This window comes from Ochlerotatus camptorhynchus, unplaced genomic scaffold, assembly GCF_037179485.1.
Source record: "Ochlerotatus camptorhynchus isolate MF236.1 unplaced genomic scaffold, CSIRO-AGI_Acam_v1.1 ptg000282l, whole genome shotgun sequence".
In the NCBI taxonomy this organism is placed as follows: Eukaryota; Metazoa; Arthropoda; class Insecta; order Diptera; family Culicidae; genus Ochlerotatus; species Ochlerotatus camptorhynchus.
In genome coordinates this window covers 1,164,659-1,236,747 of record NW_027040771.1, presented here as the reverse complement: position 1 = coordinate 1,236,747, position 72,089 = coordinate 1,164,659, and the positions used below count along the sequence as shown (strand labels likewise).

The following is a 72,089-nucleotide window of genomic DNA, read 5'->3' as shown; positions in this document are numbered from 1 at the left end:
TCGTCCTGAAATGATAATCCGGGAAAGGTCAGTAGAGTGCAATTTACTTTCGTGTGATTGTAAACAGTGACAGTGATAGGTGTTGGGGCCTTGTTGACCACTAGATGATTCAATAGCGGCTTAGTGCTTGACTATAAGTTCCTAGTATCTTCAGAAGAATTGATCATATTAAAGTTCAGCACATTTTAATCATATATGCAAAATAAATCAAGGCTTACAACGAAAAAAAATTTAAAACTACAAATGAGCAAAAATTCACGGTCAATTAATTTCCTTGTGAAGGAGGTGAGTCCATGAATTTACGATGTTGATGGTTCCACCTTTTATCCCAATTTAGGTTGGACCTGAATGAATTATATTTAAGATAATTATATTTAATAAATATGAAATTAACTAATTCAGCAATTTTTGCCTGTATTTTAACAAGTTCTAAAAGTTTTTCAAAGACGGCTTTCACGAGAAATTTAAAACCAAATATTTAGAGCTAAAATGATTTATTTTTCAGGACCAAACAAATTTGCTAAACGTCTAAGTACATATTTCATAGGGTCCTATCTGCATTGATACATTCTCTTCATCGACTTTCTCTTTCGCTAATAAATCAGCTGCATAAACATTCCCTGCCGTGTTGAGTAATTTGGATACTAGATAATAACCTCCTTTATCAAGCTATGTGGCGAAAATTGCACGAAATCTGTTTGCATAGCCGTGGTTATCAAAAGAGAAAGTCGGTGAAGATAATCGATCAAAGCAGATAGGACCTTTTGAAAGGTTTATCTAGATATGTCTTTATTTTCAGATTTTGAAAATCTATTATTTTCTGGGACCACCGGCATTCGAGTGCAAGAAAATAGTTGAGTCTTGTGGGGAAAAAACATTGCGATTTATCCCAGGTCACTATTGTAGAAAATTGTACCTGTTAGATCTTGAGCGGAACGCTTAGGAATATTAAGAAGTGTGCACGCTTGATCCAGTTCAAGATACATTATTGACTGCTCTCGAGAACGTAATTTCAGTTTAATATCTGGTTTAATCAGGGCCTTAACAATCGTTACGTCGGTCATAGCTTATTATGATGTAAGAGGCACGATAACTTGCGTAAAGAGCAAATCGAAACACGTGAAAGTGGAACTCAATGAAGGCCTAAGTGCTTATTGGTAGCTTTTAGTTTTCCGAGTTGAAAGATCGTCAGTTGCAGTGGCTTGCTTACTGAGCAGGAAAACGAGGACCCAAGTCCTTTCATTTTAAAGAAATGTATGGTCAAATCGCTTGGTTATCGTGTATTTTGCGAAACTTGTCATCGGTGTCGGGTTTGAATGGTTACAACAACTCAAATAAAGATATGTTGTTATATGAAGGGCTCGGTGGTCTTAGAGCGATAGTTTTTGCTTACTGAGCAGAACATCATGAGTCTAGTCTCAGGCCCATCCACATTCAAGATTCGTCAATCGCTTTATTTGTTAATATGACTACATAGTAATAACAGCAACTCGATGATTAAAAAGGAGCTCGTTTGCCTAGTGGCAAACTTTTTTGCTTGCTGAGCAGAAGATCGTGGGTTCAATCCCAAGCTACTTCGCGTCATGTGAACGTTAGGATATCAATTCAGCTTATCGTTTACCAAAACGAACCCTGCTGCAATCCCAACCCTCTTACACAATAACCCAGTGATTCCTCGTGGAAGTGCAGAGGTATCCTTTTTTTTTTCCTTGGATTTGTTTTCCGTCGATCTTGTTTTCCGTGCTGAGCACCAATGCTACCGACGCCAGGAAGGCAGCTCCCACACCTGGACCCTACCTATCGACTCATCAACTCATGAACCGGGGACCAACGGCTTTACTTCCCTTCCGAAGGAAGGCGTGATCAGAGTTGTTATGCCTCAGAACATCCCGGCGGTGCCGACTGGGATTGAACCCAGGCCTGCTGGGGTGAGAGGCAATCACGCTTACCACTACACCACCGGCGCCGCTCAGAGGTATTCTTGGTTTCCATCAAAGCGAGTGTCACGTCAACACATCCCTACCCATTCCTTTCTTGACCTGTGTTCGGGCGCGGCCGGCGCTGGTATTGCCTAGTTTGAGATCACCAGTTTTTACACGTTGAGGATGATTGCTAGTCCCAAGCATCGTCTATTGGTTCTCTATGTAATTACAGCTGATCTGGCAATAACAGAGTAGCAACCGTGGGCGGTCAATCATGCTCATACTATATTGTTTTCAGGGCCCACCCTAATGTTTATATCCACCAAAAGAAGGAACTGTTTCAGCAAAGCATTTGCAGGCCAAATATTAAAAAAATAATGAATACTAGACTCAACCTTCTCCAATTTGCATGAAAATTTGCATATTTTTTTTTTAAATGCGTAATTCTCGTTGAAACCAGACTGCCATTGACACATGGTCTTTAAATATTTAAATATATCCGCTTGAATGCTCGAAACTGAAAAAAAATAGATTGCCACTTTCCTTCGCTCAAATTAAGAGACTCCTCGTTCGCCTCGATTTATTTTTCCTTCCGCTGCATGCTGTACGTAAACAAACCACGTAAACGGGATTATTCTGATTGTAGCTTTGAGTTTGGTCGACTTATTTTCGTATGGATTTGTTGGTAAGTATTAACGATTATTTATAGTGGAATAAATTTTACTCTAACTATCTTGATTATTTCAGCCAGGGTGGAACAGTCTGTTTCTGTTTAATTTGACCTCGAAACACAGCAATATGTAGTAGATCAGAATAATTTGTTCAACCAGATCGAGTCCAATTCTGGTGTCCGGGAAGGAGAATACGATCCTCAGTTTGGTATACTTCTGGCGACTTGTTGGTGGTGGCAGTGATCCTTTCGTCGACGGGACCTCCCTTAGCTCAGTCGGTAAAGGCACAGCTACAAAGCAAGACCATGCTGGAGGTGGCTGGGTTCGATTCCCGGTCCGGTCTAGGCATTTTTCGGGTTGGAAAATTTCTCGACTTCCCTGGGCATAGAGTATGATTGTACTTACCACACAATTATACTAATGCAAAAATGGTACAGGCATCGAAAGCTCTCAATTAATTTACTGATAAGAACTGCATGGAATCACCAAAACCCTATCTTTAGGGAAATCCCGACTATCAGGAAAAATTAAAGATCTTGAAGAGAATATTCAGACAACTTCGTACATTTCAGGAAAATGTTGAAAACTTCAAGTCAAGAGTAGTTTTATTGGAGAATTTATGAGCAGTTCTGACGTGAACTTACTTCTGAGGAGAACTTCAGAGCCGTTCTGAGGAGAAGTTCTAAGTAATTCTGATGAGTACTTCAGAGTAGTTGTGAGGAGAAGTTCAGAGTAGTTCTGAGGAGAACCTCAGAGTAGTTCTCAGGACAAGTTCAAAGTAATGCTGAAGAGAACGTCAGAGTAGTTCTGAGGCGAAGTTCAAAGTAATTCTGAGGAGAACTGCAGAATAGTTCTGAGGAGAAGTTCAAAGTAATTCTGAGGAGAACTTCAAAGTAGTTGTGGGGAGAAGCTGTAAGTAGTTCTGAGGATAACTCCAAAGTTGTTCTGAGGAGAACTTAAGAGTAATTTTGAGATAAATTTCAGAGTAGTTCTGAGAAGAACTTCAGAGTATTTCTGTGGAGAATTTCAGAGTAAGTCTGAGGAGAACTTCAGGGTAGTTCTGAGGAGACTTTCAGAGTAGTGCTGAGGAGAACTTCAGCGTATTTCTGTGGAGAGTTTCAGAGTAGTTATGAGGAGAACTTCAGAGTAGCTGTGAGGAGAAGTTCAGAGTAGTTCTGAGGAGAACTTTCGAGTAGTTCTCAGGACAAGTTCAAAGCAATTCTGAGCAGAACTGCAGAATAGTTCTGAGGAGAAGTTCAAAGTAATTCTGAGGAGAACTTCAGAGTAGTTGTGAGGAGAAGTTGAAAGTAGTTCTGAGGATAACTTCAAAGTAGTTCTGAGGAGAACTTAAGAGTAATTCTGAGGTAAATTTCAGAGTAGTCCTGAGGAGAACTTCAGAGTAGTTCTGAGGAGACTTTCAGAGTAGTCCTGAGGAGAACTTCAGCGTATTTCTGTGGAGAGTTTCAGATTAGTTCTGATGAGAACTTTAGAGTAGTTCTAAGAAGACCTTCAGAATAGTTCTGAAGATAATTTCTGTGAACTCCAGAGAAGTTCATTTGCCTCAGGAAAATTTTGGGCATTTTATGAAATTCCCCAGGAGCACCCGGAACATGTCTGGCAAGCGTGGTCCTGAGTACTTAATATTGCCACCAATGTTTTTATTTTTGAATTCTCATGTAGTTTGATGTGTCACATGAGGATGTAGGTCCAAGTTTCACTTCTCCAGCGATATCTGGAACATGAACTGGTACTGAAAACTTAATAAGGCCTCCAATGATCTTATTTATGTGTCGCATGAGGGTAAACGTTCAAGAAGAATGTGGCCACTTCCCCGGAAACATGTGATCACATTATTGAACACTCATGTTATTGATGTGCCACATGTGGGTGTTGGTTCAAGAAAAATCAGACCAGTACCCCGGGGTATCCGGAACATGTTCCGATCTGGCCAACGTGGTCTTGAGTACTTAATATGGCCACCATTGATCTTATTTTTTGAATTCCCTTGTTATGTGATGTGTCGCATGTATGTGTTGGTTCAAAAAGAATCTGACCCCTTTATTGGGGGTACCCGGAACATGTCCGGTTGCGGCCAACATGGTTCTGACTACTTACTATGACCTTGGATCATTATTTTGTTCACGTCGTGAAGGTTCAGGTCAATGCAATATTACAAAAAATACAACTGAAAACATTGAGCATTTCCAAAACATTGAAAAAAAAACGCGTTTTAGTATACTGCCGCTTTTGCCGCAATGTGCTCATTTCGGATTGCCTAACGGATTTCAGTGTATTAGAAAATTTGCGCTTGCCGCTATGCCGATATCATTGTGTTCAGCCCTTTTCGAATCACGAAAAAAAAACATAAAAATTGCGTATACAATGTTCTTCAACATATCAAGTCGAAAATGTCACTTCCAATCAGAGATGCCAGATTTTTTTTCAAAAGTCTGCGAAAAATGTCTGTGAATTTCAGAAATGTCTGTAATTGTGCTGCATTAAATTAGCAGAAGTTTTGCGTGTGATGAGATGGGGAGGTCATGAAATAGAAGCGAAGTCATGTTTGAGCAAAAACGACCTGCTTTCAACGAATTGAACCTAGTTGGAGTTGGGAATACCATGACGGTCTGCGCACCAAGCAAGTAAGACGAGCTGCCTGCAATGGTTCCGCATGTTGATTAGGATTTATAACATTGTCTTCAGAGTTCGATGGTGTTTCTTTACTAGAAATAGTACAAGAGCTGGAGATTTCCTTGAGGTGAGCGGTGTTTCTTTCTAGAACACTGCCCGACACAGGATCTTGAATCTTCACTCGGCTTCCATTCCTTTCTTCCTAAAGTTGGAGTAAATTTTCGCTGAGACGAGATTTTGCAACAGGACACGGTCTCCTTTTTGAATATTTCAAAACTGCGCGTGACAACTTAAACCTTCTCTTTCTTTTCGTCTGTATTTCAGAATAGTGTCTCTATCTTGAACACCGGAAATCACTGGCGGTGCTGCTTCTATGTCGCTTATTAACGGAATCTTGGAACGGATTAACCTGTTTTGCAGTATCACAGAGGGGGCTTTAACTGTGGCACTATGCGGGGTTGGGGGGGGGGGGGGGGGCGGAGTGTAGTCATGAAATAGATGCGAAGTCATGTTTGTGAAAAAAAGACCTGCTTTTAACGAACCTAATTGAAGTTGGGAATGCATCCGTAAATGTATACGGTTAAAGCAAATAATAAAAAGATAAATTACAATTACACGACAAATGAGGTTGACTTAAAGTTGAGATTAGTTCACTAATATTCTTAAAAACGTAGTTAACCTCAAAATTTTCCGAGATTTTACAGGAATTTGTTTTCTTATATAAGCAACATCTCAATGTACATATGAAATTAATACACGGAAACAAGATTTAATGTAGTTTCCTCATTACATTTTTCCATCAACAAAACCAATGATATTTATCTGAATTTCACAGACCATTCATATGATCACATCATGATTTTGAGGTGAAATTCCCAATTATCATATCACATGAAAGTTATGTGAAATTCTAATGAATATTTTCCATTGGATATGTGATGTATTCTTTGAGTGTATTTTTCTAAAATAAGTAAATTTTTCGTCGATTTTTGTAACATTGGAAAAGATTTAAGAGGCTCGGAAAATTTTACTCAGTCTACAAGTAAACTACGTTTTCTAGAGTTTGAGCAATTTAAACTTAAATTTGAGTCGATCCTATATGCCATGTAGTGTGGAAATTCGTTAGTTACTTATTACTGGTCCTTTTGCACTACAGCAGCGGAGGAACGAGCACATCTTAGCGAGAAATCGACAGTCAAAAAAGAAATGTATAAGTTTATTAATACGGTTCTAAACACTTCGTGCTGAAAAATTGTTGATAAATCAGGATCAGGCTTGCTGAAACGATTAAAAAAGGAAAGAATATCGAAATAAAAATCATCGAGAAATGAAGAGTACTGTACAACGAAGCCAAGTACGATGAATTGGCGCTAAACACTAACACTGTTGTAACGATTTTATAAATACAGTTTTAAATAAGATATATAAAGTAACATATTCAGTACATTTTGCAAAATAATTACACACCTGGGGGAGAAAAAAATGGCTAAATATAACACATTAAGCTGATCCCAAGTAACAATCTAAATGCTTGGAAGATTTATTCTTATTTTATCATTGTTTTATCATAGCATCCCTTCCAGCCTGTGGTTGTATTACGGTTTTGTGTGCTTGTCATAAAATCAGGCCGTCAAGTCGTCTATAAAACTGTTTTATGACTACTAAATTAAAACTCAGACTTCATAGTTTTAACGGTAGCTGTAAGGTGGTTCTGCATCACTACTTATAACTGAAGAATAAAACCAAAACAAAACATACAATTATGTTTTATGGTACACTTTTTATGACCGTTATAAAACTTGAAGCAGTCTTAGACCTTCATTAAAGCTTCATTACAACTATCATCTTTATGAGAGGCCTAAGATTCACAGATAAGAAATATACTGCTACAACAAAAAATACTCTGAAATTTTTTGTCATTATAAAAAACAAATCTATTCAGATATATGAAATGAAAACCCCTTCAGTGCTTCCGAATACGATGAAGATGAGACGATCGACAATATGAAACTCCTGGAGGAACTACAGTTATACGATCCCTACATAAGGCACAGTGCGGTGAAGGAGCTCTTAAAAATATTGAACAAGCGGCTTTCCGATACACTTCCGAAAGATCCACGAACCCTTCTTAAAGCAACGCCGACAGTTTCACTAAATCCGTTTGGAGATGGCCAGTATTGACATCACGGCTTTAAACCTTGTATTGAAAAAGCTTTTAGTGGATCCAATAAGCATTTCTTACATCTTGATTACAAGCGAAAATAGGAGGATCGCTTGGAATGTTGACTTTTTGACAGGTGGTCATGGTTTTTGTTTTGTTTTGATTCGCTGTACCGAATAAAACCAGCAAGCTAGTTATATAGCTTAAATATAACTTAACGCTCTCAATTTGGACTACGAAATGCTAAGATACAACCATTAGGTTTATGTTATGCTATAGAATTCCAATCTAGGAGAATATGTTATATTGAGGTATTTTTAAGGAGTAGCAAGTTATAACGAAAAAAAATGTCGCCGTATGAACAAATTTCACACAGTATGAATAATTACGCTTTAATTGATAGGCAATAAAACACTTTCATACATCTATGTATAATTAAATAATTTGTGACTGGTTATTGCTCAACAGTAGTAACAGTTTTGTACTAAATAGATAATCTTTGAATGACTCTTTAATGCATGGTGCTAATGCAGACAAATTAAAAATATCCCTATATTTTAGTATTCATATGGCGCACTAAATTTATGCTCCTATTTGGTATAATAATCACCATAAATATTGCACGGCATGCTGTGAAGCATATACAGATTGGTTTAAAATTATAATAAAGTCGTCTTATTTTCAATGTACAATAATATCAGCCATTATTACCAACTGACAAGGATCATGATTTCACATCAAACATCGAAAGAATAAAACCACAATAAAATATTTCTCAATATTAACTATCATCCAAAAACCCCAACTTAAAACCTTCAAAGTTGTCAAAATGTTTTGCGTATCATGTTTTATCAACTTCTTCAGGAGCGATTTATGCGGTTGTAATATAGTTTTATGGTAGTCATTAGAAGGCTGTTAAAACTTTCTGACATGGAGGAGGTTTTATGTTTTCATTTTTAACAATCACGTCTAGACTGTGATAAAACTGACATAAATCCTATGCTCCTAAAGTAGTTCGCATATCAAGTTTTAATGACTGCATTAAAACTGGGCCAATTGGCCATGACATGACTGTATTGCGGTTCTCAGGAGATTGTTAAAGCGATGTGGTCGTCAGTGAAGGTTTTATAATTTGGTTATATCAACTGCTATAAAACTTAAATAAAACAAAAATTGTTGCTTGGGATACCAACCTTTTTGCCTTTCTCGTACACCAAGGTGTACCGAAAGGCTATGATATCACTTAAAAAACACAATTTCATTTCAAGACGAATGGCATATACCAATAGAATCATCTCAACGGGATCGGAAAATGTTTCTATATGTGTGTATGTATGTATGTATGCATGTATGGAAGATCGTTTGAGTGTTATTCACTCAATTTTTTCAGATATCGCTTTTGATTTTTTTCCCCGATCGGAATTATGATTCCGAAGATATGAACAAAAATGTAAATTCTAGATTCCACTGGGGAGTTCGCAAAAGATTCATTTATCAAAAACTAATCATGTGACACCCCAAATCACATTATAATTTTATTTTAAGATCAATGGTTGGTCTTAACAATGATCACAATGGCCTCTTCCAGATGTACCGGGTACTTCCAGGAAGTGGACAGATTCTGACATTCGCCGAATTGCATCGTGCGATACCTCAAATCACACGAAACTCAACACAATGATTAGTGCAAGTATTTATATTGATTTTCCATAACTTATAGCTTACCAGATCCTATGAAAAAGTTCGTTATGGGTTCCCTTTGTTTTTTTCTCGATTTTATCCACATTTTTACGACTCTTATTTAGGTACAAATCGGCGAAAATTGCTGCTTCGTTCAGCCCTAAAACTGCATCCGGGGGTGAGTGTTCTCGAATAAAAATATGGAATAGGATGGAAACACTATACTTCACTATACTACACTATACTATACTACACTATACTATACTATACTATACTATACTATACTATACTATAGACAGTCAAGTTATAGACAGTCCAACGTGAGTTGACGTATCCAAACAAACCGTCAAATCGTATGGAAAATGTTCGTTTTGGATACAACACAGTGTCAGGTCTATAACTATAACCGTCTATAACAGTGAGAGCTCGTTCGTGTGGTGGATTTGAAAACGCGCCAATTTATAAGGAGTGTTGCAAAATACATCGCACGTTTAATTTGATTAAAGATGTAAAACAGTGTAACCAAATAAATTTTTAAAATTTTCCCTTGATTACAAAAGCCTGTAAATATCTTTGAAAAAAAAAACAAAAAGTCTGTAAATGTCTGTAACGAAAAAAAAATGCCTGTGAAAAAAATAAAAGTCTGTAAATTCACATCTATGTCTATAAATCTGGCATCTCTACTTCCAATCAAAAAGACGTCTGATATAAAGTTGTAGAAAAAAGATTATTGCTTTTCAGGAATAAATTCACGGCACAAGATTTCAAATAATTTTGGGTTAAATATAAAAAAATAAATCTTAAATAACAAAGAACTACCTTCTTCAATATTTTTTTAATATTTTAGTTGAAAGATATTTTTTGTGAAAATTTTATGTTGGGCACGTAAAAATTAACAAAAATCAGAAAATAAAAGCTTTTAGTTCAATTTTTTGACTTTTTGTTTGATCTTTTTTTTTTGAAAAATGTTGCCCGAAAAACAATTTTGAATGTGTTAAATTTCTCAAAAAAAATAATTAAGCAGTTTGTTTGAGCATTTTAATCAAACATAATCAAATAAGATTGCAGAGGGTATTTTTTTATCCAAGTTTTTATCACTTTTTGGGATTTTTTATTAAAAATTACTTGAATCTTTTTTCCATGTATATTTTTCTACAACTTTGTCTTTGACGTCATTTTGATTAAAAGTTTTCTAGTTACGACTTGTTGGAAAATGTGCCATTTTCATTTTTTTTGTGCGATTCAAAATGGATGATTTTTTGTTCAAGTTAGTTAGTTAGTTAGTTATCTTTATTAAGTAGACTTTCAGCCAAACGCTGGTTCGTCTCCGGTTCTTGTTCAAATGTGAATAGTTGATCATAACAAACAATTATGCAAAAAATCATGCAAATTGCAGCAGGTCGTGTCAAATATATTCGTTATTTGGCGTGGAACTTCTCTGCACAAAAATTTTATCACAGACACCATACGTCTAAATACTAAAGCAAAAGTTCGAAGACTACTATTCCAGCTAAATTCCATCGTACGGGTTAGGCAAAAATGTGCGTCTATCTTTTAAAAACTGTCGCATTAATGGCCCTTCGCTCATTTTCAACTTCTATTCAATTTTCATACTGCCGTACTCTAACGGAACTATCCACCTACCCTCTTCTAAAGATCATTCTCTAGCTAATAAATCATCACAATAAAGCTTCATGTTAGCATTTCCAACCAACTCTGATTAATTAACAATTGCTAATGACGTTTATGCTTGAATGCCAGAACAGTTTTAAGGAGGGATTGAAAACTGTTTTAAATTTATTTTTAAAACAAGACAGTTTTTGACTTTCTTGCCAGACTATAAAGGGTTTTTAAAACAGCAAAAGCTGAATTACTAAGCAGGAAATGCTGTATTTAAACTCGATGGATTGTTCATTGCCGTTATAAAACCATCATAAATCAGAGTGGATGCCAAATGGTTACTGATTTGTTACTTGGGAGGCATATAATGAAGAAAGCCTTGATACGGCTTATTGTACGTGCGAGTGTGATATTTTTTATAACAATAGAAGCCGCAATCAAGATTATGCTTGTAGTGTAGAGATCTTTTATGCGATTTCCTTTAGAGACGATGATTGAGTAAGTGTGGAAACAATAGATGCCACGAAAAATGACAATGATAGATGCACAGGTGTTTTTTTTTATCCTAGGAAAAAAATAAGCTACAAATTCATCGTCATTGGCCCCAAATTCGCGTATCTTAATCGTTCGTTACATACCTAAAGAGAACTTAATCGTACTTTGACGTGAAGCGCTGTCGATTGTGAGATGCATGAAGAACCTGTAGGAATCGTTTTTGCTTATTGAGCAGAAAACTCTGAATTTAACCCCAAGCTCTTCCACAGAACAATATAGTAAATCGCCACCGTTATTTGTATATTTGCGATAAACCGTCAATCCCGGATACTACTTGCATTATCGCGTATTTCAGCCGTTCGTTACATACCAAGCGAAAACGTAGCCGCGTTTAGTCGCGGAGCGTTATGGTTCTGAGATGCTCGATGACCCTGAAAGGATCGTTTTTGCTTATTGAGCAGAAAACCATGGGTTTTTTGTTTTTAAGCTCTCCCACAACAGAATGAACTGCCATCGCCGGGTTTAGAGAGCATAAAGCGCCATAATATCGAAAAGTTGAAATGTTTAAATCATTATCGCATTGGAACTATTCCTAACATCTAGATAAAACATAATCTTTAAAATTCACCAACACTAAATCCAATCAACGAAATAGTGGAAGTGCGAAGCTGTTCTCTGCTCGGTGGTATTGTAATCACAAAAATATTGAAATTATTTTGGGAATTTGTACGTTTCAATTATAATGTCGCATATATAATACATGCTGTGATGATTTCGGTGTTTTTAGAAAATAAATTGTCGCTGTTTATAATGTATTGTAATTCGAAGAGCTCGATGACCCTGGAGGAAACGTTTCTGCTTATTGAGCAGAAAATCATGGGGTAAAATGGAGGATCACATCAAGCGTTACGCCGTCACCGGTCGTCAATAGCTAGTAGTCGTCCTGCGTCGCTACATTCAGCATAAGTTTACCAAAACGAGCCCTGCTGCAGATCCTACCCCATATTTCCATATTTCTCGTGGAAGAGCAGAGGTATTCTCGGCTTCTTTCAAAGCGAATAGCACGTCATCACATTCCTTTCCACTTCTTAGTTGACCTGCGTTCGGGCACGGCCGGCGCTGGTACTGCTTACTATCGGGTAATCAAAGCAGTAACGAAGGTAGGTGCTGCTACTGTACCTTTCGACCAATGACAGTAATTGATGGTTAGCTCCCATCCAGAAATATGTACTTTGACTATATGTTTTGTATTACTTCTGCGTGAAGTCAACGATTTACATAGTTGAAGATGCTAATTTCTAATAACAGACAAAAGGGGTAATTTGTATACGATAGATGAGGAGATGAAAGTATAGAGTTGATAGTTGTTGATAGATAGGGGGAATACCCCTCACCATCCCTCTCCAACGGGGGAGTTTGGTAAAGAGAGATGATCAAACCGATTTGTACTTTCCTAAAAAGTTGTCCTTGCTCGATATCTACTCTCTATATACAATTTTCACACTGCCGTACTCTAACGGAACTATGAACTCTATACTTTCATCTCTTCATCTATCGTATAAAAATTACCACTTTAGTCTGTTATTTGAAATAAGCATCTTCAACTATGTAAATCGTTGACTTCACGCAGAAGTAATACAAAACATATAGTCAAAGTAATTATTTTATATATAAAGGCTCACTTGCGGTAGCTTTGTGGAGCCAAACTATTGTGAAGATAGTTGAGCCTACCAAAGAAAGATTGGGAAAAATGACATCTTAGATATAAAACATATTTTATAATCCATATTTCTGTGTCTTTGTCATTATGCCTTAAAATGCTAATGAATTGTTTAAAAACATAATCCATTCATTTGTTAGATTATTTTAAACTGTCATTTGTGATTTTTTTCTTATTTTTTAACATGTCTCGGATCCTTTTCGTTTCTGGCAACATGCGATTTATGTTCTACATCCGATTAAATCCATCAAATTCAATTCAATTTTGGTGGTGTCTTTAGAATATTCTTCAGGAATCAGAGAAGGCTGCCTAACATTGCTAGTTTTATCGAAGTTTAAAATCATTCTACTAGTCTGAATTATGGTTTACATAACCCTTATAAAACACAAATTGTTACATGGGTGGTAATCTATGAAAAAATATCCAGTGAAAACTATTGAAAACACAAATTAATGGAGTCTTGTTGCCAAATACGGGAATGAGCTGTAATATGCATAGTAAATAAGTGCACAGCTGATATGAGTTGTAAGTTTTATCAATTATTACGTATTCAGAGATAAATTTAGATTAATCTAAGTTCTAGTATAATTTATATATTCGTTTGGAAGCTCAACATTTCTAAAGCATTATAAAATCACTCTTTATATCACTGAACTTCATCCAACCAATGAAATCAACGCCTTGTAATCTATTCGGTTTCCAACGACACGATCATCCGCATTTCCAGTTTCCGATCTCTGCCTGTAAGTGTTCAAACATATGTTATTTAAGTCACGCTTTTAAGCATAAATTAACACCAGGCCGTACCCAGGCAGCAGAAGATCCATAGGATCTATTCTTTTATCACTACTTGCCTGTAGCCCTTTTCATCCGCAGTGTATTTGTAACTGATCAACTTGCCATCTGGAGACACGTATCCATACATTCCGTTAACCACCCACACTGGCTCTTCACCGACATCAGACTGTTTGAAACTTCCTCGCTCGTAGCGAAACTGTCCATCACTCAGCGAATACCTTGAACGAACGAATAGTTATGCAACAAATTTTTCGAGCAAATTACACTAACCCTTACGAAAACGTGTAGTGATCTCCATTGTGTTTATTGATAAATCTTTTAACTACAACTCCATCATGCTCTTTCACTGCAGCATCTAACGGACCACCATGATGTATAACTATCAGAACACAACACAACACAATTGACGATTTGCACAACATTACACCTAGCTTCAATCGGAGACCACACAAGAATGATAATCTCAAATCGTGAACCATTGGCTTTAACCACGAACAAAAATATACACTTGATAGCGGCACTGATCAAGCATATTGATGTAACCTTGTCAAAGTTCATCTAGCCAACGAGAAATCCAATAACCCTTAAACATAATTAATGCCGAATAATCATCTCTACTTAAGCGAAACCGGTTCCTATAAATCTGGTGCACGTAGTTCGACGAGCCTTTAACGCAATAGTGATGCACAAACTTTTGACGTCACGGTGCGGTGAGGTGACTATGGCTGTAATGAATGACCCTCCCTTCCCTCTCCTCCCCCTCCCCCGCTATCCCGCACCAGAACGGTTGGTTCTATCTCGAAAATCTGTAATAAATCATGAAGATGATAAGTCGAAACATGGCAGCGATTCCACTGGATTATTAATTCGTATCTTTTTTTATATACACTCAATTCTGTTTTACGCGATTTTCCTTTCATCGATGTTGACCTCAGGCAGAATGGGTACACACTTAATTCAGATCACCGAAGTCGGTAGGAATTTACCGAGTTTTTGAACAGCAAAACAAGTCGGTAAAATTTTCAAATGATCGTTACACGTGAGAAGTCAAGAAAATTTATAAATTTTATTTTTCATCAATAAATGGGGTAAACCGAACAAATTTTGTACAAGTTCAGAATAAATTTTCTAATAATTGGATTTTTCACTGATTTTTAAACTTTTACCGAACAGTTCTGTAGTTCAAAATTTACCGAACGATGGAGGCCTGGATTAGTGTGTACATCATTTTTAATTCCATCATATTTTTCCTTGTTGTTTTTTTTTTGTGATTTTTTTAAAACAAATTACATTAAATTTGATTGAAATTTGAGATTACACGAACAAAACTAGAGGCGAAAAAAAAATCGCGTAAAAACACAATTGAGTGTACTAATTGCTTCTATCTACCTATGTTTTGTGCATAAGATGAGTGTACAAAGTATTGATTGGACGATATGATCTCTTATTATTTGTTGATCCATTGATTGGCCATTAGCCTGATTGTTCATTTTTTTGTTAGTCTGCTTATTTGCTTATTCATTTAAGGTACACTGGGGCAAGTTGAAACGGTGGGGTAGGTTTTACAGGATGGAATAATCACTGTGATTATGTTTGACAGTATGATATATTCTTAGCCGTACCACATGCCCCGTAACGTGGGTAGATCACCTTTTCGTTGTAAGTTACCGGATGTAGGATCTACCACCGATTCCTAGACCTGACTACTTCAAACTAGGGGAACAGGTTTTTTTCAGTATTCAAAGAAACACGTCTTAGTCCTTGCTTCTTTTTATGCCTTATTGATAGTGACAAGGCTCGGCTTTGTCCACCGAGGAGTTTTCATGTATGTGATTTCTAATCTTCTATTCTTCTAGTTTGAAGTGTTAAAGACTAGGGTTTCCTCCAGCCTGTACCGTGCGAATTAAAATCTCCCATAACCCAAGAACTGAACAGATATCTGATATCATATACTTGCAGATGACGGCGTAGTGTCTGTCACAGGGCCCAAAGTGGTCGATCTGCAAGGACCCGTACAGCATACCCTAGACAATTTTTTCTACTTGGGCTATTAAGCTAGGTATCGAATTCTCCACGAAGAAAACTGAGTTGGTCGTTTTTTCTAGGAAGCATAGCCCAGCTCAACCGAAGCTTCAACCAATCACTCATGCTATGTCCTTCAAACATATTGGGTTTTGGTTCGATTCCAAATGCACATAGGGATCCCACATTGAGTATCTGAAACAGACATGTCAACAAAGGATTAATTTTCCCTGAACAACTACCGAAACGTGATGGGGAGTCCATCCGCAAGATCTTCTAACGTTGTACCGGACAACGATTTTATCGGTTTTAGAGTCGCAATAAAAAAAAATTGCCGAATTTCCGAAAGCCGAGTCCTCGGCATCGGTTTTACTGAGATCTCAGCAGAAGTGACGTTTGTTTGCCGAGTCTCTGAAAATGCTTTGTTGAATCTCAGCAAACAACGTCATGTTTGCTGAAGTCTCAGTAAACTTGATTACTGAGCACTCGGCTGTGCGAATCTCGGTTCTTTACAGATGGATTACTAATTGAGGCGTCCGCTTGTTTTGGTTTTTACAACGAATTTCATAGCGCCTCTCGAATGCTTCAAGCTCCTTGGTCCGTATATGTTGCTGAGCTGGTGGCAGTACATTATTCGCTAGAAATTATCGCCTCTCTTTCACCGGCTCACTATTTCATGTTTAGGGATTGTCGCCTATTCACTTAAGCACTCCTCGTATTTGCTCATGAAAATACTAGAGCTTCTAAGTGCTTTACCTTTGCGTTCTTTTTTCATCACCTTGTGGGGGGGGTCTCTTCCATTGCTCGATTCCGGGCAATGAGAAGACCGGCTCGCTTGCAAAAGGTGAGCACTATGGAAGGCGATATTTATGAGCGACAAATCGCCTAAAATGAATTTTTCCAACAGTCACTCACCAGCTGTCAAAATAAATGGAGTGAAGAGTGTTTGGGACGATAGTTATAACCGATCATCCCCAAGGTGTCGAAGATTCCTTGATTCAAAGGGTTGGAGGTGGGTGGAGACTTCATTCGTGTCATGTCTCGCCTCATGTCCAATCACTATTCGTTAAACGCTGTCTATGATCTAAGGTGTTCTCATCGGTGGTAACTAACGATTTTAAATTGGGTCACTACTTGACTAGCCTATTGTTCACAAGTTAATATATTAGCGTACCCCATTCTAGTCGAATTTCTAGTACTACACTATGTTTGTTTTGATTCGCTATGAAAGTTTGACAGTTGATATATACTACCAATACTTTTCTTCCATGCAGTGAGGAACACGAGAAAGTTTGTGTGATTTCGATAGAGATCAATTCACTACCGATCATGATCTTCCCTAGCTGATTGAGTTCGGGGTTTATTAGGCACGATCGTGAAGCGATCGGATCTTAAGAATTTTTTTTTCCTGTGTTGGAGACATAATACCACCGCGACTATTACTTTGACCTTTTGTGGTGTATCCTCTTTTTTATGTATGCCATAACGTAGTGGTAATCCACTATTGTTTGAGTAACTACCACTACTGTTGTAAGCAATTACCTCAACCAGGTAATACATTCTTTATAAAACTTATTACCTGATTGGGGACAGCAGCCCAGATGTCCCAAGGTCTCATTAGATCCGTATCAAGATATCTGCATCGTTTATGAAATAGTGCAACACAGTCGCACAGCAAATGTTCAGAGCTTTCACTCTTTATATTAGAAAAGCGACATTTATCTTCATAACGTTTACCAATGGTTTTCTGCTGATATTTACAAGGACAGTGTCCTGTTATCAAACCAGTGTATGTACTCAAATCTTTTTTTGAAAGGTTAAGTAATTTTTGTGTATGAAAAGCGTTTGGCTTTACAAAACAATTAGATTTCCGAACATTTATGGTATTGGTCCAGTTGAACTGTTCCTTTGTTTTCCCCTGTTTTTTAGCTCCAAAAGGAAACAATAAATTTCTTCGATGACCCTATTTTTGCCAATTGATCAGTTTTTTTTTCGTTTTCTTCAATTCCACAATAACCAGTAACCCGACAAAGGTTAACCTATTTTGACAGGACAGTTGCTGTAATAGTTTAGTACATTCCCACACCAGTTTTGACGTGTTAGTTTTCGATGTCAAAACATTCAGCTCCGCTTGACAATCTGAACAAATGCATATATGTGCATTTTTATAGTTCCTTTTTTTGCAAATCACTACACATTCAAAGATGGCATATATTTCAGCTTGAAATACTGTCGGCCATTTTGCCATGGACACCGAAAAGTAAAAAACAAATAGAATGGTCTGTGCCTAGGGGCACAAACGGAAGCTTGACGTAGGACAGCTAGTGGAACAAATGTGAAGAGCATTTAGTTCTTTTAATTGTTCAATTATCTATTATCTCAACTCTTTCCGTTTTTAAATTGTAGGCGTACCAAATTTGTAGTATATTTTTAGTAATTCAAGAAAATCAATCAAAGTCACTTGCACCCCTGCTTCCAAGTTTAGTTACAAGATTACAACTCTGGAGAGCATTTTGTGTGGTCGTTGAGGGTACCTTCAGCACACCTCGTAAATCAGGCGAGCCAGACGACCGATGGCTATTATCTCGAAGAACTTTGCGATGACGCTTGGCACCTCCTTTACCAGACCTTTTCCTCCTTTGCCACGACCAGTCAATTGTTGCTTGTTGGGTGTTGAAGGAGTGGACTAGCCACCACCTTCCTACTGCTGCTATTGCTGCTTACCCTGCCGTTCGAAGCGAAAATGAGCTAATGCCATACAGCAGCGCTCTTTTATATCTTTTCATGTTAAAGCAGAATGATGTGCAACCAAGTGGTTCTCAATTATGAGGAGTGGGTTTGGGATGAACGTGTATTTCATGAAAACAGTGAAAACATTATAACTTTTTATTTGTACATTAGACAATGCTTGAAAATACTTTCACGTTAGAAATCATCATTCGAATGCAATGTTGCGTCGGAAGATTTCTGATCGATTGGTGATAAAATTATTGAAATTTGTCCAGAAGCAGCTGAGTTATTAATGTTCAAAATCTTTCATAATTTGTTTCATGTTCCATTTTTGGTTTTCACAAAGTGAATTAATGGACTTATCTGAAATGCTTTTAGAGTGCCCAAATGTCCAATAAAATCTCCATCGAAGAACTTCATGGACCGTTTGAGCCTCAGAGCACTTTTCACTGCATCCAATTGAATAAATTGATGTACAGGAACGAGATTGAGCAAAGCATCTAAGACCGTAGAGGGAGTACTAAAAATTGCTGTCAAAAACAATTTTATCCACGGAATATAATGGCAATGTCATCCGCATCCCTATTATTTTTTTTTTCAAATCCTTGATGCTTTAATTTTAAAAGAAGGTCAACAACAAGTAGAGACCACAGAAAGGGAGAAAGATCACCTCATTGAGGACAGCCTTTTAAATAGACGTGTGCGCCGCTGCGCCACACCGCCGCAGCCGACAATTTTCATACGCCACCGCCGCTGATGAAATTGAGCCGGCGCGCCGCCGCAGTAAAATGGTTCACGCCTCAGAATGAATTTATGTCACGCCGATGAATATTCCGTAATATCTTTTCGGTAAAATGCATCTTGAACGCGTTGAAATTAGAACTTGAGTGCACGCTCGTTCGTGGCTACTAAACATTGAGTGAAAAATCCTAGGAAAAACCACTCAATTTATTTAAAACCACATCCACTCTATCTTGAGTAACAAAGCCAGAACTGAATTTTTACTAAAACGGCTACGTAAATATTCGTTGATGAGTTATTTCTACTCATTCCCATAAATCCAAAATAGCAGCAGAGATGCTCAAAGCTGACTCCATGCTATCCGCTCAAATGTTGTATCAACTATTCTGTAATATCCGGGACACCGCGACTTTTCCGGCCGACTGGATGCGGGGCGTCTTAGTGAAGGTCCCAGTGAGGCATCATTATTTTCATTGACTACGAAAAAGCTTTCGACCAACTCAATCACGAGAATCTGTGGGGCGCCTTGAGACGCAAGGGATTCCCGGATAAAATCGTCAACCACATCGAAGCGCACGTGCAGAGTTCTGCATAACGGAGCCTTGTCTGACCCTATCCGGGTAGTCGCTGGTGTGAGGCAAGGATGTACTATCACCGCTACTGTTCCTCATCGTAATCGACGAGATCATGGTGGGTGTAGTTGACCGTGTACCGAAACGCGAGCATCTCAACGACTTCAATTTGGCTGATGATGTTGCTCTACTATCACAATCGCGCTTTGATATGCAGAGTAAGCTCAATGACCTAGGCGAAAGCTCCTCTGCGGCGGGTCTCACTATCAACGTCAACAAGACCAAATCGTTGGATGTCAACACGGGCAACCCTTACAACTTTACGGTAACGGGGCAAACAGTGGAGAAGGTCGAAAGTTTCCAATATCTTGGCAGTCAAAGAGCGTCGGACGGCGGGACCAAGAGCGACATAGGTGCACGAATCAAGAAGGCTAGGGCTGTCTTTGCGAGTTTACGAAACGTATGGACCAGATAAAGTCAACGCACCAAAATCCAATGTTTCAACTCGAACGTGAAATCTGTGTTGTTATACGCCAGCGAGACGTGATGTGTATCAGCGGAGAACACTTAGAAGCTGCAGGTTTTCATCAACCGATGCCTGTGGTATATAATTCGTGCCTGGTGGCCACACAACTGGATCTCGAATGCCGAGCTCCATCCTCGATGTCATTGGAAGCCGATAGCAACAGAAATTCAAGTGGAAAGTGGAGGTGGGTCGGCCACACACTTCGACGGGCCGGAAACGAAATCTGAAAGCAAGCGCTGGATTGGAATCCGGCAGGACATCGCAGAAGAGGCAGCCCAGGGGCTCATGGTGGCGGAGCCTCAACAAGGAAATAAAGCAAATCGATAGGAATCTGACCTGGGCCCAGGTCAAGACAAAAGCGAGCAGCCGCCCAGGATGGAAGTCTTTCACGTTGGCCCTTTGCACCTCCGGTGGTGTTCATGACCCTTAAGTAAGTATACTTGGTTGGCAGCCTTAGGTCGCAAGGTATTGTGTGTGCCCGCCACCAGCACGCCAAGTGAACGAGTTTTTAACATAGCTGGGCTGTCCGTATCTGCACGTCGGTCAGGCATCCACCCTAACAATGTGCATTTGTAAAAATAGAGTTTTGCAGTAAGCAGTGGCTGTTACGTAATGCAACAGATTGCTTTTACATACTATAACGTACTTTTCTTATACTTAATAAAAGGGCTGTAACACTTTGCCATATGACTCCTCTCACTACAAGCACTTGACATACTTTTCTTAACAAATTCCGCATGCACAGCCAATGAAAACGCTCAAAATTGAGTAAGAGTTACTAATATTTGACTCTTTTCCGAGGAAAACTTCTCGAAGACAAGGAAAACTAATTGTGGTTTTAGTCTGCCTATTAGTACACTTCTAACCTGTGTATAATTTTCTTAAATTTTCCCCATATTCGAGAAGTTTTCCCCGGGAGAGTGTCAGAAAATTTACTCATACTATGAGCGAGCTACGTTTTAGCGATTTTGAGTAATCTGAACTCAAATGTGGATAGCATTTTTTGTCCATGAGCGATTGTTTTGAAAAGTATTTTTTTCTAAATTATTAAAAATAAACTCACAAAGACCAACGCCGCCACCGCCAGCAGAAAATAACATATCACGCCACCGCCGAAAATATATATATATATTTTTTTTTTTTTTTTAGTTACTTTAACGCTCTTGGGTCATTCGTGACTTGTCCGGGGGTGAGATTTGAACTCGTGACTTTGGCGTGAGAGGTATGGATGCTAACCACTACGCCGGGGTCGCCCCACCGCCGAAAATATATTGATCGGCGCACAGGTCTATTTTAAAGCTGTTACTTTCACTACTGAATCTCCTAGATAAGCTGATATTGCTCTTTTGAATAGCATTTCTACAACCCAGTTGATTATGTTTTTTATTAAAAACCACGATTTCTCATGGCGCTTATTATCGACGGGAAAGACGCATTGTCAAATGCACCTTCAATATCTAGAAACGTTGCTAGTAGAATGTCCTTAGCCGCAAAGGATTTTTCTATTTTAGTAATAAGACTATGAAGAGGATATACTAACATTTAGTGATAAGCTAGTCTACCTACTCTCGTAACTTATCGTTTGGCTCATTTGGGATTGGGGGTATAACAATTCAATTTTAATAGGGTTCTGATTTAGGATACAAATTTCAATAGTGTTACACAGTTCGAAAAAGTAGTGAAAATTTATGTTCATCATGATGCACATAAATGGAGCGTCACATATCATATAAGTTTACATTATATATCATTTAAAGTTCTTACACATTTCAAGCAATGTAGCAAATATTCCATACAAATGCCCATCTTTGAAAACAACATTGTTTACAAATTGCTCGATTGCGTGAAATGAAATTCAAGTCTACGGGAATGAATGTTTACATCACAATTAAAATTCAGATGTTTTAGCTGTGTAGTGTGGTCAACGGTCAACGGTCAACGGTACGAAAAAGGCCAAGTAGCCAATGACGAAACAAGTCAGCTGACACATTGACGGCGAACACACCAAAGAAGTTGTTGAACTGCCGGCTGATGGCTCGAATTGGCTCATGTAGTGCATAATTCCTGCTCTATGGTTCCAAAAATCGAAAGTAACGTCGACGAAGTGTTCTCTCGGGAGCGTACAGATTTAACTGTGCCAGAAATGTAGGACAGTCAATGTCACCCGTGAGCAGCTTTCCAGCGCACATAGCTTGAGCGACCGTCCGTCTCACCTCTAACGGTTCAATGCTCAGGAGAAGGCAGCGCTCCTTGTACGGTGACAGGTTCGTTGGTTCACACCAGTTGACAAAAGCGTATCTTACAAATTTCGTTGAACGGATTCAATTCTGGCGATTCAGTTGGCTTGGAAAAGGCACCATACAACAGAACTTGATTCCAATAGAGACCGGACGAGTGAGCAGTAAAGTGACCTGAGGCATATCGGATCACGGAACTCGTCGGCAATTTTGAAAATAAAGCCCAATTGACGATTCGCTCGGGCAATAATATCGTTGTGGTGGTTTGTGAATGTCAGTCCACAATTCAGGATAACACCGAGGTCCCATATGTGCTCTACACGAGCGAGACAAGTTCCGGAGAGGACATCAAATTTCTTGAGCACCAGTCAGCAAAAGGACACAACATACTCTGTAGATCCCAACAGTCCGAGAGGCTTATTGATAAACTTGTAAATGATCGAATCATCTGCATAGAAGAGCCAGCAACCAGATGGAAGCAGGAAGGAGACGTCGGCTCGCCAAGTGGGATCTAAACCAATCCACGCCCTTTGACGAGACACTGAGCATCTCCAGCTTGCCAAGCATGATTTCGTGATACACTGTATCAAATGCGACCTTTAGGCATCGCAGACAGTTAAAGGTAAACTGCACCAGGTTAGTCGATATCGAGCGCTTCGGATAGAAACCCTGTTGATCCGTATCGATATAATTTTTGCAACACGTGAACAGAGCATTATTTATAATAATCTCCAATAGTTTTGAACAGGCACACAGGTAATTCCGCGATAATTAGCGATATTCCATTTGTCTCCTTTTATGTAGATTTGGAACAGATAAGGAAGTTTACATCCAGCTATAAACTCGCTATGCTGAGTCGAGAGATTGAACAGTCTCTCAAACGGGAAGCAGAGGTTGGCTGCACATAGTTTAAGAACGGATGCTATCAGGACCGGTGACGAACGAGAGCTTCAATTTGCGTGTTGCGGTTATCACCATGTCTTCTGTAATGCGACAAATTAATCATTTTGTTCGACCATTTTCCACAGAGATGGCGCTGTTCCGCTAGTAGGAAGTGGTAAAAATCCCCATATAGAAATTGAGAGAAGTGGGAATAATTCGCTTTCGGTGCATATTCAGGTGAAAAAAGTGAACGACAACCTAAAGAAATTAATCAGGAACTTTGTCGTTCAGTTTTTTCCCGGAAATTATTGTTAAGCAAGCTACAATTAAATAAAAATGATTTTTCCCCATACAATTTTACCTGCTTTACTACCAGTCCCAGAGAGCCAAAAAATTCAAATTTGAGAGAGAAAATTTGCTCTCACGACCTCAATCTCTCAACATGCCATGTATTTTGTTGACACTCGATTTGTGATTTCCCTTTCACAGATTACAAAATAGAGTACCTGACACTACAAAACATGTCTGGTACCTCTATATATGCATTTGCTTTAACATTTCAAGTCCCTCCTTTTTTACATATTCTGCGCAAAAGATACTTTATGCCCCGCCCCATACATAAAATTCGTCGGGAAATTCTGTGAGGGGTGAGCTATTTTGTGTGCAGAATGTGTAAAAAAGGAGGGACTTCGAATAATAATCTAAATGCATATATAGAGGTACGAGACATGTCTTGCACTGTAGTGTCCTCTGTGAACAATTATAGGAAAACAGATTGTGTGAAGTTTCCGATAGATGTCACCGCAAACAACAGCTGAGACATCTGATGGAACATGAATGCAGAAGCTCGACAAAATGATCAATTAATATCAAAATTGAACGCATCACGTGGCACCTCGGCAGTAGCATACAGCACTTTCGTTGGCGATGCTGAGAAATCGTAGAACACTTGCTTGAAATGTCAAGCAGGTTGCATTTCTCACTTTCGTTATTGGCCGTATCATTTCCGTGAACCATGGAGCAAGGCAACCCGGACAAACGACCAAAAACATTTCGGGTTCGATCAGTGCAAAGAAACAGAGGTACCCGGTAATGCGAAATCATTTGCCAACCAAGATCTAGCAAACAACCGTTTTGGTTTAAAAATGTGCTTACTTGAGTAAACCCGTGTAAGCTAAAACCGTCCAAAAGAGGTGGGATTTTTCTGAGGCATAAAAATCTCTGGTCACGTCTACCTTCGGAAGGGAAGTAAAGCCGTTGGTCCCGGCCCATGTGTGTTGAATGGGTGCGATATCCTACGCAGGTGTGGAAGCTGCCTTCCTGCACATTTGATTGCCGTCAATGGATGGCAATCGATGCCCGTCGGTGATTGGCATTAGATTGCGGAGCAGAGACCGACGTTAAATAAAGAAAATAAGAAGAAGAAGGTATGCGTGATAGCAATGGGTCAATGTAAGGTGTGCCGCAGTCGGTGAAGCGCCACTGCAAACTAGCAGTTGTCGCCAAATAGAGAGCGGGAGAGATTGCACATGCTCACGGATGATCTTGCAGTCGTTTTTTTCTTTTCTGTCCGGTGGCAGGTAGATTGCGCCTACACTGAGAATGTGTTGTGGAAATTGCACAACAATCCAGAGCTGTTCCAGAAAACTGAAAATGGGCGAGGTACTAAGGTAGCTGGTTAGTTTTGTTGAGACTGCAATCAGAACGCCTCTCCGCGCGATTTATGACTTTTCAGAGGGGATCGGACAGTTCTGAAGACGGAGTAGAATGAACCGAAAAGTTGCGATGAATAGATCCGGTCATCCAGCCACGTTTCCGTCGGACTGATCAAATCATATTTAACCTCCATAACACCCAAGAAAAACGAATCATACCTCTCACCCCAGCAGGCCTGGGTTCAATCCCAGTCGGCGCCGCCAGGATGTTCTGAGGCACAACATCTCTGATCACGCCGTGCTTCGGAAGGGAAGTAAAGCCGTTGGTGCCCAGTTCATGAGTTGATGGGTCGATAGGTAGGGTCCAGGTGTGGGAGCTGCCTCCCTGGCGTCGGTAGCATTGGTGCGCAGCACGGAAAACAAATCAAGGAAAAAAAATCGAATCAATTTTGGTCCTCAGTCTACGCACGTTTTGATAATAAATTCGGAGACCATTCGAATCACGGTCCCGGCAGCTGGAAATTGAAGGTGATTTTAATGAAGTATTTGTACCGTAAATCATATTTCAAACCTCCTTCTCCCTCTTCCCAACCATAAAACTGTAAATACCCACTTACCTCAAGATGACCGCGAGTATTCGGTTCAATTCCGTTAACTCTAGATTTAACACATTAGTCATGTATAACGCAAATGATCCTTGGCTCTGTAAAGTCGTTTGAACCTGTACAAATAAATTAATTTACAAAAACAAATCGCTCTTGATGATAATTCAATATTGTCTCATGAAAGGATGCTTTTGCTGCAAAAGCTTAAGATTTATGTTATTTAACTATTTTTTATATAGAAGTTCTATGTTCAACTTATAAAAGCCCGTTTCCACTTGCCTCGGTGCAGCATATATAATTATTAGTACATACGGGTTATGTTTTATACTAGCTTAACTGACAACATTTTTTAAACATTTTCCCTTACTACTCATTCGTTCCAGACATATTCTCTCCGACGGTTCGACGGTTCTTCGAAGAACCTACAGCAAGCTGGTGGACGGTGCTGAAATAACTGTTGTGGAGGGTAAATATGCCTTCATTGGGACCGATAAGCTTCTTCACAAGACCACCTATGTGGCGGATGAACGTGGATACCGGGCAAACAGTTCAAGTACTATGAATTATCATCCCACCATACACTAAGACTCTAAATCAAAAATTCGCCATTTTCACAGCATCAAATATGACCGGTACCTTCGTTGAGGATTCCATTGATCCAAAAGTACTCATCTCACTACTGGGAGGCTGAAAATCAGGACACCAACCATGAGAATGCTTACTTTTTTTTTAATCAAAACTTCAAAAATAGAGAATAAATCATTCCTTCCTAAGGGGGAAACAAGAAGCCATCACTTCACCTCTGATCTGATCATTCAACATCAACATCAGTGAAAACACGAACCCCTGCGGATGTTGACAAACCGTAAAGATTGAAACTGGACCAACCTGCCTTCCATAACATGTCCCAATCTATGTCACATTGAACCTTAAATCCGTATAGAGATCAAGCTCATCATCCCAGCTAACTGACCACTACCCTTCTGAAGATGATGCTGCATTAATTCCTGCCAACCGGTGTATGGACCGGTCATAAGCAGCACGTGTTAAAAGGTTAATTGACTTCTCACTTTCCGACACGAAATGCAAATGATGACAATAGCCATAAAAATGCCACGGATGCTGTCCCCTGTTCCGATTTCTCATCTCATAAGATCAAATGTGTAACAATAATCAACATCAACCGAAACAGTGGTCCAGTAAACATTACAGGAAGAGGGGTTTAACAAAACAAACAGTACAAAACTGGAAGAACCAAAAACTGGTCAGCTGATGTATTTTTTTTTTTTTTTTTTTTCGTTTATTCAACGAAGGGAAGCCCGTGTTAAACATGTTTGATTATTTTTTTTTGTCTGTCATGCTGCTGCACGATACAGGTAATCAAAGCAAGGAAGAGGAAATACTCGAAACCCGGTGTAGCGGTATTGAAATGCTAAACCAGTTTATCGTGAATGGGCATCAAGAGAGGGTAATTTGAGAGCAATTGTCTAAACCACGAATGGGGGTATTCCGTCAAGCTTAGTGAAGACTTGTTGAGGAAGGAGCCTACGGAATCAAGTTTTTTCGTGGCGTGTTAAAGAGTAAGTGTTGTTGAAGGTTTGTCGAATTGTCATAAGCGTAAAGGTAAACAGACACACACAATACTCAAAAGTCAAATGACAAACAGTTTCGTTAGTCAGAATTCTTTCCTGTAAAAAATGAATTTCCCAGAAATTCAGATTCAATTTCATAAGAAATGATAAATACAATGTAGGGGAAATGGATGTTATGTCGGCCTAAATGTCCCTAATTTGAGCCCATACATAATTTCAGCAATCGACTAAATTTTCAATAGCGGCCAAAAATATCCATTAGTACCGTCCCAATGACGCGTTCATCTAGTTAAAATTGATAAATATAAGATTTTTAGCGATGGGCCCAATTTTAGATCCATAGGCCAACATTAGAGCCATTTCCTCTATGTCCCATTATCATACACGGATAGAAAGCACCTTTTAGCAAATTTCTACTGCTGATTATTCATAAAATGTATAAGTCAACTAATAAACAGACGCCTTGCAAAAAGTTAATAAAGATCATATGTCAAATGAAATGTATAAGCGATCACACATACCTTTTATGCATTCTTATAGGACCTATGTGGTTTGTCTTATGGAATGTATAAGGCTGATATTTTGGTAAAAATGTATAAGTGAAACACATGAATAAAATTATTGTTTTTCGATTCGTGTATGATTTAATCAGTATATAGTTATTTTGTGCTTAAGGTAATTCCTTGTAGAGTCCTTTTTCTTATTACATTTTGAGCATGAGCATGATTGACCGCCCGCGGATACTACGATGCTTGCGACAAGCAGTCATCCTCAATGTGTAAGCACTGGTGAATTCAAACTACCCCCACAACCAGAAGTTGAAGAAAAAATATACAGACAGCATTGTAAATTGCTACAGTTTAAGTCAACATCAAATATAAGAATAGCATACATCGCATTATGTTTAAGCTAAATCGTATAGAATGCAAATTTCCTGCTCATAACGGGTGTTCAATAAAAAATGAGATTTTTTTCAGTCATATATCTAGTAAAAAAAAAAAATTTCAACGAATTCAGTATTTTTTATTAAAAACATAATGTTTATTCTTCAAAAAAAAACGTCAATGAATATTGGAGAAGGGGCCCTGGTCAGCCGTACGACGCAACTTAGGCGCGATGTTCTCACAAGAGCAATGGACGGCACTGAAATCATTCTCATTTTTTATTGAACACCCGTTATGTAATGAGTCATTTTTCCATCGTACTGTATCCAAAATTAAATTTAATTTCATCGTAAGACTTTTCAAATTGACATGCTTATTACAGGTTAAGTAGTACATGATGTTGAATCAACTAAAAAGAAACTAAATGTTGTAATTCCACTTGGCATGACATTGTATACGATTTGTTTGTTTGTATATGGGTCATTTCAGCTCAAGTGGGTACACCACCTGTGGTCGATGTCACCGATTTGAGCCAAACTTGGTCAAAACGCTTATTTTGGAATTCTGGACAAACGCCTTTTTTGATTTTGCTCTAAAGTGCCTAGATTCTTCTGGGCTACAACCCTGGATTTCCGAGATTAAAAAAAAAAACAGCTAAAAAAGCTATTCGTGATCTTAGATCGTCAATTTGAAGTTTTTTTTTAATATAGATTCTTATAGGTGTATCCACATTTTGCTTTTGTAATAGTTACAACAGTAAACAGACTGATTACCCACAGGTATTCAAATTGTCAGAAAATGGCCTATTTTCATCATGGGGTGGATTTGTTATTTTTTAATATTTTGGACTGAAATTATATTCAATATAGTTTAAAAATATATATATAATCAGGCTTGGGAATTGTCAACCTCATGACGATAAACTATGTAACAACGACAACAAAAAAAAGTCAACGCTCATCTGACAAGCACGATGCAACAAAATTCTGCTTGAAATACTGATCTACTGGGCTGTCTCTCGACGAAACATTTTCTATTCTTGTCTTTCTCTCATTTGGTCACGAAACATCTGTTGCGTGACGTTTTCCAGAATGACTTAGTTGTTTCACGTACGTCGGACGACAAGATTGACGGAAACTGTCGACATGGTTATTGACGAAAAAAGTCTGTCATGTCATTCTTCCATTCTGTCGCGACAAAACTGCCGCTGGTCGTTTTCTAATAAACGGATGTCGCTTTGGATGCGAGACATAACAAGATAGAAATAACTGGAATTGTGTTGTTTTGACGTGATTTCACCTCTGACTCGAAGTAGCTTGAATCTTGGCGCTGAGCTTCGTGTTTGCAGTGATGGGTATTTTTGGAACGGACAGAACTGAAAGCTAGCCGGCGCCGGTGGTATAGTGGTAAGCGTGACTGCTTTCTAACACCCCAATGGGTCTGGGTTCAATCCCAGCCGAGGTCGGTGGGATTTTTCTGAGGCATAAAAATCTCTGGTCACGTCTTCCTTCGGAAGGGAAGTAAAGCCGTTGGTCCCGGCCCATGTGTGTTGAATGGGTGCGATATCCTACGCAGGTGTGGAAGCTGCCTTCCTGCACATTCGATTGCCGTCAATGGATGGCAATCGATGTCCGTCGGTGATTGGCACTAGATTGCGGAACAGAGACCGACGTTAAATAAAGGAAAGAAGAGAACTGAAAGCTGCCGAAAATCGATGTTTGGAATCCAAGATGGCGGCGCCCGGTTTAAAAAAAAGTGGGAAATACTGCCAAATACCCTTCAATATGTATATTTTCGGAATCGGGATGACGTCTAGAGACCGAAAATCGATGTCCAGCGCCATCTGGTAATCAAAGATGGCGGCTTCCGATTTCAGAAAAAGTGGGAAATACTGCCGAATACCCTTCAATGTGTATATTTTTGGAATCGGGATGACCTCTAGAGACCAAAAATCAATATCCAGTGCCATCTTGAAATCCAAGATGGCGGCTTCCGATTTCAGAAAAAGTGGGAAATACTGCCAAATACCCTTCAATATGTATATTTTTGGAATCGGGATGACCTCAAGAGACAAAATATCTATATCCAGTGCCATATTGAAATCCAAGATGGCAGCTTCCGATTTCAGAAAAAGTGGGAAATACTGCCAAATACCCTTCAATATGTATATTTATGGAATCGGGATGACCTCTAGAGACCAAAAATCGATATCCAGCGCCATCTTGAAATCCAAGATGGCGGCTTCCGATTTCAGAAAAAGTGGGAAATACTGCCAAATACCCTTCAATATGTATATTTTCGGAATCGGGATGACCTCTAGAGACAAAATATCGATATCCAGCGCCATCTTGAAATCCAAGATGGCGGCTTTTAATTTCAGAAAAAGTGGGAAATACTGCCAAATACTCATCAATATGTATATTTTTGGAATCGGGATGACCTCTAGAGACCAAATATCAATATCCAGCGCCATCTTGAAATCCAAGATGGCGGCTTTTAATTTCAGAAAAAGTGGGAAATACTGCCAAATACCCATCAATATGTATATTTTTGGAATCGGGATGACCTCTAGAGACCAAATATCGATATCCAGCGTCATCTTGAAATCCAAGATGGCGGCTTCCAATTTCAGAAAAAGTGGTAAATATTTCGGAATCGGGATGACGTCTGGAGACCGAAAATCGATGTCCAGAGCCATCTTTAATTTCAAGATGGCGCTGGACATCAATTTTCGGCCGTCTTGAAATAAAAGATGGCTGCTTCCAATATCAGAAAAAGTGAAAAAAAAAACTTCCAAATACCCTTCGGCATTCAATATGGGTATTTTTGGAATAGGGATGACGTCTAAAACCTGTTAATCGATTTCCGACGCCATTTTGAAATCCTTCCAATTTCAGAAAAAGTGGGAAATGCTGCCAAATACCCATCAATATGTATATTTTCGGAATTGGTTTTGACGTCTAGAGACCAAAAATCGATATTCAGCGCCATCTTGAAATCCAAGATGGCGGCACCCAATTTCAGAAAAAAAGTGGGAAATACTGCCAAATACCATTCAATATATATATATATATATATTTTTTTTCGGAATCGTGATGACGTCCTGGGACCGAAAATCGATTTCCAGCGCCATCTTGAAATCAAAGATGGTGGCTGCCGATTTCAGAAAAAGTGGGAAAAACTGTAAAATACTTTACAATATGGATATTTTTGGCTCAGATGCCGAAAATTGGAATGCCGAAATGGCATCAGCCATCAATTTTCCGTCTAGTGAAGGGTATTTGACAGTCGGACATCGATTTTGAGCCTCTACATATCGTCCCCATTCAAAATATACCCATGTAGTGGGGGTATTTAACATTACTATCAAGTTTATCTGCAACCAGAAGCTGCCATCTTGGAATTCAATATGACATCGGACAGTAATTGCTAATCCGTAGTTACCACCGCGAATCCCATAATACCCACATTCATGTGTATTTGACAGTATTTCCAACTTTTCCTGTATCCTGTAGCTGCCATTTTGGATTTCAGGTCACTTATTTTCTATTTCTAGATGTAATTATCTAGACGTCATTCCTTTTCCAAAAATACTCATATTGTAGGTTATTTGACTGTATTTATATCTTTTTCTGAAACCGGAAGCCGCCATCCTGGATTTAAAAAGTGGTATCGGACATTGATATTCGGCATCTACATGTCATCTCAAAAATCTATATTATTGGGTATTTGACAGTTTTTCTAAAGTCAATAGCCGCCATCTTGCATTACAAAATAGTGTTGGACATAAATTGTAGTTTTGTTCCGAAAATACCCATGATGTAGGATATTTGGCAGTTTTTCCGAATCTGAGAGCCACAATCTTGGATTTCAAAAATGGTATTGGACATCGATTTTCGGCATCATACACGCGTCCTGTACCGAAAATATCCATATCGTAGAATTTGACAGCTTTTCAGAAAAAAAAAAACGGCCGCCATATTGGATTCCAAAATGGCGTCAGACATCAATTTTAGGGATGTACACGTCGATCCAGTTCCGAAAATATCCATATTACAGGGTATTTGACAGTTTTTTCTGAAGCCACTTGCCACCATCTTGGATTTTAAACTGGTGTCAGACCTCGATTTTCGGGATGTACGCGTAGTACTTGTTCCGAAAATACCCAAATTTAATAGTTTTTCTGAATCTGAGAGCCGCCATATTGGATTACAAAATAGTGTCAGACATATATTTTCGTCGAACCCGTTCCGTAAATACCCATACATATTGTAGAGTATATGACAGTTTTTCAGAATCTGAGAGCCACCATGTTGGATTATACAATGGCGTCGGACATCGATTTTCGGTCTCAAGACGTCATCCCGATTCCGGAAATACCCATATTGAAGGGTATTTAGCAGTATTTTTCTGAAATTGGAAGCCGCCATCTTGGATTTCAACATGGCGCTGTATATCGATTTTTGGTCTCGAGACGTCATCCCGATTCCAAAAATATACATATTGAAGTGTATTTGGCAGTATTTTCCACTTTTTCTGAAATTGGAGCCGCCATCTTGGATTTCTTGGATGGCGCTGGATATCGATTTATGGTCTCGAGACGTCATCCCGATTCCAAAAATATACATTTTGAAGTGTATTTGGCAGTATTTCCCACTTTTTCTGATATTGGAAGCCGCCATCTTGGATTTCAAGATGGCGCTGGATATCGATTTTTGGTCTCTAGACGTCATGCCGATTCCAAAAATATACATATTCAAGTGTATTTGGCAGTATTTCCCAATTTTTCTGATATTGGAAGCCGCCATCTTGGATTTCAAGATGGCGCTGGATATCTCTAGACGTCATCCCGATTCAGAAAATATACATATTGAAGTGTACTTGGCAGTATTTCCCACTTTTTCTGAAATTGGAAGCCGCCATCTTGGATATCGATTTTCGGTCTCGAGACGTCATCTCGATTCCAAAAATATACATATTGAAGGGTATTTGGCAGTATTTCCCACTTTTTTCTGAAATAGGAAATACCAATATTGAAGGAAATTAACATTATTTCCGGCCTTGTTTTAAATCTAACCTCCGTTTTAGAATGGATGGTTTCTTGTCGTGATCCTCCTTTTTAAACAACCTATATTGACTTTGTCTCAGAGAACAGAATGAGTGACATATGACTACAATAGATAGTCGCGACTGGATGGATTCTTGATTTTGTCGTGGTGATTTTATCGTGCGACAAGAAATTGTTGTTTGACGAGAATTTTCCAAGATGACCATTTTTTAATGTATCTTGTCGTGCGTCAATGACAAACGCGACAATTCCCATATCTGTATATAATAAATAAATTTGATTTTTCACCATAAATGCTCAAAACTACCACTCACTCCTCTGGTCATATCTCAAAAACTATAGGCCTGCTGTGACGTGTGCGCGTAGATACATCTGCGTAGTAAACCGATTGAATAAGTAAATCCGTTTCGAACGAAATATCTAAATTATGTAAGTTACCAAAACCGCGAGAATTTCGAAAGCCGTGCGAGACAACCGAAGCGAGAAAAAAGGCTTATTATCATTTAAAGAATGCCACCAAAATAAATGTGATAGCCTATGTTGGCAAGTTGATTAATGTTGGTTTCCTCCCTAGATATTCTACTTATTTACTACACTGAGCTTTGTATCAAATTAGTTAATTTAAAAAACGTATCAATCATTTCAAGATTTCGCGACCGCACCGAACAAATTCTATACTACATAAGCTCAAAAGCGTTTGACAAGCTCTACCGAATTGCGTATCACTTCTGCGTAAGCACCGTAGACGTAGGCGCGTTGAATCCGACAGTCGGCAAAGGTTTCACCTGTACCAACACCGCTTAAGGAACGACCTCGAGTCAGTAAAACCGTTTAGAGCTAAACATCTAAATTACGTAAGATACGAAAATCGCGCAAATTGTGAACGCCACGCGAGACAACCATATAGAAAAAACAGCTTATTATCACTTAAAGAGTGCCACCAAAATAAATGTGTTAGCCTATGTTGGCAAGTTGATTAATTTTGGTTTCCTCCCCAAATATTCTACTTATTTTACTGTTGAGCTTTGTTTCAATTTAGTTATTTTACCGCACGTATCAATCATTTCAAGATTTCACGACCGTACCGAACAAATTCTATACTACAGAAGCTCAAAAAAACTTTTGGTGAGCTCTACCGCATTGCGAATGACTTCTGCGTAAGCTCCGTAGACGTAGGCGCGTTGATTCCGACAGCCGCGAAAAGTTAAACATGCATCAATACCACATAAGGAAAGATCGATTTTACATAGGGTTTAGTTCATAGATTAACATTGACTGCTGTTTACAAATGTAAGTACTTGAACACTAAGAAATAAGTTAACTCAAATGCTTTAACCGCATATATAAGAGATTTCGCGTATTGAGAGAATAATATAGCAATCGAGTACAACAAACTCAGAGGAATACAATACCTCCAAAAGTTTAAAAGTTATTAATTGTCATATACCTCTACTTTTACTTATTTCCTAAACTATTCCACTCCTTGTTAATCTGCTTAATTCTATTGGTCTGCCTGCGTTTTCTTTTTAAAGTTCAAGACTAAAATAAGAAGATTTATTCTACAACTTTAAAGGTTAGTTGCCTCCCTAAGCGGACCCTCCGCATCCTAATTGTTTTGTTAATCTACTTAATGTCATTAGACTTTCTTTAAGTTCAATTCAAATTTACTTAATGTCATTAGACTTTCTTTAAGTTAATTTAATTTAAGTTCATTTGATGATTATGATATCTCATTAGTCTAATTTAATAAATAATTGAAATCTCTAATTCACCTAATCAATCATAACCCATGCTTTATTAAGTACCTGCACTTGTGCTTGTAATCTAAAATTAAACGTGTTTCAAGTACTTTTAATTTTGACCTACACCTATTTATTATATCTTAGTTCAACCCAGGTAACACCTTCATGTGACTAAAATGCTTCATTTTTAAGTTATTTTTTTTTTCCGTCGATCTTGTTTCCCGTGCTGAGCACCAATGCTACCGACGTGCCAGGAAGGCAGCTCCCACACCTGGACCCTACCTATCGACCCATCAACTCATGAACCGGGGACTAACGGCTTTACTTCCCATCCGAAGGAAGGCGTGATCAGAGATGTTATGCCTCAGAACATCCCGGCGGCGCCGACTGGGATTGAACCCAGGCCTGCTGGGGTGAGAGGCAATCACGCTTACCACTACACCACCGGCGCCGCTATCTCTTTGCATATCTATAGGAAACTATAGGATATATGCTCCAACTATGCTCACACGCTTCCACTATGTCGCACCACAAAAATACGTATGGGTATGTCACAATAGAAGCACGCCACAGTGTAAATCCCGAGCCATAGTTCAAACACTTATCCCAAATCAAAATAAAGCACATATAAGATTAGTTACAATACCATGTACAAAAATGATGTTTAACATTGTTTCCTGAGTAATACTTCAATGAAAACAACAATGAAAGCTTGTCACGCAAATAGAAGGAGCACCGTTGGGCACTTTCTGAAATATTTCAATAGTATGATTCCCTTGCAAATCCAAATAAATCTATCTGCGTAATAATAAATAAAATATAAAGGTGATTTGCGGCAAAACCCGCCAGTATCACACCCAACGTCAGTGCCTATACGTAAGCGTACTACGACGCGGCTCTCAATTAAAGGAGTAACAAGTGTGATACTATCACTGCTAGACTAGATCTTTGGTTCTCTCATGCAGTGGTTTATCAGAGAGGGGAAGCTTAGTAATCCCCATTCTATCCCCATTCTATCGCGGCATGAGCCAGCAACGCCGGTCATAAACCTACCGTCTCCAACAGTCTATTATAAAGCATGAAATTAAGCCCGCCCACCAACAGCAAGGTGCAAAAACTAGCCAAGGGGAGGGACATCTAATAGGAGAGTTTTCCAAAGTGTGGTGCAAATTTCAGCCCAAAATATTAAAACAATAACAAATCCCACCCATGATGAAAATATGCCATTTTCTGACAGTTTGGATACCTGCCGGTAATCAGTCTGTTTACTGTTTTTACTATTTCAAAAACAAAATGTGGATACACCTATAAGAATCTACATTAAAAAAAAAAAACTTCAAATTGACGATCTAAGATCACGAATAGCTTTTTTGGTCGTTTTTTTTTAAATCTCGGAAGTCCAGGGTTGTAGCCCAGAAGAATCTAGGCACTTAAGAGCAAAATCAAAAAAGGCGTTTATTTAGAATGCCAAAACAAGCGTTTTGGGCAAGTTTGGCTCAAATCGGTGACATCGACCACAACTTTTTTTTAATTCTGTACCCACTTGAGCTGGAATGACCCATATGTTTGGGTATGATAGAAACAACTTTGAATACACGTACATTCTGGGCAATACCAGTGCCGACCGCGTTCGAGTGCAATTCAAGAAAAGAATGGGTAGGTATGTGTTGACGTGACACTCACTTTGATGGAAGCCGAAAAGTCCCGAAGAAACGTGCTCAACTTTTGGCTCAGCTCTGGTACTATCTTCGGTTCTAAGCTAATCGATGCGACCCTCGAAACAGAGCAAAATCCACGAACCCCTCATATTATCTGTCAAACTTTCATAGCGAATCAAAACAAACATAGTTTAGTACTAGAATTTCGACTAGAATGCGTTAATCGATTTACTTGGGACCAATAGGCTAGTCAAGTAGTGAGCCAATTTAGTTAATCTTTAGTTTCCACCGGTTGATAAGGCTGCGTTCGATACAGTTGATCACGATATCCCATTAGCCAAGCTGGAGTGGTTAGGAGCATCTTCGTGGATTTTTAGGTGGCTGAGATCATATTTAACTGATCGTCAATTGTTTGTGAAAACTGAATCAGCCGCATCGGCACCATTCATTCCTCGATGCGAAGTGCCACAAGGAAGCAACTTGGGGCCGCTGTTGTTCGCGTTATTCTTAAATGATGTGTCCCACGTCCTTGAAAACTACTGCTTGATGTTCTACGCAGATGATTTGAAAATCTACTTAGTTGTGAGGAGCAGTGATGACTGTCGTCAATTGCGACAACAGCTAGATTTATTTGTCAGTTGGTGTGCGCTGAATCATCTCACTGTCAATGTGTCAATGTGTCCAAATGTTGCGTCACAGCCCTACATTGCTGAGTCAGCTTAACATCTTCGCCCCTCAATGTGTGCTGCGATCAAGACAGCTGTTGCACCAACCACCGAGACGAACACTGTATGGATTCAACAATCCTATCGATGCGATAAGTAAAAAAATCCAAGATAATTATAGTTTGTTAGACTTCAACATTTCTACTGACGCTTTTCGAAATTGACTACGAAGTCGACAAGAATGATTGTATTTTCGGCAGTGTGACTCAATTTTGACAGGTTTCCTTTTGGTGCCAAGAAAGAAAGACTTAATGTTGATCTATTTCGTTTCTCCAAGAAAATTGTACAATAGCGAACCACATTATTTTAATTGATTTCTTCGCCAGTTAGTCATCTGTCACTTCGGTTGTGATAGTACGTTCAGGCTATAGCTTTTTTTTTTTTTTTTAACTCTTTATTTGTTCCAAATTCAAAATAAATTACATTTCATTTTTAACCTAGGTGCTCCAGTTACTGCAGTAACGTACCAGCCTTAATTGTTATGATATATATCTAAGTGTTTTTACATTGTTCATGTCTTGGCAATTAAGTATTTTAAACAGGTTTTTTAACCTGCATGTCAGTATAACAATTGATATCTTAAAACTAAAAACTAAAACTAAATCTTATCTAAGTATAAAGGGAATTAATCGTTGCAATTGAGGATTGCAACGATTTTTGCCTGAAATTATTAATTATGTTGTTGGACATTTGTTCTAAAGTCTCAACATTCGAAATTCTATGTACTTCGGTAGTACTGTACCAGGGAGGCAACTTCAAAATCATTTTCAGAACTTTGTTCTGAATCCTTTGAAGTGCTTTTTTCCTGGTAGTGCAACAACAAGACCATATTGGCACAGCGTAAAGCATGGCCGGTCTAAAAACTTGTTTAAATATTAGAAGTTTATTCGTCAGGCAAAGTTTGGATTTCCTGTTTATAAGAGGATACAAACATTTAATTTATTTGTTACATTTAGCTTGAATGCCCTCAATGTGATCTTTAAAAGTTAATTTTTGGTCAATTATTAATCCAAGATATTTCACTTGGTTTGACCAGGAAATTGGAACTCCGTTCATAGTGACTATGTGACTACTATTAGGTTTCAAAAACGAAGCTCTAGGCTTGTGTGGAAATATTATAAGTTGAGTTTTGGAAGCGTTGGGAGAAATCTTCCATTTTTGTAAATAAGAAGAGAAAATATCTAAACTTTTCTGCAGTCTGCTGCAAATAACACGAAGACTTCTTCCTTTAGCGGAAATGCCTGTGTCATCAGCGAACAAAGATTTGTGGCAACCCTGAGGCAAATCAGGGAGGTCCGAAGTGAAAATGTTATACAATATAGGCCCAAGAATGCTACCCTGAGGAACTCCTGCTCTAACAGGTAGTCAATTAGATTTGGAATTTTGATAATTTACCTGCAGAGTTCTGTCAGTTGAATAATTTTGAACTAATTTCATAATATAAAGTGGAAAATTTAACTTTTTCAATTTAGCAATCAAACCTTCATGCCAAACACTGTCGAATGCTTTTTCTATGTCTAGAAGAGCAACTCCAGTTGAGTGGCCTTCAGATTTGTTTGAACGAATTAAATTGTTAACTCTTAAGAGTTGATGAGTAGTTGAATGCCCATGGCGAAATCCAAACTGCTCATCTGCAAAAATTGAGTTCGTATTGATGTGAAGCATCATTCTATTCAAAATTATCTTTTCAAAAAGTTTACTTATTGAAGAAAGCAAACTTATTGGGCGGTAGCTAGAAGCTTCAGCTGGATTTTTATCCGGCTTCAAAATTGGAACAACTTTTGCATTTTTCCATTTATCAGGAAAGTATGCCAAATGGAAACATCTGTTAAATAATTTTACCAAGAAAGACAAGGTACTCTCTGGGAGTTTTTTGATGAGGATATAGAAAATTCCATCATCACCTGGAGCTTTCATATTTTGAAACTTTTTAGTTATAGACCTTACTTCGTCCAAATCAGTCCCCCAGGAATCATCAAAAATATTTTCCCGAGAGAAAATATTCAGAAAATCCCGAGCAACCTGATTCTCAATAGGACTAGTAAGACCCAAACTGAAATTATGGGAACTCTCGAATTGCTTAGCAAGTTTCTGAGCTTTTTCCAAATTTGTGATCAAAATTTTACCACCTTCTTTAAGCGCTGGAATAGGCTTTTGAGGTTTTTTCAAAATTTTTGTGAGTTTCCAAAAGGGTTTGGAACTCGGGTCTAATTTAGAAATATTATTTTCAAAAGTTTTGTTCCTCAGGGCAGAGAATCGCTTTTTAATTTGTTTTTGCAAATCCCGCCAGATAACCTTCATGGCAGGATCGCGTGTTCTTTGATATTGTCTCCTACGGACATTTTTAAGACGGATCAAGAGCTGAAAATCGTCGTCTATTATAATTGAATCGAATTTAACCTCGCATTTTGGTACTGAGGCAGCTCTTGCTGCAACTATAGAAGTAGTCAGAGATTCAAGAGCATAAATAATTTCATCTTTGGTTTGCAAAGGAATGTTTGGATCGAAGTTATATTCCATAAATGTTCGATACTGCTCCCAATCAGCTCTATGGTAATTGAAAGTAGAGCTGTTGGGATTACAAATTATTTCTTGGGATATTTCAAAAGATACTGGAAGGTGATCAGAACCGAAGTCAGCATGGGTAACCAATTGGCTACAAAGTTGACATGAATCAGTTAAGACCAAATCAATAGTGGATGGATTTCTTGCAGAAGAAAAGCATGTTAGACTGTTTGGATATTGAATAGTGTAATAACCTGCAGAACAATCATCAAACAGAATATTACCATTGGAATTGCTTTGAGTATTATTCCCTGAGCGGTGTTTTGAATTAAAATCACCAATAATGAAGAATTTAGACCTATGACGGGTAAGTTTCTGGAGGTCACCCTTGAGTAAATTCTTTTGCTGGCCTACGCATTATAATGGCAAATAGGCAGCTATAAACGTAAGTTGTCCAAATTTTGTTTCAACAGAAACTCCCAAAGTTTCAAAAACTTTGGTTTCAAATGAAGAAAGAATTTTATGTTTGATTCATCTATGAACAATGATGGCAACGCCACCACAGGGTCCATCAAGACGATCATTTCTATAAATCAAGTAATTTGCGTCCTTCTTAACCTTATGGTCAGGTTTAAGGAACGTTTCAGTTATAACGGCAATATGCACGTTATGAATTCGCAAAAAGTTAAATAGCTCGTCTTCATTATCTTTAAGAGATCGAGCATTCCAATTAACAATATTTAATGCTTTAAAATCCATTACTGAATTTTAAAGTCATGACAATATTATTTGCAAATTTTACTCCAGTTTGAATAGCATCAAACATGGAGTTAGATTTAAGCATATCAGAAATCATGTCAATTAATGATTTCTGTAAAAATTCCATTTTAGGGGCAGTAATGCTTCCTAAGTCAAAATTGTCAAAAATTTCCGTTAGAATTACTTTGGTTAGTATTTTGATTTCTACCCGCTGCAATAGCAGCATAGGTAGCTCCATTAACTCGCTGAACATTGTTAGCAGCTATGGGAGTAGGTACAGATGAAAAATTTGAAGCAGGGGTGATATTTGTACCTACGGGTACGAATGTAGAATTTGTTCCTCGCTGACCGTTGTTAACAGCAGAGGAATTTGTACCTGGTCGGAAACGTGGAGCGTTTCTTACCTGTCGGTTAGAACGAGATTGTAGGATCGCTTTGCGAGTCTTACACTCCCAAAAATTGGATTTGTGGTTTTCACCACAATTTGAACATTTAAATTTCTTAGGATCTTCCTTCACAGGACAGTCGTCCTTTGCGTGAGAGGAATCACCACAATTCATGCATTTAGCTGGCATGTAGCAATTTTTAGTTCCGTGGCCCCAACCCTGGCACTTCCGGCACTGAGTGAGGTTTTGGAAATTTCCTCCAGTCTTCCTGAAGTTTTCCCACTTCACTCGGACATGGAGCATAAGGCTAGCTTTTTCTAAGGCCTTAAGGTTGTTTAGTTCACTAGACTTGAAGTGAACTAAATAAAAATCATTAGAAATCCCGTTGCGCGAATCGCCAGGACGGGATTTCATTTTCATTTTGATTGCTTGGAGTGGCACAACTCCAAGTAATTTTGCCAGTTCATCTTTGATCTGATCCAGGGATTCACCACTGGGCAGTCCTTTCATGACAACCTTGAACACACGTTCAGTTTTGGTGTCGTAAGTAAAAAATTTGTGCTTCTTCTCAGTAAGATACTTGAGAAGACATTTAAATCCGTCCAAGGTTTCAGCCAATACACGGCATTCACCCCGACGTCCAATTTGTAGAGAAAACTTAACTTTCACGAAGTTCAAAAGTTCCATGCGAAGAGCATGGAAATCGGAAGTGGTTATCACAATAGGGGGAATCTTTTCCTTCTTGGCATTAAGCCGGGAAAGTTTACTAGAATTTTTCTTGGATGATGGATCATTCTCATCATCCGTGAGCAAATCAAATTGATTACTCAAATTAATTTCTTCAGAAGGGGGGTCAAGAGTTTGCCTCTTTCTTTTGCGTTTAGGCGCCATGGCGGCAGCAAATTTTTATCCAAATCGACTTCCAAGCAGATTACTATAAGAATCTGAAGGATCGAAGAGGAATTTTCCAAATCGATATCCAAGAAGGATTACCTCGGGTAGGGTCCAAACAAGGATCGAAGAGGAATAAAGTTGAACAAGGTAGAAATTTTACAGGTTGAGCACTGAAAAGTGCTGTTTAAATTTGTTGTAGCTTTAGGTAGTAGTAACACTTCCTTCAGCAAAAAGCAAATAGATCCGCACGGCAAGAGAGCACGATGCGGACTGATTCAGGCTATAGCTGTTATCACATAATATATGCTATATTGATATGAGATATCAACTATAGTCTGAACGTAGTAGAATGTCATAACGTCAGGGTAGGTGTGTAAGAACGTTAGAGATAGCTAATACTGTTTGCCACACCTGTTATTTTACTAAACATATCAAATGATTACAGGCAAAAATCATAATGCCACGAATGGTTTTAGTCACCTACAGCAAAAAAATTATATTAAGATCACATCAAAGTGGATGCACTTGAATCGTGCCGAAAATATTGTGTAATATTACTAGCCAAAAATTACCATAGAGGTAACTCTAAGACCAGAAGGTCCCGATAAAACGTGCTCCATTTTTTGGCTCAGCTGTGGTACTACCTTCGGTCCCAAGCTAGTCGATGCACCCCTCGAAACATAGGAAAATCCACGAACCCCTAATTTTATCTGTCAAACTTTCATAGCGAATCCAAACAAACATAGTGTAGTACTAGATCTTCGACTAGAATGGGGTACGCTTATAGATGTACTTGGCTAACCAATAGGCTAGTCAAGTAGCAAGCCAATTTATCGTTTATCTTTTTAATCATAAGATTCCACCGTTTGGTATTACTGTTGCGTCTTTTCAAGCATAATAAAACATAAAACATAAAATAATATGAATATTAATGGTGATGCATCATAGTGACAGAATTTTACATTACTTATTCGAAGTGTGAATTGTTAATTTATAATATTTATTTAAATATACTTTGCGCAGCCGAAAACTCCGGGAAAAATGGGAAAACCGGCAAATAACAAATCGAAATATGCTTTTCCAAACAAACTTCAAAAATACTCATGCAGTTTGACAGAAATTTCATTATCAATATATATTTGACTTAGTGATCCCTTCGGCCTAACGGGGTTCAGGCTGTTTGCATCGATATTTAATACCAGGTTACCCCCCCCCCCCCCCCCCGTTTCTACGCCCTTGCTGACTACAAATACGGTATTGATAGTCATTACCGTCGCGAGGCAAAGCGTCCAAAAAGGTAATCACTCCACCGGTTTCGGTTTGCATAAAAACGATTCCAGCATGACAGATACTCTTCAGTTTATTATATCTACTCCATACGGAACCATGGCAAATCATGCCACCAAGCTTCTCTGGCTCTACCTGTTCTACATAAGTGCTGAATGCGATACTCATCAGCGTACAACGATGGTAGCAGAAGTGATAACAGATTATTCGGCATTGATCAGTAACTTAACGGATATGAGGTGAAAGCTTATTTCATAATATTGTATGCAACTACATCTAGTAAATATGCTGCAAAGCGTACCCTCTTTCAGCGTACCATTCCATGTACTGGAATACACCATTACACCGCACAATATTGGTCCTGAACGACTAAAACTGTCCGGTCGGTACGTATTCCTTGCACCACTTGATAATTGCATCTACTTTGTCGGGTTCGAGGACGTAATATATGGTGAGTATGACAAAAGGGGTCGAATTTTAGCGAGAGCTGTGAAAGCTTACTAATATATATTATTATTTAGCCAAAAAGCTCTTCTCAAATTCACTTAAAGCTCACCAGCACTTGCACAAAAGCTTGTATACGATGTTAAAATAAATTTTGTTTAAATTATCTCATCTGCAGAATCCGATATCATTCAGATCATCAGTAATCTAGTTGAAAAAAATTCCATTACCAGTATCTACAGGATTCAGCGTGGGAATGTTAAAAAATAACAGAAACGGAAAAAATAATCTGCATTTGAACTGACTCGAACCAAACTGTGATGAAATTTGATATCGAATAAAGCACATTTCCAAAGATTAATGACCTAATCTTCTCTGACTGGTTGATGCCTTCTCCACTACCAGGATTAAGGCATTGGGCAACGGTGCGTTTAATGTATTCAAATTTCTAGACGTGTGCAATTTGTATTCCGAATGACCGTCATGCAGTCGTGGGATCGTGGTATCATACCATGTCATCGGCTTGTTCTTGGGAATAAAAAAAGACTTATCTCTGGTACACCTAGCTGACCCCTCGCAAATTTAATCTCATCTTGTAGCGAATTTTTTTGAAAAATGTGTTTATAATTCATAACGACGAGAATATTTGGGCAGAAGCATTGAATTTCGGGATTTTTCTTAAAAGTTTGCATCTCGGACACGACTATAAAAGAAACGTACAACAGATTCGGGGGGTGCATTACCATTTTTGCAAATTCGACGTGACAGTCTGTATCTAAAATGAAAAAGTTTTCGTTGAGTTTAGTAGCTGTTTGCATGCTGGCAAACTGGCTTCAAGCAGCGCCCGTGAGCAAGAACGAACGCAAAAACCTCAGCGCCGTCACCGATGCACGGAACAACCCTTCCGAGGTTCAACTCGTTCGCTTCGAAAACGATCACAACACGCTGGACAACTACCAGTTCAAGTAAGTCTTCCGCTAATTAATCAATCTTCCCAAAGGGAATTAGTTGTGATGCTTTTGGCGTTCGAAAATTTAACAGTGTCATGGTTTGTTATTTTGTTTCTTCTGAATCATCTTCTTCCAATTAAATCGCGATTTTAATACTACCATCGAACGCTAAAGCTACGCACTAAGCGATGATCAGACACGCGACGAGGTCGGAACGCTGAAGGACGGCAAAGACGACGAAGGCAACAATGTGCGGTTCTTCGTAGTTCAAGGGTCATACTCGTTCGTCGGAGATGACGGACAAACCTATTGGGTGCATTACACGGCCGACGAGCGTGGGTATCATCCTCGCGTAGGAACGGGATCAGATCCGGATAAGAAGAAGTTTTAAAATAATGAATGTCGAACGGATCAGATGAGATCTAATGGTAACTGAACTGCATAACTGAACGGAATGATCGATAAATTATAAGCATTGTAACACATAGAGAGATTTGTGAAAGTATGAAAGAAACTTCCAAATATTACTTGACAAATTGGTTTAAAGGTCATCGAAACGTATACTCGATCAGTTCATCCATCAAATCGCGACAAACGTGAACTTCCCCTATCTTAAGTGCAGGAGTTTGTAAACTTGATAATTAGCAGTATGACGTTTAAGACCTACTGATATCATAATTTTTGTTAAAAATTTCCTAGATCTCAATTAGCAAAAAAGAAAAGATTGTAAAAACATCATATTCTAAGTCGGAGTCAAACTGTTATGAAAAAATAACACAGTGTTGAAAGCTTGAGCATGATTGATGCAACTCCGTTATTGTCAGATCAGCTGTAAATACACAGAGAACCAATAGATGTTTGCGTGGGACTAACTAGCATTCCTCCTCATTACACATTGATACTGGTGATCTAAAATTAGGCAATACCAGCGCCGGCCACGTCTGAATGCTGGTCAAGAAAGGAATGGGTAGGAATATGTTGACGTAATACTCGCTTGAATCACTGGGATATATGGATTTCCGATCAACACGTCATTTACAAAACTCAATTATTACTTGTTTTACGTACCCGTCTATTCAACCGAATTTCATTACGCATTATGTTATGAAAGATAGTCGATTTAAAATATAACTCTATAATGTGAAGGAGCATGAGATTGAACCCATAATTTTCTGCTCAGTAAGCAAAATCGGTCGCCACAAGGCCACCGAGCTCTTAATTTTACAAAGACAATGTTCAACCTGCTGTTACTAGATTTCTATTCCGGCGGTGACCTAACCGACGACGATAGCAACTATTCTTGAGAAGAATTTGTTATTGATTACCGATGAACACGTCCTTCCTTAAGCTCGCATATAATTTCTTTTAAGTACTAGTTCCTCCAACCGAATTTCACTATACCTAATATTAAGAAACAAATAAGGTTTGTTATCGGCAGCGTTGTTACGGATACTAATGACACTCATGTCTCTTTTGAAAATTCTCATTCAGACTGCTTTCAGGAACAATGCAAGGGAGTAAACATTGATTCCTATTTAAACAAGGATATCAAAAGCATGACTGTCGCTATTCCCAGGGAAATAAATGATGATGAAGTACTTATTTAATGAGAGGCCAGCAACTTAGCAACATAAGTACTACGGAGCTGGCTATACGACCAAATGGTATTCATGTGTTACTCATTTAACGTTTCTACTTTTATTTATTTATTTATTTATTTATTTATTTCGTCAACCAACGTAGACTAGTACAACTAATACAGTTTTGTTTTCTTAAATATATATTTATATAAAAAAAGTAGTGTCAGCTTTCTTGTCTTTTCTTTTATGGGTTGTTATTTCTTATGGAATAAAAATATTGCTTTAGTTTATGCCGAGACATTGTAAAGTCAATGGTTTCGCAGTATTGATTGTAAGAGGCCATCATGCGGTTTAATGGCCCATATTTTGCATAATTTGTACGATGATGTTTTATGGCAAATAAATTTCGATTTCGGAGTTGCCGAGTAGGTGCATGGAAATTTAATTTTGATAAAAGTTCTGTGGAGTCAATGCGTTGCGAAACGATATCGTTTACAAATGAAACCATTGCATATTCACGACGCTCTTTTAATGTTTGTATGTTCATATGATGGAAGAGGAAATGAAGTCCAACCTAATTTACGAAGAGCGTTTAATAGAAATTGTTTTTGTACTGATTCTAATCTTTCTTCGTGCGTGATTGAAAAAGGAGACCATACAATACTGCAATATTCCAGTATTGACCTCACATAGACAATATATAGTGTTTTAATTGTGTAAGGGTCCTGAAAGTTATAGCAAAAGCGCTTGATAAAGCCTAGCATGTTATTTTCCCTGTGAATAATTGTATTGTAATGGTCTATGAAAGTTAGCTTAGAGTCTAAGATAATTCCTAAATCCCTAACTCTTTCACATTTGTCTACAGTTTGATTTCCTAATGCAATTGAAATGTTTGAAGTTGTTCTTTTTCTACTAAATGATATTAAGTTACATTTTTTTACATTCAATTCTAGTAGACTTTTTTTGCACCATATGTAGAATATGTGTATTTCATTCCGGAATATATTGATGTCTTCTTCATTTCTTATTTCCAAAAAGAGCTTCATGTCGTTGGCATAAATAAGCAATTTAAGTTTTTTGACAATGTAAGATATGTCGTTTACGTATAGAATAAAAAGGAGAGGTCCCAAATGAGAGCCTTGGGGGACGCCTGAAGTGACTTGAATTGGGCTCGATTTCTTTCCGTTGAATTTAATTATTTGTTGGCGGTTAGTTAAATATGATTCAAGCAATTTCAGGAGCCCTGACTTAATTCCAATTTTTTGCAGTTTAAAGAGTAACATTGGTATGTCAATGCGGTCAAATGCCTTGCTAAAGTCTGTATAGAGAGCTTCTACGTGGTTTCCATTATCCATTGCATTCACTGAATAGTCTACTAATTCAAGTAAGTTGGTCGAGGTCGAACGACCCTTGAAAAAGCCGTGTTGCATGTCAGTAATTCTATTTTTGATTTGGAGAAATAATTTTTCGTTGATAATTGACTCGAAAAGCTTAGGAATGCAAGAGATAATGGCTATACCACGATAATTACGTACGTCAGATTTTCGACCAGATTTAAAGATAGGTACTAGAAATGAGCTTTTCTAAATTTTAGGGAAGGTTCCGGATTCCAGGGACATATTAAAAAGCCAAAACAATGGAGCAGTGAGTTCCATTGCTAGACATTTAATAAATACTGGAGGAATTCCGTCAGGTCCAGGACCTTTTAAGGCATCTAAATTTTTTAAAGCCTGCAAAATGTCCTGCACTTGAAGTTGATTGAGGCCAATGTCCCTTGAAAATTCTGGATAAAATGCAAAATAATCGCGGTCACGATCTTCTTCAGAAAATGTCGTATAAATTTCTTGAAAAAATTTTGCGTTTTTTTCCGAACTATCACCGAAATTTTCGTCTAGATGCATTATTGAAGGAAAATTGTCAGATTTTAATTTCGTTTTTACGTAATTAAAGAAGTTCTTCGGACAGGACTTTATTTCACGTTCAGTTTTTGCATTATATTCTTCAAATGCAGTACTGATAGCTAAATTCAGTTGATCGCATAGATCCCAATAAATTAATAAATTATTACTACTATTGTGTTTTTTTATAAATTTTATGTGCTTTTTGCTTCCGATTTTTCAAGTTTTTTATTTGTCTGTTAAACCAGACTGGATTTTGTGTGTTTCTGTTACGTCTTTTTTTCTTCAAAGGTATTTCTTCCGAAATTATTTCTGTTAAAATTTTGTAGAACACGTCTTAATTGCCAATTGACACTGTTTAATTTAAATTTTATTTTTATTGTAGTCTGCTAATTTGTATTCAAAGACTTCTTCGTATTCGCAGTCGTTGGGTCTTTGGTTTTCATGCATAAATAAAGAATATTCGATTGCTGTGTGAAACGCTTCATTTTTCCACAGTGGATTTAATGATTCGGTCACACAGAAATCTTCATAAATATTCGTTAGTAAAAAGTCCAAATAGCAATATTGTTGGTTTTTGATGTGGTTAATTTGGTTCAGTCCTAAATTAGCAGTTTTGTCAAAAATGAACGGCAATGTTTCATTATCCCCAACGACTGGGAGTAAGATACATTCATTTTCAGAGTCCAGAATGAAGTCAGCATGGCGTTGATTAAAGTCTCCATAGATGTGAACTTTAACCTCAGGAGGAAGGTCAGATAGAATTTGTTCAGCACTTTGGAAGAAGGCTTCATAAGTGCTTTTATGAGCATGGTCTGGTGGAAAATACACTGAGGCGAACACGTGCGTTTCACCGGCTATGTGTGATTTCACCCAAATATGCTCAAATTCTGTAAATTTTGGTGTACAGATAATTTCTGAGTTAAAATTGGCCGAAAGAGCTATAAGAACTCCACCACCTGACTTCTTCTGTGTTGCATGAAAATTTCTGTCGTCTCTGAATACATTAAAGGCATTTCCAAAGATTTCTTCACTTTTTACGCTTTCGTCCCAGCTTGTTTCAGTTGCCAGAATGACCGAAAAGGATGAGCATAATAAATGTTGATAAATTTCCTTCATTTTAGCTGGGCTTTTCATGCGATTGAAATTTTGACAATAAATCAAGAGTATGTTCATTTTAATTAGTTTTTGTGCATTTTAAGGTTTATGGTTACCGATGTGTAAGGAATAGTTACAATGTAATAATGATTTAAACATTTCAACTTATGATTATTAAGGCGCGTTATACTCTCGAAACCCAGCGATGTCGATTTATTCTGTTGTGGAAGAGCTTGGGATCAAACCCATGATTTTCTGCTCAGTAAGTAAAAACCCTCCCGGGTCATCAAGCATCTCAAAACCACAATGCTCTACGACAAAATACGATAAAGATTTCACTTAAATAGTATGTAACGAACGACAGAGATGCGTGAGAATCGATATAGATTCTACGGTTGATGGTTAATTTTAAATATACGAATGGAACTGCCGACGACGACGACGACGACGAAAACAGCCAATTTCTACGTTGATTGAACAATCCAAAGTATTTACCAGGCGATGCACAAAAAAAAGTTTTATGTTGTGTGTTGATGTGATGTAAAGAAAGGCCACCATCAGTACAAGACTCATCCTGATGCGCCGATCATCATAATGGATCATAATGCGCGGATCATCATTCTTGGCAATAGTGAATCTCTTATCAATGGAGACATCTCCCAACATCACACGACACCTGCGTAGGATATCGCACCCATTCACAACACACATGGACCGGGACCAACGGCTTTACTTCCCTTCCGAAGGAAGACGTGACCAGAGATTTTTATGCCTCAGAAAAATCCCACCGACCTCGGCTGGGATTGAACCCAGACCCATTGGGGTGAGAAAGCAGTCACGCTTACCACTATACCACTGAACAACAACAACTTCAACAACAATAAAATCAAATTTGTTCAAGTGAACCTTCACCATGCAAAGGGAGCAACTGCTGTACTTTGTAAAAGGTTCACAGAGAGAAAACTGGACATTGCCCTTATCCAGGAGCCATGGACAAATAAAAGTAGGATATTAGGAGTTCCTACAAAATCTTGTAAGTTAATTTACGATGAAGGGCAATTAGCTCCAAGAGCTGCAATTTTAGTAAATGGAAGAGTAAATTTAGTTCCTATTACAGAATTTATAAAAAGAGACATTGTTGCGGTCCTGATGGAGGTTCCAACAACTCACGGGAAAACGGAAATATATATTGCTTCAGCATACTTTCCAGGAGACCTGGGAGATGTACCTCCACCAGAAGTAGCGGCGTTTGTTTCATACTGCAAGAAACAAAATAAGGCATTTTTAATTGGCTGTGATGCAAATGCTCATCACACAATATGGGCTAGCACGGACATCAATACCAGAGGTGAGTACCTTTTAGATTATATTTCTAACAATGATATAGATATATGTAACAGAGGAGATGCTCCAACATTTATAAATGCAATTAGACAAGAAGTTCTTGATTTGACTTTGTGTAGTCCAATAATCTCAGACAAAATCAAAAATTGTCATGTGTCAGACGAAATATCTTTGTCTGATCACAAGCAAATATTATTTGAATATGAGGCTGGTCAACAGCTCACACAAACTTTTAGAGATCCTAGGAAAACAGACTGGGAGCTATATAATTCAGAGCTAGTGGCAGGAAGAGACACGATATCAATTAACTTTAACACTTGTGAAAAACTTGAGAATAGTTCTAAACAACTCTCAAATTTGATCCAACATGCCTTTTATGAGAGTTGCATCGAAAAGGAACGCTCTACAAACAGGGATGTACCTTGGTGGAACAACAGGCTACAGAAACTTCGTAAAAAAGCCCGGAAGCTTTTCAATAGGGCTAAACGAACACAACAGTGGGAACAATATAAGAAATCCCTCACCGCCTATAATAAGGAAATACGGAGATCAAAGAGGATACACTGGAGGCATACATGTGAGAACATTGAAAATACTCCAGCAACTGCTAGGTTGCAGAAAATACTCGCTAAAGATCATTCCAATGGTCTGGGCACTTTGAAAAAAGAGGATGGCTCTTTTACTACTTCTACAAATGAAACGTTAGAGTTGATGATGAGAACGCATTTTCCATGTTCTATTATTAATTCAAACGAAGACCAAAACGTGACGACAACAGCAATTGGTATCGATGAAACCAGGACGGATATTCATGAAATATTGAATGAAACGACTGAGTTAGACAGAACAAGAGCTGATGCTTGCACTTTGGCCAACAAAATCTTTACTGAAAGAAAAGTTGAATGGGCGATTGACTCCTTTGAACCTTTCAAGTCACCAGATAGGGATGGATTTTTTCCTGTACTACTACAGAAGGGAAAAGCGGTTGTAATGCCTATTCTAACAAAGATATTTCGAGCAAGCTTAATATTAAGCTATATACCGGCAGTGTGGCGACAAGTGCGGGTTATTTTTATTCCCAAGGCTAATAAAAAGGATGAAACTTCACCAAAATCCTTCAGGCCAATAAGCTTATCGTCTATTTTGCTAAAAATAATGGAAAAAATAATAGATGAACACATAAAGTCATCATATTTAGTCACAAATCCTCTGAGCAAATATCAATTTGCATACCAGGAAGGTAAGTCATCAATAACAGCACTTCATACGGTTGTTACAAAACTAGAAAGATCTTTTGAAGCAAAAGAAATTTCACTTGCTGCATTCCTTGACATTGAAGGTGCATTCGATAATTCATCTCACGATTCAATTACTACAGCTATGATGAAACGTGGTTTCGATCAAAGCATTGTAAATTGGATCAATGAAATGTTATCAAAAAGAGAAATATCAGCAAACCTTGGAAGCTCACTCATCAATGTAAGAGCAACCAAAGGATGCCCACAAGGAGGCGTGTTATCACCTCTATTATGGTCTTTAATAGTTGATGATCTTCTCAAAAATTTAATAGCTCATGGCTTCGAAATAATTGGCTTCGCAGTTGATATAGTCATAATTGTACGTGGCAAAAATGATTGTATTATCGCTAACAAAATGCAAATGGCTTTAAATTTTGTCCCATCGTGTTGTGATAGGGAAGGATTAAACATAAATCCTTCTTAAAACTACTATCGTGCCATTTACCCGAAGGAAGAAATTTTCATTAGACAACATAAGATTGTAAGGCACACTTTTGGAACTTTCTAATGCTGTCAAATATCTTGGAGTAATCCTCGATAGTTAACTTAATTGGAATATGCACCTAGAGCAGGCAATAAACAAAGCTACTAATGCTCTACGGATATGCAAAAGAACATTTGGTAAACAGTGGGGACTGAAACCGAAAATGATCCATTGGATTTACTCGGCAATTGTGAAACCCAGGATTACTTATGGTGCATTGGTCTGGTGGCCAAAAACAAAAGAGAGTGTTGCTCAGAGAAAGTTAGAAAAACTCCAAAGGTTAGCAACTCTCTCAATAACAGGTGCAATGAGAAGTACACCATCGAAGGCATTGGATGCTTTGCTTTATATGCTACCATTGCATCAATTTGTACAATTAGAAGCCGAAAAGTGTGCTCTAAGGATTACAAGGTCAGTGAAACTCTTTGAAGGAGACCTTAGAGGACATCTTACGATTCTAAAAACTGTTAGTATCAACTCTCTAGTAAGGAACAACGAAGACTGGATGGAGAAAAGATACAACTTCAATCGACTTTTTCGAGTAGTTGACCCTGGGCGTAATTCATGGCAATTTGGTGGCCCGGTTCTTCGTCCAGGATCGATTGTTTTTTATACAGATGGTTCAAGATTGAACAATCAAGTGGGAGCAGGAGTAACTGGCCCAGGGATAGAAATATCGGTTCCTATGGGCAGATGGCCAACTGTGTTCCAAGCTGAAATCCAAGCAATTTTAGAGTGTTCCGTTATATGTTTGCGTAGAAACTATAAGAGTTCAAATATATGCGTCATGTCTGACAGTCAAGCTGCTCTAAATGCTTTAAAGTCGGCGACATGTAGGGGAATTTACGTATTCTCGTCGTCAGCAGCGTCCGCACTTCTATTAGCATTTTCTCAGCGTCACGCACATATATGACGTGTCTGTTTGTTTACATTCATCTGCTGCTTGCTTCTCTATCCATTCTAATCGATAGAATTTTTCAAAACGGTTTTAAAGCGTTTTTACAACGCTCCAAACTTCTCAGGTGAGTGTGACTATTGTCGGCAGACTCTTTTTCTTCGGCAACCTTCCCATTAGAACTGCGTGTTAACCAGCTGTTCTATTATCGGCAACTAGAAATCAACCCCATTTTGAAGTGCGTATGCTTCATTTGAAGAAAAATCTGGCATTACAGGATTGCTCGGTCATACAAATATAATCAGATTGAAGCTGAAAGACTAAAGAATCGTTTGAATACATTCAGGGAAGTGTGTTGATGGGAAAACATAGTGAAATTAACGTTTAAATTTTGGTTGCCGAAAACAGTCAATGGGTGCCGAAGCCAACATTTACCCTACATCAAAACTTGTCTGGGAGTGTGTTCAATCACTTCAAAAATTGTCTTGTCATAATCAAGTCAACTTATATTGGGTTCCTGGTCATTGCGGGATTGAGGGAAATGAAAGAGCTGATGCACTAGCAAGACTCGTTCATCGGGCCAGAGCTCTTTTGTGGCTTATCGGCTGCATCTCTTAGAATGGAGCTAAAAGCGTGGGAATCTTCAAAAGTGGAGGAAAACTGGAAGAACACTTCCATTGCTAGGCAGTCGAAGCGATTTATTAATCCAAACATTTCTGTGACCCACAAAATCCTGGAACTTTCTAAGAAAGATCTTAGTATATATGCAGGTCTTATAACAGGTCATTGTCCGAGCCGTTATCACTTGAAGCTGATTGGAAAACTTCAAGATGATGTATGTCGCTTCTGTGGCATAGAAAAGGAAGACTCGGAACATTTGCTATGCCACTGTCCGGCAATTTTCAATAAAAGGCGTAAGTTCTTCGACAAGGGGCTGATAGAAACCTTTGACATTTGGAGAACAACTCCCAGTACGGCAGTGCACTTTATTCGAAGTATAATGCCGTGCTGGGATAATGCAATTAGTCAAACGATGGCGATCACTCCTAATAATAGTGATACGGCATCTTGATATAGCTAAAGAAAAAAAATGGGGAATATATCACAATAGATCAGAAAAATGGTCGCAGTGATGAAAATACCCGACAAGGAAAAAAAATACCACTGGCGCCGTCAGTGACACTAAGTGAGGGTTCGATTCGCGCTCCTGCCGGTGATAATTTTAACTACCTGAAAATTTCCCTACTAGTCTGCTGGGTGTGGTGTGTTGTCCGTTGTCTAGTGTTTAATATTCAGTCGATGCAACCTCTGGTTGAAGACGGTATCAATTGTCTTGTCAACTCTGATGACAGTTGCATGGAGATTTTGTGAATAAATGAAATACAATCCGGAAGAGAAATCATAGAAAATTCTTATGATGAAACTTAAGGAGTATGCTGATACGAATCTTGAGAATAATTTCAATGGAATTCTGTCCAATGTTTCTATGGAGATTCATTTTAATAAAAATTTAAGACATTTAAACGGAATTATGCGGAATTTCTGGGAAACTTTCAAAACCATTTTGGCAAAGTGCTTGAGTAATTAGGTAATATTGAAGAGGATTTCAAAACAATTCTCACGTTACCTAGCAGTTCAAAAGGAATTATCGGATTAGTCTGAGAAGAGCGTGACGGTCATTCTGAAGAGTGTACCAAGGAAATTATTAAGAATATAAAAAAAAATCATAGAGAAAAATGGACACAAAATTGTGCCAATTTTTGGGAATTATTACCAGTTTGAGGGAATTGTGGAATTGGAGAGTGATTTATAAGAGATTCCAATCGGTAATGCTGGAAAAGTTTGGATATTATCAAGATTATTTTAGGGCAATATAGAAAAGAAGTATCATGGAATTCTAGGGCGAACATATCCTGTGAAGAAATGGCGCCGGTGGTGTAGTGGTAAGCGTGATTACCTCTCACCCCAGCAGGCCTGGGTTCAATCCCAGTCGGCGCCGCCGGGATGTTCTGAGGCATAACATCTCTGATCACGCCTTCCTTCGGATGGGAAGTAAAGCCGTTGGTCCCCGGTTCATGAGTTGATGGGTCGATAGGTAGGGTCCAGGTGTGGGAGCTGCCTTCCTGGCACGTCGGTAGCATTGGTGCTCAGCACGGAAAACAAGATCGACGGAAAAAAACAAACCGAAGGAAAAAAAAATATCCTGTGAAGAGTTCCAAGTAAATTAAGACTAACCAAAAATTTCATGATCTGGGACCCAGGAAAAATATAATTTCAGAAATTTAAAATCATTTGAAGATCCTGAGACTTCAAAACTGAAGCTATGATACTTTCATTTTAGTAATATAATAAAAATATTCTCTAGAATCTCGAAAAATAACTGTCTATTTAGTTAATGACTGTACTAAGAGGTACAGATTTTAGTTGTTAACAAAAGTTGCAGCTGATATTAAACCTACAAAAGCTTCAAACATCATTTAATGGAATTCTGTTGATGGAAAAAGTTAGATGTAAATGGATGTAAATAAATGCACGAAATGAATGCAAATGATTTGTCATGCCTGGTCCTAAGGGAGTCTTCTTGGGAGAGAGAATTCTGGACATAACACGTATGCAATATACAGTACAAGACCAGAAACCAACTCCAGCTTCTCAAATATTCCAAGGGATTATGAGGGTCAACCCGGAGATGAACCAGCGTCTGACTGAAAATCTCCTTAATAAAGAAAACCAACCAATCAACCATGAGGGTCAAAGTGAGTCATAAGGAAGTTCTCTTTGAAAGCATCTCGATGAAACTTACCTTAACAAAATAATAACACAAAAGACTTAGCATGGGCAAATTCTTTCCTCGTTGATTAAAGTGCAAAACTACCAATTCAGTTTGTAATCTCCATTCTCATCAATCGACTTTTTATTACTACGAGAGAACACACGCGTTTCACGTATACAGTATTATATTTACATTACATCCTATAGGATAGTGGCTAGTTTTTTTTTTTATCATTTAATTCTCGATTTTTATCTCAATTGTGGCTCAGCGGAGTATGACTTAGAATCATCTAAAACGGGTGGTGGCAGTCGTCTCATCCATCATCGGTCTTATGCACTGCTGATTGGAGCATCCTGTCCCGCCTGAATTCCTCCAGTTGGACCAGTTCCAACCTTCGGGTGGTATCCATTCTCGTCGGCGGTGTAGTTCACCCAGTAGGTCTGGCCATCGTTACCGACAAATGAGTACGAACCCTGCACGAACAGCACCTTGACGTCATTGCCATCAGCGTCCTTCGAATCCTTGTAGGTTCCCACCTCGGATCGGATCTGACCGTCGCTGAGCTCGTAGCTGGGGGAATGAGAAAATGGATAATTGCGGTTGTTATGATTATGAAACCGATTGGTGTGAGATGTGGGCTTTCTTCGGTTGTCTTCGCATAACATCTTTCGACTGAAGTATATGAATAATTTTCTCGTTGAAAGTAATTTCATTTTTCACGGAGTAAAAAAAAGATGATAAATACATTGAGATGACGAGCTGGGGAATGCTTATTGCTTTTGATCGCTATCTGACTGCTACGTTGTGAAATTAAGACAACGAGTATGTGGCCATTCTACGTGCATTGTATACCCATGTATTTACAACATCAAAAGTAGTAAGTGAAACATTAAAAATGACAATGATTTGAACGACGAAAGCAGTTATGTTGCACTACCCGTAGAACAAATGGCATGAATATCAAATGTAAGGGTCGATTTCTTTCATCCTCTGTATGTTTTCTTTCATCAAATGTAATGTCAGTTCTTACTGGACTGTAGCGTACAAGACAGTTATTCTAAAATTAATATTTTCGTACAAAACTTTCATGAGATGATTTTTTAGTCGAAGTACATTTGAGGAAAAAGCTTTGTTAAAAAATAAACTTACATAAAATCAGGAAATCATTTAAAAAAAAAGTTCCGACGACCAGAATCTGTTCATGTGGTAAAACAGTACAAAATCTACATGGGCTGTAGCAGCAGAACGCTGGAGATAACTTGTGTGTGACTAATTTCAGTCTCAATCAAGTAGTTGCAACGTTTTGTGACAGACGAATGGTACATACTAGCGGATTGATCAACTTTCATGTATCTCGGGATTTTCTTCACCAAAAATTTATTTGTGTACTTACATTCGTAAATCGAATGGTTTTCAAATGTTCTATCGGAGAAAATGGATGGTGCATTTTTACATTGAGATGTTTTGGCTCTTGAGAGCTGTTCCATAACGGCAGGTATGGGAACACAATATTAAAACGGTGAAATACTACATTAATGTTGAAAGAATGCTCCTTTACTGCGCAGCTGCTCAGAATAACTGACATGCCCGTGTTTTTTTTTTTTTTTTTTTTTTTTTTGTCAGTGGAGCGGAGTGACGGGCAAGTCTTTAGAACAGCCTAATAGTTAATGTGTCCTCCTTTGGCCTTCAGGACCAGCTGCAGGCGCTTCGGCATGCTCTCCACTAGATTCTTCAGGTGCTGTGGATCTAGTTCTTCCCAGGCGCGCTCCAGGGCTTCAAAATAGTTATTTTTATTGGTAACACCAGTTTTGTCAACCCTGGCATCGAGAATCGCCCACAAATTCTCGATGGGGTTGAGGTCCGGGCTTTGTGGAGGCCATTCCAGTGGTTTAATTCGACATGACCGGAAGAAAGACTTAGTCTTCTTGGCAGTATGCTTCGGATCGTTGTCCTGCTGGAATACGAATTTCTCCTCAAGGCCCGTCTGGATCAGCGAAACTTCCAGATTTTCCCGCAGGATGTCGATGTAGGAATCTGCCGTCATTATCCCGTCGATTTTCACCAGGCTTCCCACTCCACCCCACGAAAAGCACCCCCAGACCATCACATTTCCTCCTCCATGCTTCACCGTGCCTTGTATGTGGCGCTCCTGAAGCTCCTCACCCGATCTACACCACACACGAACCCGTCGCTTCCGGTTGAACAGTTCGAATTTTGATTCGTCCGTCCAGAGAACCGTTTTCCAGAACTCTAGGGGCTTATCAGCATGCTCCTTAGCAAACTTAAGCCGTTTGACTTTGTTTGCCTTGCTGATAAATGGGCGCTTCCGAGCAACTTTGCTGTTCAACCCCTGTGCTACGAGACGGCGACGAACAGTTCGACTGGAAACTGTTAGCTGAAGAGCCTCCTGGATCTCGCGGACAGTTACCTTCGGGTTCTTCTTCACTTCACGCATGATCTTGGTGTCCGTTCTCGCATCCGTTTTGCGCATCCTGCCTCTGCCAGGGCGATCCACCACTGATCCGAACGATTTCATTTTCTGCAGAATTTTCCCGACCGCTGTTTTGCTGATATTGTACTTCCTAGCGACAGACCGGTGCGATTCACCGTTTTGCACATCACGAACAACCAATTTTCGGATACACACGGGAATTGCTTTCGAAATCACTACGTCCTCCATTTTTTTCAACTGATTCAAATGCGATCACGTGTACAAATGCACCAGTTCCACCCGTTTGCTTCAATACATGTCAAACTTTCAAAACAAAAACAATCGAGGGGTTTTCCGATGGAAACTTATCGAAAACATACCGATTTTTGAAGTGGGCACTTTTTTTTGTCACTGTTTTCTTTTTCAATCCAAATTGATTTTCTTTTACTTCAAGTAAAACTTTATATTTTCAGTATTCCATAGGTGTAACTTTAAAAGAATAATAAAGGTAAGACATCGAAACAGACTACGGTGTGTTTATTTGAATTTGAACCAAATAAATGAGAGAAATTTCAAAAATGATGGGGTGGGCACTTTATTTTGCCTATCAGTGTACTTACATTCCTAAATCGAATGGTTTTCAAATGTTCTATCGGAGAAAATTGCTGGTGCATTTTTACATTGAGATGTTTTGGCTCTTGAGAGCTGTTCCATAACGGCAGGTATGGGAACACAATATTAAAACGGTGAAATACTACATTAATGTTGAAAGAATGCTCCTTTACTGCGCAGCTGCTCAGAATAACTGACATGCCCGTGTTTTTTTTTTTTTTTTTTTTTGTCAGTGGAGCGGAGTGACGGGCAAGTCTTTAGAATAAGCCTCCAAAAGAAGCTGCTCTTAGAATCTTAAAAAAAACTTATTTTAGAATCTTCTTGAGGAACTTCTTTTAGAATGTTTTTAAGAAGCTTATATTAGAAGCTGCTGTTAGAATCTTCTTAAGACGCTTCCTTTAAAAGTGTTTTCTTGAAAATATTATTTTAGAAGCTTATCCTTAACGATGCCCGTCACTCCGCTCCTCTGATAAAACAAAGGAAAAGAGCAGCAGAGTATATTTTTTCCTAGATTTATGGATCATTTGATATGTTCTATGTTACGAAAACCGTTTTCCAGTTGCCTAGTATTTATATGGAAAGTTATGATGAAATTTAATAATTCAAATTTCCCTCGATCGAATATTTTAAAACCAATTGATTCTGGGACGCATGCATTCAACACTAACTTTTGATAAAGAAAACTCCAAAATACATGAAAATTTATTAATGTGCCATTTCGTAAATAGCGTGTGCTACCATTGGTTATAATTCTGAACAGTAGATATGATTTATTGGATAGAGATGCTCAGACTATCCAGTTGCAGTTTATAACCTCTGAGTGATTTCAAATATTCACTAGATTGATTGATATTTACGCCTTCCTTCGAAAAGGAAGTAAAGCTTTTGGTCCCCAGTCTATGAGTTGATGGGTCGATAGGTAGGGTCCAGGGGTGGGGTCTGCCTCCCTGACGTCGGTAGCATTGGTACTCAGTACGGAAAACGAATCAAAGAAAAAAAATGATTCAATCCCACCCTACCAGAGCCGATGTTTTAAAATTCCACCCAGAAGCTACCGCTAATTTTTCTGGAAGATTTTACTTTCCACTTGTTCAAGAAGTATCACCCAACTACTCCAGGAAGTGTCATTCGATTCCCCAGACTTTGTTTTAAATTTATATCCCCTATTTCATCCGTATTGTATTCCTTCAAGACTGTCTTCTAACTACCTCCGGATGTTTACTCTGATTCTCTTAAAAGACTCTTGACTTCCTCCCAGATGCTTATTTAACTTCCTTCAGATGAATTTTCCAACTTATCCTGAAAGTTTATTCTGAAAGTGTATTCCTTTGCAAGAGTCTCACGACTACTCCTGGAATTTCATTATAACTTTTCTTTGAATTTCCCCCGTAACATCCTTTGATCTTTCCGTGCAAGCTTGTTTAAGCTTTATTATGATCTTTTTAAGTTTAAGTGTCGCTAATATTGGGCCCATAAATACATTTTGTAGGAATGCATTTTTTGCCAATATTTCATTGCAACCAAAAATATCCCGATGATACATTGTTCTAAGACAAATTGAAGAACAGGAGATTTTTATCAATTGGCCCAATCTTTAGATCCATAGGCACAACATTAGAGTCATTTCCCCTATATTCTATTTCCCTTTGTCCTTCTCATTTCCATCTTCTCTTTTCAGAAAGCGATTAATGACGCTATAACCAAAAGTCATTAAAGGCTCGGACACGATTTAGTGCTTACGTCTCAATCGTCAGAGGAAAATGGAGCATCTCTTAACTTCTCTAGGCTAGATGCTTCTAACGATCAACCAATCATATAATTACCAAAAACGCAAAGTATGGTACGAGATGTCCACGTTTTATCCGTTTATTGGATTCTTAAGCATCGTGTTTAAATCTTTGAATTAAACAGGCCCGATGTTTCTGAATCATCTTGCCCCTTAAATGCGACACAGTAGGTCTGGCCGTTTTGGTACGTGTGACGCATCTTCGATGTGAAACATATATCAAATATACCAGAAAAATAATGGAGGATTTTCAACCATTATCCAGAATGCTTTCAAGAACTGGCTTTATTGGTGTTGTATTGGATTAGAATAGAAATAAAATTTTAAGTATTTTTCCTTGGATTCGAGGCTGCAAAAATTATATGAGTCCTGGGTTTAGTGAGGTGTTCATTTGAAATCCGAGAATTTTTTAAAAGGTGTTATCTAATTTGTGTAAATAAAAATCCAGGACTATTATTATTTTCCAATTAGAGAATTTTAAGCTAAGAAAAATTAAATTTCTTTTGATTATTTTGACAAATATTCAGCAGTCACAAAAAATGCATAGGGGTGAAAAAATGCTCTAATATTGCTTGAACATCTACAAAGTCCCCTTATCTTTACTTCTAGAAAATCCAATAATGTTTTTTTTTAAGTTCTTTCAATTCGACCTGGACCTCAGCACATCTGGAAAGACCTTGAACCTTTTTTACGAACATTCCTAAACATCCGGTTGAAACGAAGTTCCAAAAATTTCAAAATCATACCTTGAGGTACCGTGATAATTTTTTTTAGTATATTCTAAATATTGTTTAAAGCAATGAATGATTTTCAAATTTTATTATTTTAAAACAAGTACTGAGAATCCTAGAGTAATTTCGTTAGTAATATGTTTAACGGGGATTATTGCATTTGTACTATTTTTTTAGATTTGTGACCGAATGTCAGTGTTTTTATGTGGGGTTACTTTTATAACGCTCGATGAATGTAGAAAATAATGCGAGAAACTCAAACAATTTACTTCTTGACAAATGAAACTTTGAATGAGTATATAATCAAAAAACATTATTTGGAATAAGAATACAATATAGAATTTGTGATTGCTATATCGGAAATTCATTTCATAAGTGATGGTTTGAGTGCTTTTTCAAACAGGCGAAAAACAAGAAAATTTTTTTAATATTGTTGTAAAATATGTAACACATACTCTTTAAAAACTATATACAATATCAACGTAAGCACCCTAAGCTTCAATGTGGACCAATGTTTCGAATTAAAAAAAAAGCGCAGAGAGTAAATTTAATCTTTATATTCTCCTATCAAAGTTACCTGAATTATCAAAGATACCCCGTTTTACGGTACTAATATATATGCTGAATGTACATAATAGTCCCTGTGCTTCTGCGAAATTTCCTGAACCTCTACAAATTTGACTGAACTCCAACGAAGTTCCTTGAACTTGAAAAAAACATCTAAGCACTTCTATGACGTTTTACGACGTTCTTCAAATAGTAACGTAATTCGCATGACTTCTACAAACTTCTGAGAAATCCTATGAAGTTTGCTCTACTCCTACAAAGTTCTTTTAGTTTTTTTTATAATTTTCGCAATTTTCTGTAATTAAACAAAGTTTTCTGAATTTCATCGGAACTTTCAAATCTATTTTAACTCGTAAGTTAAGAAGTCTTAAGAAGTTCTTTGAAGCTTTATAAAGTGCCATCAAGCAAAACGAAGAGCCTTTATGAAGTTTTTTAAAATAAATTAAAGTTCCAATAACTTCAACGATGTTTTCCAAACTTGTATAAGGTTACCAGTTCTACATAGTTTTCCCGAATTTTTGCAAAGCAGCCTAAAGCCTGACAGTATGATTGATGGTAAGCTCCCATCTAGCTCCCCACTACCCAGCTGCAATTTCCAAACCTATTGACTAGATTATTACGTCACATGACGACTTGAGTGTGAAACAATCGATAGAACTGTTTCCGCACATCGAAGATCATCTCTTTTGCCAGTGGTGGTCGGGGGAGATACCCCTCACCACACTACCGTACTCTAATGGAACTATCAACTCTATACTTTCATCTCCTCATCTATCGTAAAAAATGACTACTTTAAGTCTGTTATTCGAAACTTTGCATCTTCAACTCTGAAAAATCGTTAACTTCACGTAGAAATAGTACATACATAAATATAGTTAAAGAACCAACATGAAAACTAACTAACTCATTGTTTTCCTTGTTTCAAGATCATCCAAGACAAAGCACCTAGGCATAAAAAGTAACAAGAACTAAGCTGTGTTCCTTTGATTACTGAAAAAACTTGTTCCCCTAGTTTGAGTAATATTACACCATATTTTCGACACGATTGAGGTGCATCCACTTTGATGTGATATCAAAATTAATTTTTTGCTGTGTACCACGAAAAGGTGATCTACCCACGTTGCGGGGTTTATGTGACTACCCAAGTAACAATTTTGGTTTTATGAGGGTTCTGTAGACCATGATTTAGACTTGTAGAATGCTATAAAACCGCGATAAAACCTGCAATGTTACTTGGGTACGATGGTGCATTGCAAATTGTAGTTGCTAACAATGGTTGCGACTCTGATCTAATGTTGTACTGCCAATTCACATTACATTAAACATGGACCAACATGAAATAAACAGGGGAAATCAAGCTAAAACATGTTTCTCATTTGAATCACTAGCGTGCAAAGTAGTGTGAAATCTCGCTGAAGGTTACTCTTATAGCGAATTCGATTATTATCGGGGTTGGAACCAGTTCCAACCAGTGCGAAACCGAACTTTTTGTAAGTGTGAACCTCAACCTGAGCTGGGTTTTAAAAACAAACGATCAAACTGACGTTTGTCAGAAAGCAAGCAGACCCAATCGCGATACCCGATCCAGGTTGAAACTGAATAATAAACGAATTCGCTATTAGACAGGGGTGGAAACTGTTGATGATTTTTACTACACTCGCTTCGTTGTCGTGCGCGACATCCTTTTTGTACTCGTACTCTCATGCTCTACCGTCATCTCTCTTACACAACACAAACGGTAGAACAACATTCGAGCAAAAATAAAATTTTCAAATAACTATCATATGACATATGTGATATATGATTTCGTAATAATTCTTCAATTTGGTGTAAATTAAACCATTTCTGATCAGAAATGTTATTAATAGGACGTCGTTGCTTGCTATTTTCAAAATACACACAAGCACGACATCAGCAGCTCGTATGTCATATGACAGGCTCTATTTAGTTTGGTACTGTAATTTGATAGCTTGTTTTGCAAGTGTCGGAAGCAAAGGCAGTCGATTATCACAGAAAATGTATCGACTACGTAAATGTAACCCAAAGACCCGCAAACACTTCTTAAATCAACGAAACGACTGACGGTGACAGTTTAGGGTTTGTTTGGCATCATTGCTGTGAAAGGTAGAGCTTTGAACAAGTTTAACAAGTTTGCCACACAATTATATTAATTCAAAAATGGAACAGGCATCGAAAGCTCTCAATTAAAAACTGTGGAAGTGCGTCTAGAACACTAATTTGAGAGCACGCAATAAGCTGATATGTGATAAGCAATAAACTTGAAATACATAGAAAAATAAGAAGAAGAAGATGAATAATTTAACCACTTTTACAAAACATAAATGTTAATGATCCTTAAATTTTAAAATTCCTAAAATCTTGGTGCTACACATTCAATAATCATGGAGCATATAAAACCTTTTAAAGCTTCATATTCTGTGATTTTTTTCGTGAATTCTGCTAGTAGCGTCGTTTTCAAAATTTGGAACTTACATTAATTAAACTAGATCATATTTAAATTTTTAGCTCAAATAGTGGCCGAAAGTCATAACCCTGCGCTTCGGTCAGAGAGCGTATAGGGCGTCGTTGTGCCAATTTGGTCGTGGCACATTTCGAGTATGAGAGAGTAATTGCAGTTAGCTCAAAAGTGCCTGAGAAAAATGCAAGTACTTCCGCAGATTACCCGAAGTTGCGATAGTGAAGGTATGATCACAGAAAAGCAGACATAACACTCTTAAAACGTTCATAAAAATCGTTTTTAACGGTCAATTTAAATGTTTTTTAGTTGGTAGTACTGCCATTTGTGGTGCACATAATCAATTCCCTAGCGTTTGACGTTTACACACTACAACCATCTGTTGAGTGTATTGCCCATTAAAGTATATACGACAGATGGCGGTAGGGTTTACAATTATAAATTTTCAATGTGTTGTGTATGCTTGTCTGTGAAATAACATTGAGGTAACGTTAGGATAAATTCAAAACATTGAGAAATATTACGCATCACTTTCAGAAATACTTCACTTCGCAACCGATGAACCATTCTGACGGCCATATGAGTACCCAAGTAACCATATAGTCGCAATATAGCTTGTATATTCTTACTGTGCTTGAGTATGGTTAGTTGGGGAATCTGATGAAACTGTAACTTCTTGAAACTGATCCCTTTCGTATTTCTTTCATTCTTCTTTCGCAAACGGATCGCTCGATGGACCAGTGACTTTGGACGTGAGCCTCGTCCCAGATCACCATGGCAATTCAATAACATATGGTGGACATCAAACCGACCAAAAAATGCGGAATCATATTAGAACCAACCAACCAAGGACGGTCTACGGAAGGAAATTGCCGGTGAAGCACGGAATGAAATACGAAGCGTTAGAGAAAAAGTCCAAGGGATTCCAAAATAAGCAAATAACGACGGCGGGAGAGCAGAATATGGTGAGAGCTTTCCATTTATTAAAAAAAAAAAAAAAAAAAAAGAAAAAAAAAATTACGCTAAATACATGCCAGGGTTGAAAAGAATATTTTCGAACCTGGAAGTGTGTATGTATCACCAATATCCATTTGATAACGGTGATGCATACATGCGGGGCTTATTGTGAGTGAAAGTAACCTCGGAATGGGCGTGACTCTCCAGACATTCTGAAATGGGTTGCTGGATCTGCAATAGAGCTATCACCTTCTAACTCCCGGACTAAAGCTGTCTACAATGACCATAAATGCGACATTGTAGAGAGAGTTCTTCCATAATAACACTGCCGGCCAGTGGGGGTTAGAGGGAATACACACACACACACACACACAAATAGTGGCCGAAAGTCATAAAAAGGCATAGTTATAAAGTTCTGAAAGTAGTTAGAAAGTTTTACAATTGATGAAATTATACCAAGTCTTAACGTCTATCAGGATCAATCGACTTCAACCGTTCGATATATTATAACTCGCGACTAGGGTGCTTCATTTTGAAAAAAAAATATTTGCATTAATTGTGGCCACCCTGCTGGTTGATTCTTTATCCCAAAATATATGCCTGTCCACAAAATGGTAAAGATTGATGAAGGTTTTGCTGTTATGGTATAAAGATTGCGTCCAACAGAAAATTTCCTGGATCCAGTTATTTGAAGAATGTTCAAAATACTAGCTTGAGAGAATTTTCCAGCTGCTGGTAAAAGGAAATTTTCTAGGATCGTAAGCTATTTTAAAATTCTTTAAGACTCCGAAGTTAAAAAAAAATATTATAAATTCTGAACATAACCTTTTAAACTTAAATCATATATTTAAAAATTTGAAAATTTTGGTACAACAGCTCTTATAAAATGTTGGCACCGATTTATCTTTAAGATTTAATTAAATACTAGAATAGACTGGCCCTTGTTGTTAAGAAATTAACATTTGAATTGATCTCTACAAACGCCGATTACGTTATTTCAGATTTGAAACTGAAGCTTCCAGCCTTATACAGAATACAACATATCAAGAAGACCGGCCACTCTAACACTTTCTTATAAGCCATCAACCGCTTAAAGATTAAAGCTGCGAACGAAGACGGCATCGTCAACAATGAAGTTTGCGTATTGGCTCATGTTTCTAAGCAGTGGTATTAAATTAACCATTTGGATTCTGAAAAATTTGTCAATCTTCTTGATATGCTTCCTTTGCTTGTACATAGTTCTTTAGTAGCACTTTCACAGTAATTGAAGAAGAGCTTTCTAAGTCTGTAAATTTTTTGCGTTCTCTACGTCAAGAGAAGTTAAGAAAATTCCTCGACACTACATCACATCTTACTGACTAAATGAAAAAAAAAACACCTACCATACAGGCAAAGTAAATTTCTCTTACATCCAATGTAAGGTAGGATTTAGTACATGCTCTCCATATGTTTCATACAACAAATTTAATGGCAGTTCTTGTAAGCAAGTTTTTCCAGAATGCATATTATATATATAACAAATTCACGAGATGATTTTCTAGACGCAATACATTTTGGGAAACAAACTTTTCTCGAAAAATAATCCAACATAAAAATTACAAAATTACTTAAAAACTCTTGCAGCGAACACATTACAGAAACTGTTTACGCCGCGAAATATTGCAAATTCTGTATACTTTTCATTTAAATCTGTAATAGAATCGAATCTAACATCATTCTGTTGGGTGTAGAGACTTGGAGGGAAAGCACTTTTACCTCCTCAACATTAATAAGATCAACCATATTTAAAACGCCGTTTTGACACCCCAAATGTTCGAGCCATACTTGCGCAACAACTTAAGCACTTATTCATGCATCCTGGTCAACACTATATGTCCTTTCCAGCACAAACTAATGGTTGGAAATATATAAGTCTTAAACACGTTCGATACATCTCATCAATTCCGTAAAGAACTCTATCAAATTAAATAAAACTCAGTTTTCGTCTCCGAGAGTTATCCTATTAATTCTTCATCCCATCGTGTTACTCAAATATTCTTGATACTTGATTTGCTCGTACTGACTTCAGTAATGTTCTTATACCACACTTCACCACAACCACCAATCACGCTGGATCACTTACGTAAACTTGTAACCATCTAGTCCATTATTTTCACTGTAGTATCGCACGGTTTGCACATCCTGAGCGGCGGATCTTGGAGCCGCATCCGCCTGTGGAGCCGGAGCCGAAAGGACTGCATTTGCCACCAGCAGCACTCCAAACACGCTAGCAAAGATCACAAACTTATTCATCCTGACGATTAAAATTCTACGTGCTTCTCAGTGAAACGATTCTCGAAGATCCTTGTTGCAATTTTTACCACCGTTAAGGACGAACCCAACTATTCGAATGATGTCCCATTGAAGTCGGAAAAACGTTTATATACCACCATCGCGCAAAAACATAAACAATAAACAAAACGCGTCGGTCGGATCCAAACCGAAAGAACACCGAAACCAAACTTTTGCCACCTTTTTTTCGCTTCTCCTTCTCCGGGGAGAAAACATCATGCGGCATCTCTCATGGTGCTGATTTACCACCATCCGCACCAACCAGCCTACGCTACACCACCCCAAAGATGCTTCTTCTAAATCTTGGTGCAAAACAACACAACACAAGCGATGAACCTACTCAAGTCTTTCGTCTTTTCGCTGAGTGAGAGAATATTCGGACAAAAAATTGCCCCTTCCTCCACCTAACATGCTTGAGCTCAAGCAGCCCGTCGGTCGTGTAGTTTAATCATCGCTATCCTCGGCTACCCACCAGTATCGTCACCGGTTGCGAGAAGTCAAGGGGCTCTCAAATGATTCATTGAAGTCAGTCCCATATCTTCTCTATGTCTTTTTTCGTCCCCAAGGTATACATCTATGACCACTTCAAAAATAACTAAAAATAGCCAATTAAAGCAAATTTATTTAATGCACCCCTCGGACACCCTTTGCAAATCTTGTTAGACGATCTTTACTCGATGCCACGCTGTACGTACGATCGGCAAAGATTCTCCACGTTTAACCTACCTATCTTTATTTTCTCTTCGTCTCTACTCGATGGAAGGTTCGCCTCACCTTTTCCTGCTTTGAATTCTGCTCGCTTTCGGCTGCACATTTGAAACATTTTCCCATAGGTCATGATGAGATGTCCTTATCTGAAACCACCTCAGTTCGCAGAATCCACTGCCAGTGAAGAGATCTGATTTGTCCACCGCAAGAGGGTTGTCAGAAGGGCATCATTCAAAAGGCTTCCGCACCACGTCGTTAACTTATTTAGTTTGTTACTGCAACTAAAGAAGCATCATCGTTTCCGTTTCATCTCAATTCAGTTGATATTTTAGTGATATTTAGGTGCATGCTCGTGCAAGGAGCTAATGCGCGTTTCATGATGTATTAATTACACTTTAATCGTTCTGCGTTAGTGGTGTCGTCTAATCGTGTGCCTTTTTGGAGACAATGGATTGGTGTATAGACAATTAGATTTCCTTTGTACATATTCATGAATGAAAACACGATTAGACGGATTAGAAGCATGCTGCACTGATACAAAGGTTAAGGTTATGGATAAGGTGCAAAATGACACCGTGCAAATCCTAGTCCAAGTAGTTTATTATAAAAACATACCAGGGAAATCATAATTCAATCCATCTGCAGTGTAGTATTTTTCTAAAATTTACTCTTGATGTTCCCAAGTAACACAAATTCATAGAGTTATGTTGAGTAAACTGTTTTCCAACCAAAACCAGTCATACAAAGGTTATTTAAAGCGTTATAGAACATGTGTGCTGCACTTAACGTCTATACAAACCATGTTAAATAATTCAGCACTATACTGCCGTTATACGCATAAGAGTCCCACGGTGCACAATGATTGCATAGAACATGGGACAGTTATGCGTATAACGGCAGTATATCACATAAAACTAGTTATTGGAATATTAAATAACGTTAAGGTTCTGCTGGCAAAAATCACCATCACCATGAAGAAAGTGTTTATATATTGCGAGCAAGTTAATCATGCTGAAAACCAAAATCTCAACCAGCTAGCAAATTCAATGCCTGAAATTCGCATGCTGATGAAAAAGTTAGATGCTGTAAACAGTTTACATCGGGTACTCGACGTTAGGCATACGGACGTTAGGCATACGGACGTTAGGCATAATGTACGATAGGCATAGTGGACGTTAAGCATAAAAGACGTTAGACATAATCTACCTGATTAATTCCAGAAGGATGATAATAAGGACCGTCTATTGATTGCTGACATCGGTTACAATGATGAAAGAGCCTTTTGGGACTCATGAAAACTTGCGACGTCTTGGACAGGCAAAGTATTGGGTTGCAGATGGTACGTTTGCCACAGTTCCTTGTTAGTTTCGGCAACTCGTCACTGTTCATGGAAGTATCGCTTCCTCACATCCGCAGACGGTTCCAGCTAGTTTTCATTTTGTTGACAACAAAAACGTTGTATCGAAAAGTAAGAGAGTAAATCCTTCAAACAGCAGGTGTGTTTTAGTTATTGAATGAAAAACCACAAAATTCAGCATTCTTCATTTCATGAGCTATTCTTTGGCATCATATTTTATTCAACCTTAGCTGTTTTTTGTTATTGAATGAAAAATCACAGAAGTCACCATTCTTTATTTCATGAGCTGTTCTTTGAGGAAAACTTTTTCTTCTTTGACAATTGCAATATGTTTGTTAGAATATATTACAACAATTGATTTTTTATTTTTGATGCGATTGATTTCAAAATATAGTTCAAAACTATGCTGAGTATTTATTGCCAGATTACTTATCAGCTATCGCTACGAATCTTGGATCTAAGTAAATATGTAGCTACGTCACTGATGATAGATAATGGATTCCAAACTGTGCTTATTAAATAAACTATGTTTGTATAACTTGTGTCATCTTTTATTCAACGCTTAGCCGAATTTAAGCATTGTTTACCATGCCCGAAACAGGTTTCTAGAGTTGCACAGTAGCAAGGTATTTTATGCCTAACGTCCATTATGCCTAATGACTTTATTTTTTTTTTTTTCCTTTGGTTTGTTTTTTCCGTCGATCTTGTTTTCCGTGTTGAGCACCAATGCTACCGACGTGCCAGGAAGGCAGCTCCCACACCTGGACCCTACCTATCGACCCATCAACTCATGAACCGGGGACCAACGGCTTTACTTCCCATCCGAAGGAAGGCGTGATCAGAGATGTTATGCCTCAGAACATCCCGGCGGCGCCGACTGGGATTGAACCCAGGCCTGCTGGGGTGAGAGGTAATCACGCTTACCACTACACCACCGGCGCCGTTTAATGACTTTATGCCTAATAGCTTTACGCCTAACGTCCATTATGCCTAACGTCTGTATGCCTAACGTCTGTATGCCTAACGTATTTATGCCTAATGGGGTACACTCGTTTAAATCATGCTGATGACTATTTTTGCTAGCAGTTGGATTATCAGCGCTAGTGTGTTCACTGGAGCTCGTAGAATCTGAGCTTGTTAGTAAGTGTTTGATTTGTTTAATGCTGTTGGTCCTGATGCGATCCCGAAATCTTCATTCATGAAATCGATTCACGAGAAAGCTATACAAGCTGAGCGATGGCGGTTGAAAATAAATACCAGTACTTGAGGAGTAAGCAAAATTAACTTCTCCTTAGTAAGTGTTCACACGGCTGTCGACAAAAGCAGGCCACTCTCGATGTGTGCCACGCGATCGTCTGTTTTCTCGGCAGCAACCATTGTGTGGTCTTCCTCATTGTTCTTCATCAGCAGTTCTTTCGGTCGATGCGTCGTCGACTTTGGAAAGCAACCGTTTCGTGATGAGTGTGTGAGTGTTGACCACATTTTATTTTCCATTTCCATTGCCTCCATTGCTGCAATGGAAGCGCTTTGCCCCACGATGGCGTAGCTGCCATACAATGAAACCACTGGAAGCGCCTCCAGTTCTGATGGAGGAGGCTTTTTGGATAGAGGAAGATAAAGTTTTTATTGTGTTGTACCTTTTGACTATTGTTTTAAGATGTATTGTATAGTGAACAAGAACTTCTCCTTAGTGAACCTGGATTCAATCCCAGCCCTGATCGGTCGGATTTTGAGCGTTTCCAGTACTGGCATGGTAAATTTAGAGCTGGTTACTCACTGATTTCTTAGATGCGAACACCCCGCCCACCTCACAGCCATACGCCCCATTCAAAAGCGACCTTAATTATAATACACTGAAGTCTTTTTTACACGGTTTTTTAAACACGGTTTTTCGCGATTTACACGGTACGATTTTAACGATTTCTCGGCAATGATACAACATATCGACTTTTTTTTTAACTAGTTTGTTTATTTACTAGGATCAGTCGTGTGTAACACTTTGCGGAGCTATAGGTAATCGAATGGCATACTTTAAAAAAATCACAATTTTTGGTGTAAATGCAGAAATTTTTTATATATGTCTATATGGACCATAGCATGCTATAATTACAACTGGCATCAAAATTCGATTTTTGAAAAACATTTAAACATGTGAAAAATCAAAATCTCGTAGGTTTTTTTTTTACACGATTTTTTTTTAC

The 72,089-nt window shown here is 38.2% G+C and overlaps 2 protein-coding genes and 1 long non-coding RNA gene across 3 annotated transcripts; 2 read left to right on the top strand and 1 right to left on the bottom strand.

Annotated features, from left to right (window-relative positions):
- The first annotated feature begins 43,304 nt into the window (after positions 1-43,304).
- On the top strand, positions 43,305-43,871 carry LOC135706499 (uncharacterized). Its single transcript, XR_010518174.1, has 3 exons — positions 43,305-43,407; positions 43,480-43,619; positions 43,791-43,871. It is a non-coding gene; the product is annotated as an uncharacterized LOC135706499 (long non-coding RNA).
- Positions 43,872-44,355: 484 nt separating this feature from the next.
- On the top strand, positions 44,356-44,963 carry LOC135706497 (endocuticle structural glycoprotein SgAbd-5-like). Its single transcript, XM_065228115.1, has 2 exons — positions 44,356-44,577; positions 44,737-44,963. Exons 1-2 carry the CDS (start codon positions 44,393-44,395, stop codon positions 44,951-44,953), a joined length of 402 nt encoding a protein of 133 aa, XP_065084187.1. The 5' UTR covers positions 44,356-44,392; the 3' UTR covers positions 44,954-44,963.
- Positions 44,964-56,037: 11,074 nt separating this feature from the next.
- On the bottom strand, positions 56,038-67,899 carry LOC135706485 (endocuticle structural glycoprotein ABD-5-like). Its single transcript, XM_065228106.1, has 2 exons — positions 67,615-67,899; positions 56,038-56,502 (listed from the first exon to the last, which is right to left on the bottom strand). Exons 1-2 carry the CDS (start codon positions 67,782-67,784, stop codon positions 56,262-56,264), a joined length of 411 nt encoding a protein of 136 aa, XP_065084178.1. The 5' UTR covers positions 67,785-67,899; the 3' UTR covers positions 56,038-56,261.
- Between the last annotated feature and the right edge of the window lie 4,190 nt (positions 67,900-72,089).

Bases quoted from the DNA above. Each gene is read 5' to 3' on its own strand.
- LOC135706497 (XM_065228115.1), top strand. From the start codon at position 44,393: ATGAAAAAGTTTTCGTTGAGTTTAGTAGCTGTTTGCATGCTGGCAAAC. The intron at 44,578-44,736 runs GTAAGTCTTCCG...CGAACGCTAAAG, and splicing joins CTGGACAACTACCAGTTCAA to CTACGCACTAAGCGATGATC.
- LOC135706485 (XM_065228106.1), bottom strand. From the start codon at position 67,784: ATGAATAAGTTTGTGATCTTTGCTAGCGTGTTTGGAGTGCTGCTGGTG. The intron at 56,503-67,614 runs GTAAGTGATCCA...TCATTCCCCCAG, and splicing joins CTAGATGGTTACAAGTTTAC to CTACGAGCTCAGCGACGGTC.